Here is a 72,089-nt window from a genome sequence, read left to right as displayed (position 1 = left end):
CAGATTTGGTCACCTTCTTTTCAAAAGGAAGATATTGGAAAGGGTCCAGAGGCAATTGATTTAGGTAGTTTCTGGTCTTTAGATGTTGAGTATGAAGAAATGTAAGTGCTTTTTCACTCTGCTATAAAAGTCTAATGGAATGAAACTGTGCTAGGAAATGATTAAAAATAGTATTTAATACTTCCAGTATTTTATCTCAGTTATGAAAACATTGGCAGGAGGTACAAATTGAGGCTTGTAACACACACGTTGCGCGTGCATGAAGGCAACAGAAAACTAAAGTCCTAACTAGGTGGGGTTATGGACACCTTTATGGACACCTGTTAGCTGCCTAGGATGTTAACTGGGATCTTGAAGTGTTACTCATATTTTGGAAAGTTGTATGCAACCATATTTATTTAAATTAGGCTGATTTTTAAGAGAAGTAGCAGCATATTCTAAAAACAGTATTTCTCTTCCAAATTTACTGTGTTGTAGCCTGATCATCTTTTTCCAATTAATTTCTAGGTGTCTATAGAGGTCCTTGTTCCTGCAAGTTGGCCTGCTGTGGACAGACAGGAAGATCAGCTACCATCCGAATGGAAGAACATAAAATACATCCGTAGTCATGGCTATGTACAATTTGCCCTTGCTGGCTCACAGAGTCAATTGGAAAAAGACCATCATGCTCCATCAACAGTAAATTTAGAAGAGAAGACTATTTTTAGAATCTGCTGCTCTTAAAATCAGCCTAATTGAAATAAATATGGTTGCATAAAACTTCTCAAAATATGGGAAATAATACTAGAGGACACCCCTACATTCTTTCGTTCATGTGTTTCAATTAGTTTTATGCTGCCTTTGTGTGTGCATGTGCATGCATGCACACACACACACTACAAGCCTCAGTTTGTACTCCCTGATTATGTCTAACTGAAATGAAATGCTGGAAGCATTAAATGCTATTTTTTAATCACTTCCTAATGCCATTTCATTAGGATCACATGGTATGATGATCTTGATCATCATACCATGTCTTTGACTTTATGGGATCTTCTGATGATAATAATAATAATAATAATAGTTTGTCAGGCCACTCAAATTTACATAAATTTGCAGTTCATTTTCATTCAATTTCGACAGCGACATTTCGAGGATTGAGGGGTGTTTAAGGGTCAAAGCTGTATAACTGAGAGGAGACTTCCACATATTTAAAGGAATGCAGAGAACCAAACAGGGCTTCTGACCTAATGTCCAATCCTCACCTTCTCATGGTGCACCCTGTTAGGTATCTACCTCGATACTGAATCAATGAGGATGGGCTGGCAATTTGGGATTTAGCTGACCAAATTGTATTCTTATGCCTGAAACCAAAATTTCAAATGATGGTACAACATGACAGAATTTCATGCCGGCTGGGATGTTGCCAAGTTAAACAAGGCCCCTGTTGTTTTTGCCAGGAAACCAGGGAAAACAGTAAAAAGTCAGCTACTGGAACAAATCCTAAAACTCACCCCAACTCAACTTCATCAGAGTTCAAGATTGGTACTATCATCAGATGAAGCCTGAATGGCAAAGAAATGGAGCCAGCTGAGGAATTGAATAAGTACCAGCTCGACATAGTAGGGGTGACTGAAACACAAAAAGGTAAAAACTGGTGAGATCTTTCTGAGCAGTAAATACAAAATGTTATATTCAGGCAATGACAATCAAGTAAAAGGAGTAGCCATAGTATTCAACACTAAATACGAGGCTAATCTTCAATGGCAGCCAGTCTCAAGTAGAGTGATGTGGCGAAGTATGAGAATGGGAAACTGGACAATGAGATTTATTTGTGCCTATGGTCCTACTTTTGAGTGGGACCATAGGCACAAATATTTTTTGAGGGTTTAGAGAAAGCAACCGACACAATGAAAAAGGAAAAGCTGGTCCTTGTTGGGGATCTAAACAGCAGAGTAGGAAATCATTGTCAGACATAAAAATATTTTAGGAAAATTTGGAGAAAAGAGCAAAACTAATAATAATGGCAAATAACTGTTGGATTTCTGCTCAGGACATGGACTGGTTATTAGTATCACAGTGTTCCAACATAAAAATGTGCACAAATTCGCATGGTGAGAAGAGGCAGGGAATAAGAAAAGTCTCATTGTCTATGTTATTGTGGGTAGTAATGTTTTCTCTCTAGTGCAGGACACCAGAATGTACAGAGGATTTGAAATTGGAAGATCACCATTTGGTCTTGAGCAGGATAAATTTGAATTTCATATTGAAAAGAAGAGCATGTAAGAAAGTTTTAAAGTGAATAAAAGTTGAGCAGCTCTCAGATGTGAACTGTAGACAAAAATACACAAATATTATTCAAGAAAAAATGCAAGTTTGAAAACAGGAACCAAATCTTGGAGATTTAGTTGCAAGCCCTGAAGAAAACACTGATTGATTCATCCAGAGATGAATGTGGTGAGGTTGTCTGCAAGGATAGAAAAATCAGAACTTCATGGCGGAAACAGGAAGTTAAAGAAGCAGTGAAGTCAAAGAAGAAAGCATATAAAAAATTCCTGACAAATAAGTCAGCTTGTGCTTAGAGAATACAGAGATAAATGTAAGAAAGCTAAACAAACACTGTGTAAAACTGGCTAAACAAAAGTCATGGGAGGACTTTTGTAAGAACATAGAAAATAAATATCAAGAAGGTGGCATGATATTCAGGAGGTTGTTGAAGACGCTCAGAAATGGAGGAAAGAGTGCTGTAAAAGGAATTAGAGATGATAAAGGTGACATGATTAAGGTATGCAGTCAGGAATACATGTCCATACTTGTAGTAGAAAAAGCCATCAAAAATCTAAAATGTGGAAAGGCAGTAGGAGTAGATGACATTCGACCAGAAATGCATAAGTATGGAGGTATAAAAGTCTTGCAGTGGCCTCACTGCATAGTTCAGAAGGCGTGGACAGAGGGACGAATTCCAGATGATTGGAGTAGAGCTCTCATAGTACCCATATATAAAAAGGGAAATAAAACTGAATGTGAGAATTACAGAGGTCATTACTGAGTGTTCCTGGTAAGATTTATGCCAGTATACTTGAGAAATGGTTGAGAAGGATTGTGGAAGAGAAGCTTGGTGAAGAACAAGCTGTATTCCAAATAGATGCTGTCAGGATCAAATTTTCATTTTACGACAGATAGTTGAGAAATCATGGGAATGTAACAAAGATCTGTATTTAAGTTTTGTAGATCTGGAAAAGGCATATGACAAGGTGCCAAGAGAGAGAGAGAGAGAGAGAAGCTATTCAAATGGCTACAGTTATATAGCCTCCACCAAAATAGCAAGAATTATGAAGCCTTTTAACATCAGAGTTGTTTTTAAACCTACCATAACTACTCGACAGTTATTAAGATCCCCTAAGGATAGCATCGCTTTCTACAAATATACAGGTGCTTACAGCATACCGTGTACGTGTGGACTGACTTACATCGACCAAACTTCACGATGCCTAGAAATCTGAAAGAAGGAACATGTCGGAGATGTCAATAATAATAGAACAGACACCCCATGGTTAGCACATCATTTCTCAACTTCAAACCATTCAGTAGATTGGGACAACAGCTCCATGCCATATATCGAAGAGGATTACAGATATAGAACCTTGAAAGAAGCTGCAGTAGTCCTACGAACAGGAAATAACCTCATTAGAAATCAGGGAATAATTTTAAAAGGCATTTGGAAATACCTATTAAATTCGTTAAGTTTAGCAGAATTAAATTATGCAAAAAATTATAAAATGTGGCTTAATAAGAATGACTATGCCTTCACGTTTTATGCATTTGATGTCATGTGTGCTCTCCAATTTGTTTAACTGTCTATGAAAAATTTACAACATTACTAACTTCCTATTTACAATTTTCCTCCAAATCAGTCTGTTAACTGTCAAGACTTCAATATTATCAGGTCTTATATTTCTGTCTTCCAAGGCACTTTTTACTGTAGCAATCCATCTATATCTTGGTCTTTCTCTGGGTCTTTTTTTGCTGCCAACCTGGCAGAGAACACCTTTTTTTGCTAATCTTTCCTCTCCCATTCTAATTAAGTGACCATACCACCTGAGATTAGCTCTGCTAATGCATTCCTGGATACTGACAATGTCAAGTTCTTTCCTAATATTCTCGTTTTTAATATGATATTGCTATTGATGCCATCTGTTCATGCCCCTAATCTTTATCAGGACTCTCATATCTGTGGTCTCTAGTCTTTGGTCAAGCGTTTTACTTCTAATCCAGCTCTTAGATCCATAAGTTAAAATTGGTTTGAACACTGTCTTGTATACAGCTAAGTTAGTGTTTTGGCTAATTTCTCTCTTATTCCATATACATTTTTTCAGTTGACGCTACCATACCAGCTTTGATTCTGTTGTCAATTTCCATATTTAATTTACCATCTTCACTAAAAATTGTGCCTAAGTAGCTGAAATGTTTTACTTGTTCTGTAGGTTCTCCATTCACAATGCAGTTGATATTTTCATTGTCTTTGTCTTTTTAATGCTAACCTTCATACCATATCTATTACAACAGTTATTCAATTTAGACAGGGAATCTTGCAGACTTATTTAGAAAAATAACATCGTCTGCATAAAGCAAAGAGCTGACATTAACATCTCCAATTTTAATATCAGGTTTAATACCACTTTCCTTCATAATGTGATCAATATAGATAATGAATAACAGATGGGGATAATATACATCCTTGTCTGACATCAGATTTAACATTAAACTACTTTCCTGTATTTCCTTTAATTCTAACTGCTGACTTACAACTCAAATGAAGACCAAGTATTGCTTTATATAATGTCCCATTAACACTATATAACTGTTACATAATATTGGATTTATTGGACCATGGTTTTGATAAACATTTATGCATAATCGTCGACGAGAAAGGTTATACTAATATTAAATGCAAAAACAAAAGAATGCAGTAACGACTTCATATAATACTATCATATCCTGCACACCCTTTGAGGATATATATCAGGAATTTGAATGATGATGATGATGATGAAAGCACTTTTATTTATATTTTATTCATATGGGGTTCCCCTCGTTCCTCGACTGCCCCTAAGGACTGGTTGAGCCCTCTGAATGAGGGATTAAGTACTATATCCTATGTCTGTAATCTGTGTTCACTGGGCCTGTTTGCTGCTTGTGGGATGAAAAATTCCAGATAAATGGAGTGGGGAAAAACTCACTCTGCTGTCCACGCCCAAGAGCAGCTAACTTGGCAATGGCTGAGAAAGATCTTTAAGTGCCTTACGTCTTTGACGGGAATTGAACGTACGACACTCCTTCCCCAGGCATATCGTTGCGAAGCTCATATGCACTAGGCTAACTGCATGGACATTTAACACAATAAAAGCACTAATGTAATATTTTTTGTTGCCTTTTTTCTTATTTAGTTATAACCTGTTAAATTGTGAGCATTAAATTAATTCACTTAAATCTGCTTAGATACAAAAATTCATTGTTGTTTGCACCAGTTCAAGAGTCTGTACTGTTTAGGTAGTAGACACTAAAGAAACATGACTCTGCAACTTACTGATGTCAGTTCACCCACATGATGCATGCTAAAAGTAACTAAGTAGAATGTATTGAGTTGGAATGGGTTAGAGTAACATTAGAGTGGAGACATTGGAGAAGTTACTTAATGGAATAAGTGATAAGAATTTTTTATTGCATAATTAGTTTTTATGGTATGTTCAAAAATTATTCTGTAGATTAGAAATTCTGAAAGCAAAAAAGCGTGCTCTAGACATATGTGCTCCTTTTTGATCAGTGTGCACCCATGATAGCATGATAGAGAGAGCATCATTGTTGATAATTTTATAGTAATTGTTGAGCTAACCATTTAAAAAGGAATATTTGTGTGATTATTTCTTTTTTTATCTGACAGACCTTCTTCTAAACTAAAAAAAAAGCAAGTACTATTTGATTTTGAAATCAGAGATTTAATTATACCATATTCTGGCTCAGGTGTTGCAGAATATTGATGTATATACCTGGTTGCGAATGGTTTTTTTTTTTTGGTAGACTGATGTAGAAAGGAATCATATGGAAAAACATACATTGACGTTTGCATCCAAAAAATGATGTTGCACCTAATGATTCTTATTTTCAAACTAAATTTTATTCTGGGATATAATTGATGTAAGTAAAAATCATCATCATTTATTCATGTGTGAATAGGAAATTATATACAGAAATATTCATATAGAAAAAAACAAACAAAAAAACTCATGGACTTAGTCTATTAGATGAAAGTGAGCCAGTTTGCTCTGTTTTGTGCCAATCGGTAAATGTTAGATGGTTCGTGAGCCTCATCTTCAAAAAGAGGTTTTGCTTATATTGCCAAATTGTCTTCCTTTCCCTCTGTGTCCATTAGTTGGAGAGAGAGAGAGAGCACTCAATGTAGGTCAAGGTGGGTGTCTAGTTGGTGTCCCAACTATCTCAGTTGATTTTGTTTGAATTGTTCCTGTTCTTTGGGGGTCTTTGCTGGCTTTCTTCAATAATGACATTATTGGGAATGTGATCTTGCCATTTATATCCTAGTGATGTTTGAAGGCATGTTGTTTCAAATGGTATTAACTGCTTGTTGAGTAGTGAGGTTCAATGTCTGGGCACCATATGTAAATATGGCTTAACTTGTGGTTTTGTACAGACAAATTTTGGTATTTGTGGTGATGAGATTGGATTTCCAGATCTTAGTTAAGCTTTTATGGAACTGAAGAGCTTTATGTTTTCTTTTCACTATGTCAGTTAGAATATCGATGTAGGAACCAAGATACTGAAAAATCATATACTTCAAGAATGTGATAATTTAGCCATAATCTTTCTTTCTATTCTGTTCTTTAGGACTTTAGTTTTACTTCTAGTGACAGACAACCTGGTCATTGCTGCATTTTTATACAAATTATCTAAGTGGTTTTGGGCAGTCTGAATGTGAAGTCAATCAATACATCATATGCTTAACAGAGACTGCGTATGTGGGTTTGTCCTTGTGAGTCTGAATACATAATTAAGGGTAATAATGAAAATATATTATGGTAAAGAATTTTCTCTTTGTTTCTTTTATCTCTCGGCTTATCATCATTTAATCTGTTTAATCGTCATTTAAGTGTGTGTGTGTACTCCATAGTATATATCAGTGGTGTTCAACCTTTTTTATTACGTGAGCTACTTTTGTATAAAACATTATTCAGCGATCACTCTCTTATATATAAGTTATTCAGTGATCTACTCTCTTATATAGATCACATTCCCCCAACCTGATATCTGATTATGCACAAACAAACAACTAAAAAAAAATACACAACTAAAAACTTTGTGTATTTAAAAATTTATTTATCACTTTTAATTATTTTAATACAACAAAAAAATATATATATTTGAATAAAATATTTATTTCTCTATTTTGGAAAACCAAAGTTAGAAAAAACAACAGATTGATTACAAACTCACAAGTTACAGGAAATGCTGGTTGATTAAAAAAAAAAAAAAAAAAAACAGTTAATGTGATATTTGGCATTGTTTGGACCTCGCAATATTTTCAGTCAAGTTGATATAAAGAAGTGGCCAATCATAGACAATCATCCAAATGATCATTTGTAATTTGGTTTCTTAATTGATTTTTATGAGGGTCATATTTGTAAAAGCAGATTCTGACAAGTATGTCTATCCGAAACACGACAGAATTTTTCGTGCAATATCAATTAATATTGGGAATTTTTCATGTGCATACTCCCAAATGACTTCATTGTTTATTGATTTTAAATGTAAACTATTCTGAATGTTTATTATCTCAAGTTCTACTTCAGCTTGGTTTATATCAAACAGCCCACTAATTTTATTTGAAATTTCTGTGATGTTCAGGTTTTCTTGAAATGGATTATTGATAAAAGATACGATCATTTCAGTTTTATTAAAATCTTTAAATCTTGAATTTATTTCTTCCTCAACTAATTCTATTTCACGAATAAATTATTTTAAATCATAGCGAAGCATTTCTTGATTTTGTTCAAATTTTAATAAATATGGGAGATGTCTAAATTTGTGGTCATTTATATTTTTCTTTAATAAAAGTAAGTATTGTTGGAAAGTTTTCATTGAACTTAACATGTCAATTAAATTTTTATCTCTACCTTGTAACTATAAATTTAAATTGCTTAATTTCGTAAAGAAATCTACTAAAAATGATAAGTGTAACAACCATCTTTTATCACTCAACTGTGGATAAATATCTCCTTTTTCATCAAGAAAATTTTTTATATTGTTAATTAATACAAGAAATATTTCTAAAAATTGACTTCTGCTGAGCCAGTGAACATTATTGTACAACAGAAGTTCCATATCATCATCTGCCTGTAATTTAAATAACCACCGTTGCAGGGCTTTTCCTTGAACAGAATTTACAATTTTAAATGTAATATCCAAAACATCTTTTGTTTTTAATCTTTTACTACACATTTATTCACTTGTTGGTGAATAATACAGTGGTATGTTAAAAAAGTCTGGATATTTGTCATCATTTTTACATAATGAAATGAAGCCTGATTTATTACCTATCATTGCAGGCGCATCATCAGTAGTAATAGACACAAGTTTTAAAAGCGGAAGTTTGTGTTGTTTCACAAATTCATCAAATGCCGAAAAAATGTCTTCTCCCTTAGTCCTTCCCAATAATGGTATAATTTTCAAAAGTTCTTTACTTGAATAATCTTGAAATACCATGTGAATAAATATTATTAACTGAGCAATATCAGTGAAGTCGTTTGATTCATCAAATTGTAATGAAAATGCAACACACTGGTGAATGTCTGACATTAACCTGGCCTGGAAACTTTTCTCCGGCAATTAGAACGCTTCCTTTCGGCAATTTGAAACCTTGTCTGCAGCCTAGAAGTAGTCTCTCTCTCTCTCTCTCTAGCGACGTCTTGATCCGAGAAGCTCCTTTCTGGAAGCAGGAAACTCCTCTCACAAGCAACGTGGATCCGGGCAGTCTCTCTGACGGCGACTCTTGACTGGGTGGCCTCCTCTCTGACAGCAATTCTGGAGCTGGGACCCCTTCTGCTTGCTTCAGTCACTTTTTATTAGGCCTCCTCTGAAACCTTGCATGAAGTTTGGCAACCCCAAAGAATCAGTATGAGTCTTTCATCTTAAGTTTAAAGTTCGGTAGGCCTTTTGTTCTCCTCCACTTTCTTTTGATTGTAGGTTGCCGGCCATTGGAAAGTTGTTTGAACTCTTTCTTGACTGACTTTGGAGATGTTTACACTTAGAGCCTGCAAGCGTTTCTTATACATACAAGTTTCAGTAACGATCTTTCTAATACCGCCATGTACAGCTTCGGCGACAAAAACAATGCCTTTGTTTTTAACACTCTAACATATTCTTATTAAAGCAGTATATACAGTTAGCTTCAAAAGAGTTATTTACAAAAACATCTGTGACAAACAAAGTTTATTTTTTTTCAATATTCACATGGGAGTTAACCTAAGTAAAAAATCGATGTAATGTGCTTTGGAATATTTAATATTTAAGCTACAATCGAGTTTTTACACTTTGCTTATAATCGTATTTACTCGGCTCGCTGTTTGACTTCCACTGATCTGAATTAATTCGTTTACTCGGACTTATAAGAAAATTCCTGATTTGACAATTTTAACGAAAAATGAATAAACAATAGCAATACACTTAAAGCAAATTAAAAATAATACAAAATAATGATAAATAAAATATTATGTTTTCAGTTTTAATTAAATTTCTAAGGAGGAATAAACAAGAGATTGACCAAAAATTGCTCTGCGATCGACCGGTTGAACCCCCCGTGTATATATAATACTGTAAAAATGAACATAATAAGTAAAACGTTTGTGAGATTTCTAGAATATCTCCCACATTTATCTGATGTACTCTAACTTATGTACCAATCATATCACCTCTTAGTTGATAAAAGTTGGACATCATGACTCATTTGAAAGGACTTGGAATCACATCTTGAATATGAGGATCTTTGACTTTTCAAATGAAGGTTAGTTAGTTGGTCTCCTATTAAGTGATAGGATTTTTCCTCCCTGAAACTTAGTTTTTTCATTGTACAAACTGGAAAACAAATGCAACTAACAGACATAATATATACTGATCTCATAACTTTAATTGGCTTTGTCTTAATTCAGACCAGGCATCCTAATTGCTAAGCAATGCAAATTGCATACTTTCAATCTTTTTTTTTTCCATAGCTCGCAGACATTATCTCATGTCTGCAAGCTGTGTCTTTCTTCATAACTTGCAGACCTGAGATAATCTTAGTAACTCCTGGACTTTCTCAAGCATTTCCTTATCACTCAGATAACCTGATGACCACATGTACATGCTAATCGAGGCTGATGAAAATGATGGTAGTGTCATCTCCTTAATCATATTTTTTGAGATAATTAAGTGGTATCATTTTCTAGGTGACTTTTGCAAGTTTTACATATGTTCCTTGAACTTTGGCTTTCCATCTGCTGTTATCATTCCTGGATCTACTTCATGTAACATGGTTATACTAATCTCCTCTGACCATAGCACAGAATGTTAAATGCATTAGCATCAAACTAGTATTCTCACTAATTTCTGCAGCACTGGCTTGTTGAAATCCTCTAATAATATTAATATGCAATTACTTACTTATCTTTGTACCTCATGGCACATGAGACCGAGATTCATTTCTTCAAGATACCTCTGACTTTAGCAACCAGTTGGTTGCTAAAGTCAGAGGTATCTTGAAGAAAGTCAGTAGCCAAACTGGTTGGCTTCTCCCAGCACTTCACCAGCCATTCTTCTTTCCATTTCTGTCATACTCTGCCAAGTTAATTTAGTCATTTCCATTTTCCTTCTGGAATCCATGTCAAAACTACTCTAAATTTCTCTGATGCATATTTTCAGTGTGTCCAATCCATTTCCATCTGCATTTTTTATGATTAATATGTAATCTTTATTAATTGTTACAGCTGTTTTTATCAAAACAAAAATAAACAGAAGAATTAGTTCTCCTTAGAGGTGTCATATAATCCATCCATCTGTTCATTGGAGATCATCAGATGCCTTATGACCACTCCGTTCCTCACTGATGTGCCACACCAGGTGGTCCTGTTGTATGCTTTTCTGAAAGCTTCAACTCTTTGAAGATCAGTCACTTCTGACATACTATCCATTGAGAGTCTATCCCTTCCTCTTTTTTCCAGGAAGTTTATCTTCTGTTTTGATAAGTCCTCCATCCTTTTCATGTGTCCAAAGTATTTCAGCTTTCTTCTGTCAATATCTTTAAAAGGAGCCGCAAAGTTCTGCTGATCTTTTCTAGTAACGATCTATTTGACCACCTTTCAGTATATGATATCTTTGACAACCTTCTATAACACCACATCTCATAAGTGGCTATTCTTTTCATTTCAGACTTCTTTAGGTTCTGAGTCTTGCATCCATAAGTCGCAGTTGGAAAACAGCCACATCCATAATTCTCAACTTTCTTCTTGTGAAGATAGATCCATCCTTCCAGATTTTACAACTGGTCTCTGACTGTTGTTTTAGGCATCCCTAATCTTCTTCTGATGTCCTTTGAACAGCAATTCTTCATATCAGTAATGGATCTAGGTATTTGAACTTGTTGATTTCCTCAGTTCTTTCTCCATTAAGGAAGTTTCTCAGGAGCTCCCCTGTCTATATTTCCTTTGAGAACTATAATCTTTATCTTGCTAAGATTGAGTCGAAGTCCTCTGTTCTTAAAAAGAGTACTGTATCATCAGTGTACTACAGATTATTGATCAAACTACCACCATCCTAATTCTTGGGTTAAGCTTATCCATTGCTACATGAATGATGTCCTCAGCATAGATACTAAATAGGTGAGGAGAGAGAGAGTTAGGCAGCCTTGCCTAACTCTCTTGCTGACCTGAAGTCAATCAGTTAATCCAGCACCTGTTCTTATCATGGCTTCTTGCTCACTGTACAAGTTAGCTATTAAGTTTCCTCAACAAATAATGAGTTTCCTCAACATGTGTTGAGGAAACTCATTATTTTCATTATCTCCCACAATTTCATATACTGACCACAGTGAAAAGGTTTGGAATAATCTATGAAACATATTGCCACATGAGTCTTAATTCTTTATACTTTTCTATGAGCTATCATGTAATAATAATAGGAAACAAAATTTCTAAAGTAAATTTATACTGAATGATAAAATTTTTATTATGAACTTATCTAAACAAAAGATCTATGATAATTTTTTTTATATTGATAACATTTTACTGTTATTTTTCTAATTTGTAATAGGTTAAAAAGATGAGAGGTTGCAAATTATGGTGGTGTATACACCAGTCAAAATATTTTCCTGTAAGGGTGTTATTCCACAAATCACATCATCACTTTGCTTTCAGTAGGTATATATCGGGTTTCTGTAGGAGGGCTAAAGAACTCAGTTCCCAAAGTATATTGCATAGCAGTGATGGTAGTGTTCATGCTTTTTTCTATAATAGTTTGAACACTGTTTCTACACCAGAGAATCCTAAAGTCATTGATGAATATGATTTTCCTGAAATGCAAGTAGAAATTCATACTTGTAAAGAATTATATAGAAAATGGAAAAAAGAGAAAAGGTTTCCATACCTTCCAGAAGAAGGTTTGACATTTAATGTGAAATATGTGGACACTGGTGCTGTGTGCAGTGAAAAATTGAAGACTGAATCACCAGTTGTTGTTGCTCTTCATGGAGCACCAGGATCATATAGAGACTATGCAAATCTTATTCTTACACTTGGTCAAAGTGGATTAAGAGTAGTTGTACCAAACCTTCCAGGTATGATAATTTCATAATGCATTCTTTTGATCTGTTAAAACTGAGTAAATACCAACTGTGTAAAGTGGTTACATTTAATATAATTTGTAATATATTGTAAATACTCATTTTGAACTGTTATTGTTTGCTGTAAGCTTATTGTAAGCAATTGTTAATAACAACAAAAAAGTTAATCTGTAGATTTATGTTCCTAAGGATTGGTTTGTTACAATATTATAAATGGTATATTTCACATGAATTCATAGTATTTGAATATCAAATTATTTTCCTTTTCAAGTAAAATAGAAATTTCTTTCATTCAGTGTTTGAACGCTATCATGAAAATATCTTTAGATTTGTTCTTATTTCAGAAATAGCTAAGTTACTGAAAGTGATGTCAGACCTGGAAGATTGTCTCCCATGAGACATGGTGATCCTGAAACTGTTGGTCATTGAGTACTTGCACAAGAGGATTGATGAGGATCACCAACAGTGATGGAAACAGATTTGAGAAAACAGGAACTTTTTCACATTAGATTCGAAGGCATGTGCATCGCATTCTTTGGTAAGAATGAAAGTGGAAGAAGAGAAATTTGTTCTGTGAGTTTGGAGTTGAATTGTAAAGGGGAGTTGCATTTATTATAGAAAATGAATTCTCACATTCAGTTATTAATGTTAATAGAAAATCTTAAAGAATAATATCGATTTTAATAGGAACAAGATGAAAACCACTGATGATTGTACAGGTTTATGCACCAATCACACCTGAAGATGAAGAAACTGCAGAATTTTATGAGAAAATAGAAGAAGCTGGTCAAGATATTGGATGAGTGAAAGAAAGTGTGTTAATGCTTATGGGTGACTGGAAAGCCAAAATAGAAAAGGAAAGAATAAGTTCTGTTGTAGGCACATATAGATATGGCATAAGAAATAAAAGAAATGATAGATGTATTGAATTTTGTTTAAAACATAAATTGATTATTGCAAACACTTCTTTTTGAGCAAAACTAAAAAAGGTATACATGAAGATCTCTTGGTGGCACACATACTAATCAAATATATTTTATTATGATCAATCAGAGATATAGAAACAGAATAGCAAATGAACAAGTTATTCCAAGTGCTGCCTGTGGATCAGACCACAGACTTGTGAGAATCACACTAAATATAAAGTTAAAGATAAGTAACAGATTTAGATCATTCAAGTGGGATATAGCTAAATTAAATAACAGTAACACCAAGACTTTATTTCAGAATAATAGTACAATATTTACTAAAATAAAGAGCCAAAAGGCTTCAATTTGGCAATGGAAATTTATATAAATCAAGTGGATATTAAATCCAGCATTATTTCAAAGCCTAATGTAGAAACTATGAAAATGTCATAAAAAAGTTGACCAGAAAGCTTATGGGAATACACTCGCCGGCATTCACAATTTGCCCTAATGTGGACCATTTAGAAGATATGAGTGCTTGCTCAAGCGTCCATATATTCTCCTTCTATTGGCCCATTTTGATGAAGTTTCACTGGCCTGACAGCTGTTTTGAACTGGTTAGTTCTCCTCAGAGACAAGGCAGAAACCTTAATAGAGCAAAAACTCTCGTTCAATACTAAAGAACTTGAAATGTTGGAGAGGTGTATTTTTTTTGTAAGCGAATTCATGTGTTGAGGTTTAAGTGCTGTGAAGAATTCATGTTGGAGGTTTAATGGAATATTAACAGCACTGAGAAAAGATTAAAACTAATTTTAACCTTTTCTCAGGGATTACAAAAAACTTTTTTGTAATCCCTGAAGTGAAACTAAAGTCCTACTAGGTGATGTGCCCTCTGTGGGCATTTGCAGGTGGCCTAGAATGTAAGGAGGGATCTATGATAATTAATGTTTCCCAAATCTAGATGGTGCACCCTCTATTGGCATTTGCAGGTGGCCTAGGATGTAAAGAAGGATCTATGATAATTAATGTTTCCCAAATTTTGAGAAACATTAATTATCAGAGATCCCTCTTTAGATCCTAGGCCACCTGCAAATGCCCATAGAGGGCGCACCACCCCTAGATAGGACTTTAGTTTCACTCAACTAGTGTATTGTATTTGTGGTGTGTTGTTACAAAAAGTTTTTTGTAATCCCTGAAGATGTCTCTGTGACAGAGACGAAATATCGGATGTATTAAAATTAGTTTTAATCCTTTCTCAGTGCTGTTAATATTCCATTAAACCTCCAACATGAATTGTAAGTGAACTCTTGGTTGGTACATAATGTATTTACTAAAATAAAGAGCCAAAAGGCTTCAGTTCGGTGATGCAAACTTATATAAATCAAGTGGATATTAAATCTAGTGTTATTTCAAATCTGAACGTAGAAAAAGTTTCATAAAAAAAGTTGACCAGAGAGCTTACACATACACTTAAAGTGGTCCATGCTAGGACAACTTGTGAAATGCCATTGAGTGTATTCCAGTAACCTCTCTTTCATAGTTTCTACATTTGGCTTTGAAAGCTGGATTTAATATCCACTTGATTTATATAAAATATAGCACAATATATTGAAAAGAGAGAGAAAAGACCCCAACAAATGGATCAAGATAAAAGAAGCAATATTGACTGCAGCAGCAAATTGTATCAGAAAAACAAAGAGCAAATTTTAAAAACAAAAAACATAGATGACAGAAAAGATACTAGAACTAATGTATCAAAGAAGAACCTGGAAAACTAATCCTGATGGAAATGAATATAAAAGGATTAGATATGCAAATAAAAAAAAGTGTAGAGAAGAAAAACATAGATGGATCAATAATAATTGCTTAGAAGTAGAAAAATTAGATAAAGAAAATAGCATTCTACAGTTACACTCAAAAATAAAATTTCTTGATAGCCAAAAGAAAATAACAAGGCAGTGGTTAAAAGATAAGAATGTTAATATAAACATTCTTGAGAATACACATAATTTACAGACAAAATACTAGTGGTGGAGGACAGTAGTAGATGAGGTGTAGATGAGGATGGTAGTGGTGGTTTGGTATAGTTGGTGGATTAAGTGGCGGATATGGAGAGTTGTAGAGTAAGTGCCCTCCCTCAATTAGTATCATATCCTATGTTTCAAAAATCCTATTGAAAAAAAAAAATATATATATATATATATATATATATATATATATATACACACACCTAAACCTCTTTTTACGCGATAGATACGTTCCTAAAAATTACACATAAATAGAATTCGTGTAAAAAGAACTACTGACTCCATAGAAAAAGTGAATATTGGTTCCAAACCTGAAATATAAGCAAAATAATGAAAAAAACAAAGCATTAAATTCGTTAGGATCATAAGATTTTTATTTACATTTCATGGAGAACACACATACATACATATAATGAATTTTAATAACTTTAAAAAAACATATTCATTTCAGTTGTTTGCTAAGGATTCTATAAAAAAATTATGTTATTTGATATCAGTTTCTGACAATAAACGCGAACGCTTTCATTTTCATGAGACTGTAATAGTAATGGTATTATCGTCATCGACTTCTACCTCAACTTGTGGAATTATTCTTGTCATGTCTTGAACAAAAGTACCACTGGTTGTTTCAGTAGTTTTAGGCATGAACTCAGTTATTAATCGCTGTGTTGATGCTTTATATAAGTCGCGATATAATTCTCTCTATGAAGACATTAACAACTTAAGCTCACATGAAAACTTCCCAGCATGTTCTTCATTTGAATCATGTCGGGCAAAATAATTGCCTAAATTACTGGCCAATTTAAGACCTTTTTTAATTATATCAGCAGTAAAAGTAGGATTATCTTGATCATTATTATTAACTTCTTCTCTTTCAGGAGTCTTAGAAACAATCTTCACTATTTTGTCTTCGCTAAGAGGTTTATCAATTAACAATTCTTCGATATCTGCCGACAAAAGATCATCGAATCCTTCTCTGCCAATTTCTCATGCCAAACTTATTATATTGAGGAATTCTGCAGTATGATTGAGGGGAACAGGAGCATTCTCTTTACACATGTGGGCCAAATAGCTTTCCAGCATGCATTCATAGTTTCTGGTCTCAATTCAGATAACGATAATCGAACCTGATCAATACAATCCATAATTGAAAATTTTTTCCACACATCCATAACTGACAGTGTTTCATCATCATTTAGCTTGTTCAAAACGTACTGAAATGTTCGTCTGACATAATGTTTTAAAAGTTGCAATTATACCCTGATCTGGAGGTTGTAGTAATGATGTGGTATTGAGCGGTAGAAAAAAAAATTACACATTTAGGTGTTCTATGGCAGGAAGACAGGGTGCATTATCAAGAATCAAAAGCGATTTAAATTCGAGACCCTTGTCATTCAAATAGCGTCTAACTTCTGACACAAAATGTTTGTGGAACCATTTAGTGAAATCAATGGTCACCCAAGCTTTTTTGTTGGCCATCCAATGAACTGGCAATTTTTGAAAATCTACGCCTTTCATTGGCCGTGGTCTTAATGATCAATTTATGAGCAGTGGTTTTAACATCCGATCTCCTAAAGCGTTTGAACAAAATAGGAGTGTTATGCAATCCTTTGCTGCTTTGAACCCACCAACCGTTTTTCACATCACTAAAGCTTTTTCGGCCCTTTTCTAGAACAACATTTCTTGTGTATGATGATAATTTCGCACTCGATTTTGTACCAGAACATACTGCTTTTCTAATAGCCTCTTCATTTTTCTTTATAGATCTGACAGTTGATTCACGGATTCCAAAATGCTTACCCACAGCCGTTCCACCTTCCCCAGTTTGAAGACAATCTAAAATTTGAATTTTTATATCCAAAGAAACGGCTTTCCTTTTTTTTTGGTTATCGGCAACATCTTGTGAGGGCTGGATTAAAATCTTCGGTTAATGAAAAAAGTTTGAAAATTACATATAGCTTATCATTCATTATTTCTTGGCAAAATTATTAATTTTATAATGCAATTTTTATTTTGATTTCACATAAAAAATGCAAATGCAAAAAATGCAGTAACTGTGTTGTCTACTCAAACACCAAATTCAAACTGCTAAGAACTGCTTTTTTATGCGCAGTCAGTTATGTAATTCGGGGAATTCCCAATAAATGAAATTCGTAAGAATTTAGAATTTTCTTAATTGAAATGAGAATGCAATTCTACAAAATTCTCAGAATTTTCTCGAATTACGGATTTTTTCCTAACTTAGACTTTAGGTTGGGCGCATAACAGTGAATAAAAATTGCATAAAAAAATATTTTTGATATCCCAATTCGTGTAACTCCAATATCAGATAAAAAAAATTCGCATAAAAAGAGGTTTAGGTGTGTGTGTATATATATATATATATATTTTTTTTTTTTTTTTGAAAAACTGTTATTGAAAGATTAATAGAAATAAATAATAACATATCTATGCTTTATATATATATATATATATATATATATATATATATATATATATATATATATATATATATATATATATATATATATATATAAAGCATAGATATATATATATATCTATATATATATATATATATATCTATATATATATATATATATATCTATATATATCTATCTATCTATCTATATATATATATATATATACACTTTAAAAAAGCATTTGCCACAGTAAGCCATGAAAAGTTAATAGAAATATTAAGACATTGAAATTGATACAAAAGACCTCAGAATAATAATAATAATAATAATAGAATTATATTGGAATCAGAAGACACAAATTAAAAATGAAATTAATGATGAAACAATATCAAAAGAAGAATGAGACAAGGGTATATAATATCCCCTATACTTTTCGATATATGTACAGTGAAATGATAATGAAAAAATACAGAGAAATTTGAATAAAAATTAAATGGCAGTAGAATTAACAATATTAGCTTTGCTGATCATAGCAAAATTAAAAACAGAGCTAAGAAATATGGTTGAAATACTAATCAAAAAGAGTCAGAATTATGGCTTAATATTAAATACAGCTAAAACCAAGTATATAGTAATGAGCAAAAAACAGCATTAAAACACAAACTTAAGAGTATCATTCAAAACGTGTCTTGTAATTACTCTGGAGTAATAATTAGAGAAGATGGAATAAAAGTTATGGCAATACAGTCAAGAATAGCTAAGGCAAAAGAAGCATTTGGAATAATTGGTGATGATGAAGAAGAGGTGGAGAGGATTCAGAGGCGAGTGACCAAGATGGTTTCAAGTCTATGGAATGAATCTTATGAGAACATTTGAAGATTTGTGGGTTACAGCAATTGGTTGACAGGCAGAAAAGGGGTGATATGATTGAGACATAAATTACTGAACGATTTTTACAAGATTAATACAGAGGAAATTTTTCAGAACAGGTTTGGTGGTGGGAGAACTAGGAGCCATCCTTGGAAGCTGAGCAAGATTGCAGTTAGCAAGGGGTTTAGAACTAGATTTTTTGCTTGGAGAGTGGTGGGTGTGTGGAACAGGTTGCAAGTCTGTTTTGGAAGCCATGACTGTGAATGAGTTCAAAGCAAATTATGATTGATACTGTGCAAATATATTATAAAATATATTTGCACAAATATTACAAATATATATAGTGCATGGCATGATGTTTAGGGTCTCTCTCCATGAGTCCATGGACTCCATGGAGTGGCCTGTAATAATAATAAATTACTAATGACCTCTGGAATAAATGGAGAGATTAAAATAAGAATAATAAAATCCTATGTATGGTCCACAATGTCCATGTCTCACATCCATAATTCATATACAAAATCCATGATTAGGAAAGTGCAAACCTTTGAGATGTGGTACTATAGGAGAGCACCAAAGATTTCTTGGAAGTAGAAAAAAGCTATTGAATTTAATAGAAACCAAAAGAGGACCCGTGAAAGACATTATAAAGAGAAAATGCTGGAGAGGGAAATTAGAGGGAAGATCTCCTGATAGACCAAGGACTTCTTGGGTTGATGATGTAAAGAAATGGATGGGTAACAAGAGCTTATTATGAGATCAAAAGAATGGCAATGTAAAATCCTAGTACACCAGACACTCTGGTGTACTAGGATTGCTAACCTCCAAATTGGAGTAGCTACTTAAGAAGAAATGGATAAAGCATATTACACGGTTTGGAGATTTAGAATATTGAAAGAAGGGAATCTCCCTTTTTTATGTGGAATTTTTATCCAACTGATAAAGTTGTAATAAGATCTAATCTAGTCTTCTTCCTTGTGCAATTTTGTAATAATTGTTTCTTCATGCTGCTTGTTTTATATGAGCATAGCATTTTTTGTCCTTATGCTCTTTCATTCAGTCTTATTTTTTATATGTCAGTTAACTTATTTCACTAATGAATTGATTTTTGCATTGCTAGTAATATTCTACTATAATAGTATTCTATTCATCTGCAGTCTCATTCCAACAGTCTTGTGGTGATCTGGTTTCTGTGCCCTTCTTCATTGTCTGTAAGAGATTAATTTCTAATCTTCCTTTCAAAATTACAATTTTAATATTTCTAAAGCTAATTTTTGTGTATTGTATCACACCCTCACCTTGTCTGATTTTCTCTTATTCCATTCATGTCATCAATGAAGAAGAGATCTCCTTTTGTTGACAAGTGGCAGTAGCTAAAAATGACTTAGCATATCAATATGCATGCAGCATTCATGGTTGAATCATTATTGTGATTACCTTGATGGACCTGTTGTTTCATTATGGGTGTCTCCATGAATGCAGATCACAAAGTTTCCAGCAAAGTTAGTCTTGGGCCATTCTTCTCCATTTGTTTCTTATTACTCCATATAGTTGAAGGTCTACCAGGTTTTCTCTTGGTTGATCTTGGATACCAGTTTGTGACACGTAGGTCCACCTGCCATTGTTGAGCCTTTCAATATGACCTGCCTATTGTGCCTTGTTGTCATATATAGTTTTCAGTTAATTTTCTGATAGTTAAAATTGTGATGTGGCCTTTTTTTCACTTATCCTTAAGATTCTTCTTTCCATGGCACTAAGTTCTTCGTTTTGTGTGGTGCTCCAAGTTTTAGAGGTGTAGATTAAAGATGGGAGGACACAGCTGTTGAACAGGCTAGTTCTTATTTTGATATATAATTTAGAATCTGTGATTATGGATTTAATATGGTTAAAGGAGGGCCATGTAGCTCTTTATATATATATATATTTCTTCAGAAATATTGTTTGATCAAGGCATGTGTAGGATTCTACACTTTCTATGGTGAAATTATTTAGTTGGATGATGTGTTTGTGTTTGTTATTACTTGTTTTTCATCCATTTGGTTTTGTCAGGGTGAATTTTTAGTCCTATTTTATTTTAGGTATAATGCAGTTGATTGCAGAGGATCTTCAAAAATATAAGTATTATATCATCTGCAAACATTAATATTTGGATTAACTCTTCATCAACATTTATGTCTCCTTTTAAGTCAATTTTCTTAAACTGCTTTCTAGAGTACACATAAATAGGTTTGGAGATATGACATCTCCTTGTTGTACACCTTAGTTTATGGTGATAGTTATAGGGTTGTCGAATAAGGTTATTTGTGTAGAAGGTGGTTTTGATTTTGTTTGATATAATATTTGTCATTAACTTATATGTGATAGCAGACATATAGGATGGTAATTTTTGATGTCTTCAATGTTGATTTTTTTTGAAGAGAAGAATTGTTTCTGATGTCTTCCATTTTGATGGTATTTTTTTCTACTTTTAGGTATCAAGTAAATCTTTCGGCCAGAGTATTGAAGTTGTGGCCCTCCTTGTTGAATAGCCTCAGGTTTCATCGGACTGATGCCCAGAGCTGTATTTGGTTTCATGTTTTTGAGTGCATATTCTATTTCATCTGGGAGCACTTCTAGTATCATCATCATCATCATCAAATCCTGATTATACCCTCAAGGGGTGTACAGGATATGATAGTACTACATGAAATATTTACATCATTACTAACTTCCTATCTACAATTTCCTCCAAATCAATCTGTTACCTGTCAAGACTTCAATATTATTATATCTTATATTTCTGTCTTCTAAGGCACTTTTAATTGTATCAATCCATCTATATTTTAGGCAAGGTATGATAGATATTGTGATATTGTGTTGTTTAGGGCCTCCCTCGATGAGTCTAAGGAATCCCTGGAGTCGCCTGTAATAATAATAATAATTTTTGTCTTCCTCTGGGTCTTTTTCCTGCCAACCTGACAGGGAACACTTGTTTTGCTAATGTTTCCTCTCCCATTCTGTTTAAGTTACCATACCACCTGAGATTAGCTCTGCTATTGCATTCCTGGATGCTGACAATGTCAAGTTCTTTCCTAATATCCTCATTTTTAATATGATATTGCCATTGATGCCATTGGTTCATGCCCTAATCTTTCTCAAATTGGTTTAAACACTGTCTTGTATACAGCTAATTTAGTGTTTTAGCTAATTTCTCTCTTATTCCATATAAATTATTCAGTTGACTTCCTACCATACCAGCTTTGTTGATTCTGTTGTCTATTTAATTTAATATTTTCACTAAAATTTGTGCCTAAGTAGCTAAAATGTTTTATTTGTTCTGTAGGTTCTCCATTCACAATGCAGTTGATATTTTCAATGTTTCTGCCTAATTTAATTGTCTTTGTCTTTTTATTGCTGACCTTCATACCATATCTATTACAACAGTTATTCAATTTAGTCAGGGAATCTTGCAGACATGTAGTGGATTTATTTAGAAGTATAACATCATCCAAATAAAGCAAAGAGCTGACATTAACATCTCCAATTTTGATATCATGTTTAATACCACTTTCCTTCATAATGTGATCCATATAGATAATGAATAACTGAGGGGATAATGTACATCCTTGTCTGACACCAAATTTAACATTAAGCCACCTTCCTGTATTTCCTTCAATTCTAATTGCTGACTTACAACTTGAATAAAGTCTAAGTATTGCTTTATATAATGTCCTATTATTCTCTCTTGGCACTTGTCATATGCCTTTTCCAAATCTACAAAACTAAAATACAGATCTTTGTTATATTGCCATGATTTCTCAACTATCTATCGTAAAGTAAAAATCTGATCCTGACAGCCTCTATTTGGCCTGAATCCAACTTGTTCTTTACCAAGCTTCTCTTCCACAATTCTTCTCAGCCGTCTCTCAAGTATACTTGCATATATCTTACCAAGAACACTCAGTAATGAAATACCTTTGTAATTCTCACATTCAGTTTTATTTCCCTTTTATTATATGGGTACTATGAGAGCTCTACTCCAAACATCTGGAATTCATCCCTCTGTCCATGCCTTCTGAACTGTAAGACTTTTATACTTCCATACTTGAACATTTCTAGTCGAATATCATCTATTCCTGACTGCATGCCTGGTCAGTGTTTTTAATGCTGTGCTGTTATCCTTGCTTGTTTCATTTAGCAATTTTTCGAAGTAATTACTCCATACTTTAAGGATATCTTTTTCTCCTGTTTTCATGTCACCTTTATCATCTCTAATTACGGCACTCTTTCCCCCATTTCTGAGCTTCAACAACCTTCAGAATATCTTGCCACCTTCTTGATATTTATTTTCTATGTTCTTACTAAAGTCTTCTCATGATTTTTGTTTAGCCAGTTTTACACAATGTTTAGCTTTCTTAGAATCCATTTGTCTCTGTATTCTCTAAGAATACAAGCTGACTTATTTGCCAGGAACTTTTGATATGCTTTCTTCTTTTCCTTCATTGCCTCTTTAACTTCCTGTGTCCACCATGGAGTTCTGATTTTTCTATCCTTGCAGACAATCTCACCACATTCCTCTCTGGCTAAATCAATCAGTGTTTTCTTCAGTGCTTGCCACCGAATCTCCAAGATTTGGTTCCTGTTTTCAAACTTGCATTTTTTCTTGAATAATATTTGTATATTTAATCTACAGTTCGCCACTGAGAGCTGCTCAACTTTTTTTCGCTTTAAAACTTTCTTACATGTTCTTGTTTTCAGTATGAAATTCAATTTTATCCTGCTCGAGACTAAATGATGATCACTTCCAATTGCAAATCCTCTGTATACTCTAGTGTCCTGCACCAGTGGGAAAACATCACTATCAACAATAACATAGTCAATGAGATTTTTCTTATTCCTTGCCTCTTCTCTCCATGTGAATTTGTGCACATTTTATGTTGGAACATTGTGTTAGTAATAACCAGTCCATGTCCTGAGTAGAAATCCAACAGGTATTTGCCATTATTATTAGCTTTGCTCTTTTCTCCAAGTTTCCCCAAAATATTTTTATATGTGTGATAATCATTTCCTGCTCTACTATTTAGATCCCTAACAAGGACCAACTTTTCCCTTTTCATTGTGTCAGTTGCTTTCTCTAAAGCCTCAAAAAATTCTTCCACTTCTACCTTATGGAACCTTCTGTGAGACCATAGGCTCAAATGAGTCTCATTGTCCATTTTCCCATTCTGATATTTGGCCACATCACTTTACTTGAGACTGCCTGCCATTCAAGAAGATTAGCCTCGTATTTAGCATTTCTAGTATCTCGTATACATTATCAAGTTTTGGTTCAGGTGAAGGATATTTTGTTGGAAAAAGATCATTGTAGAAGTCTTGTACTATTTTTTTCTATTTTTGTTCTTTTGTGTGTCTTCTTCCATCTTGATCTAGTAGTACTGCTGGGATTGGCCTTTTCATAGTTAATTCTCTTTCAATTCTTTGAAAACTTCAAAGAGGACTTCAAACCTACAGGGGTAAAAAAAGACTGAGAAATGCTGCTAAATCTAAAACTCTTTTTATACTCTTAGATTCAGCATTTCTCAGTCTTTTTTCCCTGTAGGTTTGAAGTCCTCTGAGATCTTCTTTCTTGATTCTTTGAAAATAATTTTATATTCAAGCCGTGAGTTTGGTTTATCTTTCAGTTGTCTTCTCTCTCTCTCTCTTAGTAAATTCAAGGTTTGGAGAGAATTTCTTTCTCTTTTGGGGTTCTTGATTAACTTTAGAATTTTCCATGCACTTGAATAGATTTTCCATGCACTTGAATAGATTTTCCATTAGTGTGTCATAATCCTTGTCAATGTCATATTTGGTAATATTTCATTTTATTTGATCAACAGATTGCTTAATCAAATCAGGATCTAAATGTTTGGGCCAGGTTGTATGCTTTGAGATTACACATCTTTTCTTCCTTCTTTTGTTCAATTTGTAGGGTGCCTCATAGTGGTTGGGGGTTTGAATGGATGTCAGAATACTTTCTGGCAATTGTTCCTACAACTTGAACTATTCTTTCGCAGTCTGTCAGAATGTGGTCTATTCCATTTCTTATATCAGAATTTGGGGATTTCCAAGTCCACCTAACCTGCTCTTTGTTGAAAGAAGGTATTCATCATGAAAAGTTTTTCTGCTTCTGCAAATTCTAGAAGTTTCTCTCATCTATCATTTCTGTTACCTAGTGCAAAGAGACTGATGAAGGTTTCTTGAATCATGTCCTTCCCAATTTTAACATTAGTCATCGCATACAAAAGTGTATATGGACTTTTGTTGTAATTCTTATAGATAAACTTATATGTTGGTTATACATAGCTTTTAATTTTTTCAGGAAATGACAACGTATACTAGAATATTAATTAAAAACTTTAATCCATACTTTCCTATATTTTGGCAATGTCACATTGCCATCTGGCACTAACACTAAGCAAATGAGGCTGAAGAAAGGCAACTGAAGTCTGTCCTAAAGGTGTCCCTTAGTGAACTAAATTGGGTTGTGTTGGTCGTTGGCTGATATTCTTAGAATGTAAGCTTCCCAAATTTGGGATAGTCTCATGCACCCAAATTTATTGAGGTTTGGGAAGTTTTTCAGAGCTGAGGCTTATTCAAGGAATAATCTTTCATATTTGTACTTGCTGCAGTGTAATAAAGTGGTCTTCTTCTTGTGTATTTTGTGGTGGGTGTCCAGTGCACAGTCAGCAAATCCTGAGTGGCTGTAGTGGTGAAACCAGATGTAGTTGTGTTCGGATATCCTGATATTGGCCATCCTGCCTGTTTGGCCGTAGCAGGACAGTTTGCAACTGCAAGGGACCTGGTAGGTCTAGGGGAAGTGGCTGATCTTTGGTGGAGCAGATAAGAGATGCCAATTTCTTATGTGGTTTGTAACTAGTTGTGAGGTCATATTTTCTTAGGATTTTTGTTATTTTTTCAGATGTACTCCGGATATAATGTGATATAAATTAAGGGATATTACATCCCATATTGTTTCATAGCGGAATAAGAAACTCAAAGAGTTTCATGCCGAAATAGAAACTATATAAAGGTGAGTCCAAGTCTGGAGCTTGCTCCACCTTTGCTATAAGTTGCCTCAGTGTTGCACTACCAGATGGACTATGTGTTACACTATCCAGGTATTTGCTTGCACTTGGACTTTCCGAACTTTATATAGTTTCTATATTCGGCATGAAACTCTTTGAGTTTCTTATTCGGCTATGAAACAATATGGGATGTAATATCCCTTAACTTAATTAATTTCACGTTGCCGAATTGAAGCCTTTGCCGTTTCATATAATTAATAATGTGATATAATTTATTATTGCAACAGTTATGTTGTAGACATAATTTTATTTTATCTTATTTTGCCAATGAAAATGACATATATTGAAACCAAAATTCAAATGATCAATAACTTTTAATAATAAAAGTTATTGATCATTTTATATTATAGATTTTATTTTATAAATTCTATTTTATTTTGTAGATTTAGAGGAAGCTCTGTTACAAAGGGGGAGGGATTTGTGACTAACTTTTTTTTGGTTTTTTTGGGGGTTGTAGCCATTGGCTGAGAAGGTGTTAAGAATATGATTAAGTTCAGTGGTTAGGACATTGTTATCGGAACTGATTAATTTGCCCTGTTATATAGGGTTTTTACAATCCCATATTGTTGGGAGGGTGATGGTGTGACTGCTGGTGAATGTATCTACTTGTGTGTGTGTGTGTGTGTGTGTGTGTGTGTAGGTTTTCTGTAAACAGAGAAAGCCAAGGATCCATCAGGCTGGCATGTAATCAGAGTGTCTGGGAAAGGGAGACCGATGTTGTTATCCTTTTCCAAGGTAAATTGGATCCTGGGGTGTTGATTGTTTAAGTGTGTTAAGAGACTGTATTTAGTGTATCCAGGCCATGTGGCCAAATAGCAAATACATCATTCGCTATTCATGCAGTAGAGGAAGAGTTTGCCACTATGCTGAACATCGACCTTTGGACAATCCTTTCTGATGTCTCAGACGCTTCAGCAAAAAAAGAATTTAAAAGAATACGATGTTAGCACATTGAAAAATTCGATAGTTTAAAAAAGAACTCGGCTTCCAAATTTCAACTACCTCTCATCACTGTAATAAGCCAGTCATCCTTTACTCTTAAGCCTGAACCAATCAGCACATTAGCATGTGGCCACAACTTCACCATAGCACCAAAAAAAGATCTCCGCAGAAGAAATTATGATACAGGTAAAATGAGGTATCTGCAACATACCCAACCATATTGCCAACAATATCAGACTGGATGTAGCCAGTGTTCTTACACAAGCCAACCCATCAAAAACCAAGAGAAGAATTCAAAGCTTTGCAAGAAATGAAAAATATGGTGAAGTTGTGGCCAGTAAAATAATAATTACGAAAGCAGATAAGGGAAATGCCACCGTGGTTCTAAACCAAACAGGCTACACAGGTAAGCTTGCCTCTTTACTTTTAGATTGGTCTACCTACCTACCTACCTCTCTCCCTATAGAATATGATCCCACCAGCTCCCCAATCGGAACACTCCATAGGCTTCTTAAGAAGGTTACCTCTGGTCCTGTGGAAGTGACTAACAGACCAAAACCTTTTAACTCTAGACTCTCCCTCCCAAATATATTACTACCAAAAATCCATAAGCAGAATGTACCATTTCCCATTGTGGATGGTATTGATTCCCCCACATACAAATTAGCCAAACATTTAGCCAAAGTGCTCACACAATATACTGGCAACACACCTTCACATATAAAAAAAACTCAACCCACTTTAAAGCCGGTATAGAAAACCTCGGTCTCTCTCTCTCTCTCTCAACAGTCTCTCTTTCCTAGACACTCTGATTACATGCTAGCCTGATGGATCCCTGGCTTTTTCTTTACAGAAAACCCACATATACAGGTAGATACATTCACCAGCAGTCACCCCCCCTCCCATTACAACAATATGGAATCATAAAAATCCTATATAACAGATCAAAATTAATCAGTTCAAATAACAATGCCCTAACCACTGAACTTAACCATATCCTTAACACCTTCTCAGCCAATGGCTACAACTCCCAAAAATCCAAAAAATATTAAAACCAGTTAACCACAACCCTTTGTAACAGAGATTACTCTAAATCTATCACCATTCCTTATATATGGGGTACATCCAAAAAAATAACAAAAATCCTAAGAAAATATGACCTCACAATTAGTTACAAACCACATAAGAAATTGGCATCTCTTATCATCACCAAAGATCAGCCACTTCCCCTAGACCTACCTGGAGTATACCAGGTCCTTTGCAGTTGCAAACTGTTCAACTATGGCCAAACGGGCAGGACAGCAAATATCAGAATATCTGAACACAAGGACTACATCCGGTTTCACCAGTACAGCTACTCGGGACTTGCTGACTATACATTGGACACCCACCACAAAATACACTAGAAGGCCCCTTTATTACACTGCAGCGAGTACAAATACAGTAAACCCTTGCTGAGCGCATATTTACAGAATGCGATTTTGCGCATACACGTTATCTTAATTGTTTCCATTTAATTTGTCCAGTGCTAGAATTTCATTCATATGCAATATGCTGCAGAGTATCGGCCGGCAACCCTGCTTGGCGCTGCCCACTAGCTGAGTGACCCAGGCCGAATTGCGATCATTTCACTCACGTTAGCAGAGCTGTAATCACTTATTTATCAGTGTTTATCCTCTTCTCCTTTTGCATTTGTATTTCTTTTAATTTCAAAAATTCAATGTGACATCTAAGAGGAAGAATGAAGATGATAAAGCAGCAAAAAGATGCAAAGTTTTGACATTATCTCAGAAAATTGAAATTTTAGGTAGGTTGAAAAATGGTACACGTGTTTCATCGCTTACAAGAGAACTAGCTATAAACGAATCAAGCATAAGAACAATATGGGAGAATGAAGAAAAGATTCGGTCTAGTGTCAAAGCTTGAGGCGATACTTCGGCAAAGGTTGCTCAAGTTTCAAGAAGAATTCCGCAATTGGAAAAGATGGAAAAAATATTAATAGCTTGGATTGATAATCAAGTAAACGAAAAAGCTCAGTTGTGGATTGTGTTGCTATTCGAAACAAAGCTTAAATTTGTTTTCTTTCGTTTTGAATAAAGATGGCCAATCGTCAGAGAAAATTGACTTTCAAGCAAGCAAGGGTTGGCTTGAAAACTTTTAGCGTCATTTTAATTTGCACAATGTAAAGCATCAGGGAGAAGCTGGCTCTGCAGATAAAGAAGCAGCAGAGAAATTCAAACCCCAATTTTTGAAATTCATTGAAGAGAGGGAGTTATGTTCCACAACAAGTTTTCAATGCAGATGAGACGGGCCTATTTTATAAATGAATGGGACAATGAACCTACATCACAAAGACACAAAAGGTTGTCCCATGTTTTAAAGCTTTTAACGATAGACTCACTTTGCTTTTTTGTGGAAATGCATCAGGTGACTTCAAATGCAAGCCTCTGCTCATTTATCGATCTAAAACGCCTTGTGCATTGCAGGGAAAAAATTTTGAGCAATTGCCTGTTGTGTGGAAATGGAATAGAAAAGCTTGGGTAACAAAAGCCCTCTTTTATAACTGGTTAGAAAATTCATTTGTTAAAGAAGTCAAACATTACTTAGAACAACAAAACCTGTGCTTTAAAGTTCTCCTAATTCTCGATAATGCTCCAGGACACGATGCTGAAGCCCTCATAACATTGCATCCAAATGTAGAGGTTTTATTCCTCCCACCTAACACCACTTCCTTAATCCAACCAATAGATCAAGGAATCATAAAAACATTCAAAGCCTATTATGTCAGGCATGCTTACACCTCTGCAAATAAAGCATGAGACGAAGGAAAGCACGGCACGCTAATGGCATTTTGGAAGCGATTCAACATAAGCCACTGCATAGAAATTATTAAACTCACATGGTAACAAATGAATTCATCAATATTGAATGCTTGCTGGCATCAACTCTGGCCAGAAGTTGTCAACAATTTTAAAGGATTTCCATCGATTGAAAATGAAGCCAAAGAATCGTACAAATTGCAAAAGCAATTGGAGGCGAAGGATTTTCAGATATGGAAGAAGGAGAAGTCAAAGAATTAATCGAGAATGATGATCAAGAAATGACGAATGAAGAATTGGATGATCTTGTAACACCAGCCGACAGTGAAAGCAGCGATAGTGAAGAAGAAGATAAAAGCGCCTTTAACTTACAAGAAGTTAAACGAATTGTTAAAAAAGGCACAGGAACTGTCTGAATTTGCAATGGAGATTGACCAAAATGAAGAAAGAAGAGGACATTTTATGAAAGGCATTGAAAAACTCTGTGCTCCTTGCCGTAAAACTTTTAAAGAGTTGCGTCAGTCATTGTCCCAAGCAAAAATCACTAGCTTTTTAAAAAAATAATTGTATCACGTACCTACGTTTTCAGAACTCGGCTCTGAAAAACTTCCCAAACCTCGATAAATTTGGGTGCATGAGATTGCCCCAAATTTGGGAAGCTTGCATCCTAATATAACTCAATTTAGGCAGCTGGGGGGGCCTTTAGAACTCTAGGACAGACTTAAGTTGCCTTTCTTCAGCCTCATTTACTTAGTGTTAGTGCCAGCATGCACATATCATTGTTTTGTGATCCCTGAAGAATGGCAGTGTAACATTGCCGAAATATAGGAAGGTATTGATTAAAGTTTTTAATTAAAATTCTAGTATACATTGTCAAAGACTTGCCGTAGTGGCTCCTCACAGTTCTTGTAGAATTAATTTATCTCGTTATCACTTGAGGCCAATGTAGGATCATAATGCAATAATTTTAAGGGTGGCCTTTCTTCCAGATCTACCATCAGAGTGCCAACTCTTTTGGAGAGAATGTTACACAAAATGATTTTCTTTGTTAGTCTTTTTTTATAAGGAATCCAACTCTACCTTGTTTTGCATTGTTGGCTGCTGGGCCAAGGAAAATTTGTGAGCTGTCATTCCTTCGTGCTGTTAGTTTTTTTTATTCTTTTCATTTTGTTTATGGCCGGAATGTCCATTTTTGTGTTGCCTAATTCTTTAACTAGGAAGTCAATTTGGGAATTCTTTGCAAGAGTGCAGGTATTCAGGGTAGTTTGCATTCATCAAAAAAGATTACCCTGGCTATAGTATCTATAGCCAGGGTAATCTTTCCAAAAAGATGACCTGCCTTTATCTGCTGGATTGGTAGCATCCCCTGACCCTTTCTTTTTCTTTGAAAGTTGCACATGACTCTGGGCCTATTCTTTTGTTTCACTGTCATTTGCCATGTTATTGCTGTTGACTTTGCTTTAGTCTTTTTTGTACTTTACCAACCAGGACTCTGAAATACACCACTTTATTCATTTGCAGTCTGTCTGAAGTACTGAGAGGATGACTGCAGACACTACGTGAAGGCTGCTTCACTATATAAATATCAAATCTCAGGAATGAAGCATTGCTTGTTTGAGGAAGGTGCCTCTAAAAGTTTCTTTAAAAATCCAAAAAAAAAAAAAAAAACGAGCATGCAGGATAACTCCCCTCCTTATTGATTTGTTTTATTCTCTAGCTGACAGATGGTCAGTCAGCCTTATGCTTTTATTTTTATTTCATCCAAGCTTTTATTTGTAGTTTCAGCTCAGAAGTCATGAATATGCATGTTGCAGTCTAGCATAGAATAGACTACCAGCATCAGTGTTTCCCACCAACTAAAAACATTTTTTTAAAAAATTATCCAGACTTTTGAGTCTACTCATAGTAAAAATAGGTCTTTAACTCTTTAATTTGATCATTACCACCTTTTTTGGTAAAGGGTTTACCAGTTATGACTGCATAGCTCAATGGATATTTCATTATTAATTTTATATCAACAGATTTTCTTTCAAATTGGTCAATTATTTGTTAGTATATGGTCTCTGATATGATCAAATCTTATTATTCTGTTTTCTAATGCTCCACATTCGTAACACTACACATTACGAATCCCTCTAGCAGCGACTTCCCACATAGATTATGTTATAAAACACTTTAGTACACTAACTACACTAATAAAACTTCAATAATATACTAAAATTACACAATTAAATCTAACAAAATATTAATAAATCAACAAAAATCACAAAACTTTCAGGAGTTCTCCGACAGTACGTCCTTTCACCAGCTAGCCTCGACACCCCTAGTTCTTAGGTTTCTCTAAGACCTAGTCAAGGACTTAGAGAAATTAGTGAAGAAAAGAATACAGGATTGGATAGATAAAAATGGGATATTGTATGGGAGACAACATGGTTTTGTGAAGGGTAGATCATGCCTCAGTAACTTGCTCACATTTTATAACACAGTGATGGCTGAACTGGATAGGGGTAATGGGTTTACAGCGATACTACTGGACCTTGCCAAGGCCTTTGACAGGTTACCACATGGAACCCTAATCAGTAAACTGGAGCAGATGGGGATAGATAGGTTGGTGAGATGGATAGGAGGGTGGTTGAAGGAGAGATACCAGAGAGTGGTTTATGCAGGAGTGGAGTCTAAAAGACGGCTTGTGACTAGTGGTGTGCCACAGGGCTCTGTTCTTGGACCACTGCTTTTCAATTTGTTCATCAATGATATAGGAAAGGATTTGAGAGGAAGTGTTCACTTGTTTGCTGATGATGCAAACAAGTGAACGTAGACGAGTGACCATACTCCAGGAGATTGATGAGGCCAGGGATTTGGGAGTGTTGGTGGATAGGGAATTGAAATTTAGGGGCACATTGCAAAAGTGACTAAATCAGCTCATCAAATCACTTGGCTTCTGAAAAATACTTTAACATGCAGAGACAAACAAGTTGTTGTTCCTCTCTATCGAGCCTTGATAAGACCCCATCTGGACTACTGTGCCCAGTTATGGGCACCAGGGTTTCTTCATGATGGGGAAGAAGTGGAGAGGATCCAGAGACGAGTGACCAAGATGATAGAAGGTCTGTGGAATGAACCTTATGAGAATAGGTTGAAGATTTGTGGGTTGCAGAGATTGGACAATAGGCGAAGGAGGGGTGATATGATTGAGGCATTCAAATTACTGAAGGGTTTCTATAAGATTGATCCAGAAGATATTTTTGAAAATATGACTGGTTGTGGGAGGACTAGGGGCCATGCATGGAAGCTGGGCAAGATCGTGGTTGACAAGGGAGTTAGAGCTAGGATTTTTACTTGGAGAGTGGTGAATGAGTGGAATAAGCTTCCAGAATCTGTTGTGGGTGCTACAACCGTGAATGAGTTCAAGGCAAAGTATGATAAATACTGTGTCATTGTTGAATAGTTGTTCTTGACATGATGTTAGGGCCTCCCTCGATGAGTCTGTCGACTTCTTGGAGTTTCCCGGAACAACAATAACAATAATTTATATATTGGTCTTTCTCTGGATATTCTTTATGCCATTTTTGCTTTGTACTCCTGTTTTACTCATCTTTCTTCTCCCTATTTGTTTGCATGACCAAACCAATTAGGTAAGCTCGGTTTACATATCTGCGAATATTAGCTTATTTTCTAATATCTTTATTTTTGATATGATTCTGCCTTCTGTTCTCACTCCTGGCTTTTCTCGGGACTTGTATTTCTGTTTCTAGTCTTTGATTAACTTTTTGATTTCTAACCAACTCAGATTCAAAAATTAAAATTGTTTAAACACCATGTTATACACTGCTCATGTAGTGTTTTTATTATTATTGTTATTATTATTATTATACGGGCACCTCCATGGAGTTCAAAGATTCATCATGGGAGACCCAATCTATCCTCACAATCTATCATACCTCTCTTTGAACCCATTAACAGACACACCACTCACAACTGACTCTGGCAACACATTCCATTCATCCAAACAAAAAATTTAGTTGTCATGCCCCTACTAACCACACCTTTTTTCAATTTCCAGGGATGACCCCCCTTGTTCTGGTCCCTCTAGCCAAGTGCTGAAACATATCTCCTGCATCAATCCTATAAAACCATTTAAGCAGCTTAAATGCCTCCGTTATATCTAATCTTTTTCTCCTATCAACCAACTTCTGCAATCCACACATCCCCAATCTATCCTCATGGGGAACATTCCACAGGCCACTCACCATCTTGGTCACTTGCCTCTGAAACCTCTCCACTTCTTCCCTAAAAAATCAAGGGCACCATACTTGAGCACAGTAATCCAGATGTGGACATATCAAGACCTTATAAGGCGAAATAACTTCCTTATCTCTACATGTTAATGTGTTCTTCAATAGCCAAGTAATCTTATGAGCTACCTTAGTAATATGTCCTCTAAACTTTAACTCTCTTTCTGCCACCACTCCCAAATCTGTAGCTTCATCTATTTCCTGGAGCACAGTGCCATCAATATGATACATAGCTTGAAATCTATTTTTCTCCAAATGCATAGCTTTACATTTTCTGACATTAAACTGACATCCATTAACTTTTGCCCATACTGACAGCCTATTTAAATCATCCTGCAATCTCTACACATTGCCTTCACTACTGCTCTACCTAATTTACATAATCAGCAAACAAGTGAATATTTCATTTCAGATTATTTCCTATATCATTTATGTGCAAATTAAATGGCAATGGTCCCAGCACTGAACCTTCTGGCACACCAGTAGTCACTTGTTTTTTGCCTTGAATATTTGATATCTGTCCAGCAGCCACCTTCATATCCACTTCACCAGTGTCATGTCCATCTCCATTTGTTCTATGACGGAAGTTTTTTCACTTGGCTATGCTACCATTATATATTTGGTTTAATCCTTTATCCAAGTGTAAGCAAACAAAGTGCACCTGAAGTATTTTCAGGACTGGGCCAACTCACAGTAAAGGTGGAATAAGTTCTGATCACCTGCCTCAGTATCTCCCATAATGCAAAGCACATCTCCTTGCAGACATGTAATAATGCTATGCATTAAGGGAAGGGCCACTACCCAGACCGGTTTCGACCTTTATTGAGGTCTTATCAGTGGGAGTCAGACCCAGAGGTGGTGATACTAATGTGGAAGTAATGCAAAAGTCATATTACCATATACCAGTTACCAAACGGTGTCAACACCTTATTATTAAAATTCTCTGGATTAGAGATAGTTAGTTGATGGAAGTTTTTTTTACTTGGCTGTGCTATCAATTATATATTTGGTTTAATCCTTTATCCAAGTGTAAGCAAACAAAGCTTGCACCTAAAGTATTTTCAGGACTGGGGCAACTCTTGTTGCCCCAGTCCTGAAATTAAAGGTGGAATAATTTCTGATCACCTGCCTCAGCATCTCCCATAATGCACAGCACATCTCCTTGCAAACATGTATAATGCAATGCATTAAGGGAAGGGCTACTACCCAGACCGGTTTCAACCTTCCACCTCTGGGTCTGGCTGTCACTGATGAGACCTCAATAAAGGTCGAAACCGGTCTCTGTTAGTGATCTTTCCCTTAATGCATAGCATTATACATTCCCGCAAGGAAATGTGCTTTGCATTATGGGAGATACTGAGGCAGGTGATCAGAACTTATTCTGCCTTTACCACAAGTTGCCCCAGTCCTGAAAATATTTCAGGCATAAACTTTGTTTGCTTACACTTGGATAAAGGATTAAACTAAATATTAAACCAGTTGGTCAAAGTGATCATGAAGTAATCACCTGTTGTGGCTAGTCATATGCTTTGCTAGCTTTTGCGAGGAAAGGATATATGTGGAATTATAAAGCTGATGATTATGACAAGCTTAGGAGACAACTTCGAGCTATAACATGGAATGAGGAGTTTGAGCAGTAAGGAAATAAATGATGCATGGGAACTTAAAAAAAATACATAATAGCATCAATCTACAAATGTATCCCAAAGGCCAAAAGGCTGAATAAGGTTGGTGTAAAATGGATGAATGTGGAGCTTAAGCATGAAATCTGGAAAAAGAAAGTCCTTTGTAGGAAGTACACAATGAATAATGGTAATCACTCAATGAAGAATATAAAGAACAAGCCAGGAGAGTGACTCAGTTAGTAAGGAAAACAAAAGTAGAGTATGAGCAGAAATTGGCAAATCAGGCTAAGAAAAACCCTAGAGTTTTTTAGATATGTGCAAGTAGAAGGAAGAATGATCATGGAAAGATGAAGTTAAGGAATGAAAGTGGTAGAATGGTAATTGCTGCAGAAGACATTGTTGAGGTATTCAGTGATCAATTTATAAATGTGTTTCATCCTGATCAGGGTGGAATCATGAGCAACTTAAGTTTAAAGGACATAGGAGAGGATAACTTAATTGTGAGTGAGAAGGAGGTATTTGAGGAAATAAATAACCTTGATGTTAATAAGGCTATGATTTGATGAAATATCATCACGCATCTTAAGAGAATGTTCCAAGGAACTGGCAGTAGCATTGGCATGCCTGTTTAACAAGAATTTTGCAACAGCACAGGTTCCAAGGGAGTGAAGGAGGGTAAAATTGTTCCACTGCATAAAGGTGGTGATAAGGCTGTAGCTTCAAACTATTGATGGTCTGTATATCTGGAGTTGTGCTGAAGGTCCTGGAGAGATTGGTGAGAAGTAGGATATAGAAATGGGCTGATAACAGCAGTATTTTCTGTGGTTATCAGCATGGGTTTGTTATGGGGAAATCATGTTTCACTAACTTACTTATGTACTATAATAAGGTGACAAATACCTTGGACAAAGAAGATGCATATACAGTGGTGTACTTGGATTTTGCAAAGGCTTTTGATAGACTGCCACATGACAAGCTCTTAAATAAATTGAAACAGATGGGATTGGATAACAGACTTCTGTGTTGGATCAGTGACTGGCTGTCAGATAGGTAGCAGAAAGTTGTATATGGGGGGTGCAGTATCTCAAAAGAGAAAGGTCACCAGTGGTGTGCCACAGGAGTCAGTTTTGGGGCCATTGTTGTTCAGTTTGCATGTTAATGATATTGAGTTGGGTTTAACTAGTGATATCCAGCTGTTTGCAGATGATGCAAAACTGGGGAGAGCAATGCACAATCAGACTGATTATTAATGCCTTTCAAGAGGACTTGAATAGATTGCATGAATTGGCAGGTAAGTGAAACTGTCAGTTCAATGTTGCCAAGTGTAAGGTTTGAGATTTGGTAAGCAACGATGGGATGCAAATTATACACTTGGTGGGGAAATTTTAACGGAAGTAGAGGAGATGAGAGATCTAGGAGTGATGGCGGACAAGTTGTGAAGACATCACATCGAATAATGGCAGTGATGCAGAGAACCCTGATATGAGGGGGGGGCGATATGATTGAGACATATAAGCTGGTCAGGGGTTGTTATCAGGTAGAAATTGAAGAGATTTTTCATAGAATGAGAGGGAGTAGAACAAGAGGCCATTGCTGGAAACTGTATAAGGAGGGTGTGAACAAAGGAGTGAGAAGCAGGTTCTTTGCATGGAGGGTGGTTGGTGAGTGGAATGCATTGCCTGAGTGTATTGTGGATGTGGACACATTGTGAATCAGTTTAAGATGCAGTTGGATGAGCATTGTATGAAATAGTGAGTATCTCCCACGACGAGTCTCGTACTACATGGAGGTCAAGTGTTGATAATAATAATAATTGGTAGCATAGCCAAGAGAGAAATTTCCATCAACTATCTCTAATCCAGAGAATTTTAATAATAAAGTGTTGACACCTTTTGGTAACTGGTATATGGTGATATGACTTCTGCATTACTTCCACCTTAATATCACCACCTCTGGGTCTGGCTCCCACTGATGAGACCTCAATAAAGCTCAATGCTTATTGCATAGCATTGAGGGCCTTCCCTCAATGCTATGCAATAAGGGAAGGGCCACCACGGTCTGGGCGGTGGCCCTTCCCTTAATGCATATTATTACATGTCTGCAAGGAGATGTGCTTTGCATTATGGAAGATACTGAGGCAGGTGATCAGAATTTATTCCGCCTTTTCCATGAGTTGCCCCAATCCTGAAAATACTTCAGATGCAAACTTTGTTTGCTTATACTTGGATAAAGGTTTAAACCAAATATATAATTGATCCATTTGTTCTAATTTGCGTAACAGTGTTTCATGTGATATTCTGTCAAATGCCTTTGCAAAATCATCATGTAGTCATTTCCTTTATCTGACTCAGCTGTTACTCCATTATAAAAAGTTAATAAATTATTAAGGCATGATCAATCCTTCACAAAGCTATTGACCCTCATACAGTATCATATTTTTCTCTACCCATTCTTAAATTCCCTTTTTGATCAATTTTTCTAGTACTTGTACCACCATGCTTGAAATATTGATTGGTCTCTAATTTGCTACTGCAGATTTGGAGCCTCCCCTTATTCAAGGGAATTATTTGTCTTTTTTTTTCTTTTTTTTTTTCAGTCCCATGGAACTCTACCAGAGCTAAATCTTAAAGAGCCTGGTCGGAGGCATTGCCAGTTCACGAGAATTTTTGAGAGAATGTGCAAATTACCTTGCACATTCTCACAAAACCCTAGCTGATATCCCATCTAATTCCACAGCAGTATTTACATTGAAATTCTGCAATATCCTGAGAACTTCCAATCCATCCACCTCTGTTTCCACATCAGTGTCTGTCACACATGTTAAAGCAATAACTTCACTAGAATGATATACTTTTACAAAAATAGTCACTCATGAATTCAACTATTTTTTTCTGTTTCTGTGTCCTCTGACTATCATCACTCATTAAGGTTAATCTTCCATAGTCATTCTTACTCTTTCTTTCCACATAACAAAAGAAACTCTTTGGGATTTCCTTTTTGCCTGCTTGGCTAGATTCTTCTCATAATCTGATTTTGCTGTCTTTGCCATGCTGGTCACCTTTTTTTGCTGTGCCTTGTACTGTTCATGAGTTTGCTAGTCACCTTTCTCTTTTATATACCTTCCACAGCATTTTAATTAATATTTAATTTATAAAATAACCTCCTTTGCTTAAGTATCAAAATCCAAGAATAATCCATTATTTGGGCAAGGATAAATTAGTTTTAAAAAGTGAAAGACAGAATTGTAAATAATCATAAAAATGATTAATTGCAAAACAGGGTTTAGGCCTCACTTAGAAAGCTGTGTTAAGTGTGAAATTCCTATCTTAGAAAAGTTAGATTATGGACAAGTGAATGAATATCTAGAATTAAGGGCTTATCTTAAAAAGAATGAGTTTGATTTTGTAATTTACAACTGTAGAGATAAGGGCAAATAATGGTGGGGAACATGAGGAATGAGAGAATATGGGGATATTTTTACATTTTCAGAGGAAGTGCAAACTAGGAGATATAATTTTAAACTAATCAAGGATTGCTCAAGGTTAGGTAAACATTTTAGTGAAAACAAAGCAACTATTGAAATTAATTTCTAGAAAGTACTGTAGTAGCAAGTATTTTAGATAAATTTAAAAAGCCATAAAAAAGTATTTGAAAGGAACTGATTCAGTATAACTGGCATTTCTTTTACTTTTTTTTTTAATATATTAATTCATATACACAAGGTTGCAAAACCTATTACATGTCAGTGTCATCGGAAAATAACAAGAAGAAAATAGGAATCTGCAGTAATCGTATGACGTGTGACCTACCCCTTAGTATCAAGTATTACTTGTGACATACTGTATGTCATGTGATCTACCAATGCACATTACGCATGAAGTATGACCTACCATAGGAGGGGACACATCATGAGAAGGGATAGATTTGGCTGTGTGTGTGTGAGAGAGTATATGTATATATATATAAAGGCGAGCTACTCTAGGGATAGTAAATGTCAGGATGCGAAGTTGAGTATTTTACTCAGTCATCAACAGTGAGGAATGCGCAGTAATCTGGCTTCAAGAACAGGGCATTTTTCAAGATGAAGCTACTATGCCTTGGTGTACAAGATTGGGATGTGGAGGAGAGACAAGGATGGTCATTCAAAAGAAGAGAAAGCAAGATGGGACCGTCGCCAGCTATCCTGGGTTTAAGTGCAAGAGGAAAGGGTGCCAATTAACACAATCAGTTTGTCGTTTCAACAACTTCTTCACTTACTTCGATAGCCATGGCCGAGCTCACAGCAACTTCTCTGTACGGAGTATTTTGGAGGTTGCGTTTCTCTGGTGTAGCGACCTGTCTGTTGCACAAGTGGAAGAACTTACTGGTCACTGCCACCAAGTGGTAGTAGACTGGTTTAACCTCTGTCATGATGTCCCCCTTTCGACTTTGGGAGAAGAGAGACAAAATGGGAGGACCTGGCATGATTATTCAGATGGATGAAACTCTACTGCGGGGAGAGTAAAAAGGCAATCGAGGGAGATTGCTTCTCGGGGACCATGAAACTGCGCATGTGGAAGATATTGGCATTTACAAGAAAGCTCTCCTTCAGGAGGTGCCTCCTGGATGGAGAAAACTCGGCAGAAGGATGGAATGGCCATTGGTTTTTGGACTGGTCCAGAAACATTCTGATCGGATTGTCGGGCGTCAATTCTTTGTGGTAGAGCATCGAGATAGACAGACTCTTCACCCCATTATCACGGTGGAGGTTGCACTTGGAACCAAGTGCAACCTCTGCTGTGATAATGGAGAAGGTTGCACTTGGAACTACCCTCCATTCTGATGAATGGTTGGCTTACGGAGGCTTAGAAAATCATGGCTATGTACACCAAACTGTAAACCACAGTGAGAACTTCATTGACCCAATAACTAGAGCACAGAGATCTGAAACTGAAGATGTTGAAAAAAATGCATAGGACAACCCCGACCTTCTGCCAAGGCACCTCGTTGATACTTGGTGGTGAGGATTAACCCAACAAACAGATTTGAAGCAATTAATATATGCAAATCCTGCCAATAGTCTAATGTAAATGACCTAGGACAATAAAATGTTTTATTATTCTTAATTAGTATATTCGTTGATATATAAATTGTACATACTTGATACTAAGCAGTAGGTCACACCTCATACGATTACCGAATCTGTTAATGTTTTTGAACAAAAAGAGGAGTCTTTAAAAGAAAACTGTCTGGAAAGATGGTTCCAAAGTACCTAGGTAGAAGGAATGAAAGAGGAGGATGAGAAGTTGGTTTTGGTATGTTTGAAGCTAGATAGCAAATGGATGTTGATCAGCAGTTTATCATGTATTTACAGGCTTGAAAGCAGATGAACATTAACCAGATTGCTCTCTTCTGGAGAGCAATGAGTATTTTTAAGAGGTGTCTGGTGCACAATCCCATGTGTAGGAGCAATATTATCTAAGGTGGTGAAGATTTGGGATTTACGCAGTGTTAAGAGTTGTACAGGTGAGTGAAGAAAAATATTTATTTTTATGCAGAGGAGGCTGTGAATATGATGTGCTTATGTCAGGAGAAGCTAGAGGTACAGAATTTTCTTGTGCAAAACTAAAAATAAGGCCGGGAGTACTTAGGTATTGTTTGTGGAAGATCTTGTGTTCCTTGGATATCATATGAGCACTGCAAGGTATGTCAAATGAATATGAGGAATGGAGTGTACTATCATAGAAAAAACTATGGATAGGATTTGAGATTAGTGATAGGTCACTTATGAACAGGAGAAAGCATGTGCAAAAGTACAGAGCCCTGGGATGCTAACGCTGTGGAGAAATCAGAAGTAAGGAAGACATTTAACATAAGTAGTGGGCTAAAAAAGGAAATTAGAATCCAGTTGCAAAGGGTGGATAGTAGACCATACATTGGTGAGTTGGTAAGTAAACCTTTGCGTCAAATATTAAATACTTTGTGCTTAGGTACATTAGCTTTTCATTTCTGTGAAAAGTTATTGTTACAGTATTCCTTTATTATATACAATTACTATTAATTGTATGAGACTATCAGCATTTTGCTTTAGGATAATGTCAACTAACAGAAATGTAAGTGGACATTTAACTCTTTAAAAATTAATACAATAGAAGATGCATAAGAATTTTAATTGCATAAAAATTCCCCCTCCTATTTTAGTATGTATTCCTTGCAGTTTAGATCAAGCTAATCTACCTTATTTCATGTTGCTGAAGTATTCTCATTGTCGAGTCTTCATTTTGTTACTAATACCAATGGTGATGGAGACTATCTTAAATTCTATCAAATTTGAAATTGTTCATTTTCATCATTCACCCTTTCACAGATAAAACAAACAAAAAAAAAAACTAGTTTTGTTTAACTGATTAATGCTCTAGTCTTATATCAAATTTTATCTACTTCAAAATTTTAATCCAAAAGTTAGTTTTGAACAGTACTGACATTCATGGTTAGTTTGACATCATTTCCTTTTAGTGATCTTTTTCAATTATTACCATCCATACTGGTTACTTCACTTGGAAATGAAGACAAATGGAGATAGGGTAGAACAATGGACTCTCTCCCACTCCTAGCCAATTTTTATATGAAATGTTGCAACCCCCCCCCCGCAAAAAAAACAATGTTCTTGACATCATTCTTATACCTTCTCTCTTGCCAAGATATATTCATGATGTGTACTCCATCTAATGTATTTGAACCAATTGTCATAATAACTAGACATATTAAACTTATTCTTTAACAGAAGAACACTCCAGAATTCAGTTCACTATATAAAAAGAAAATAATACAAAGGTCTTTTATAGGATACTTTAATTACACATAATCCTAATGTTACACTTTCTTTCTTAGCAGAAAAACTACCCACAGAGAGTAGTACACGTAACTATGTTTCTCAATGCTCCCAACCTTCCTGTGCCACAAACAAAACAGTAGTATAAAAAACTTATGTTCTAGAAAGGCTTCCCTCATTGCTGAAATTACCTTTATTCATTACACCTCCTAATCTAATGGCTACAATGCAAAAAAAAAATATTGTTTTCTCTCCTTTCCACAACCTTTTCATCATACACATTACTGTAATGCTGTTACTATTCCCTGTATCTGGGAAACCTCAGAAAGAACAACTATAATCTCTGTATGACTCAAACCTCATATGAAGCTTGCTGCCCTTGTTTACTCTCCTAAAGATCAACTCCTTTCCTTCACAGTTCCAGGTTTGTATAAAGTTCACTGTTCTTGCAATTTGTAATTATTGACAAACCAGATCTGTCAACATCGATTTTGAAAAACACAAATATATCTCCTGTTGCAATTATGATTAGTCAGGTCAAACAGATCACATCTTGGTAACCCTGCAAGAATCAAATGGGAAAAAAAAAAAAAAAAAAAAACTGCTATGCTTCATTGCAGTAAATACAAACATAAAAGTTATTATTGTTATTTTGTAATTAGCAAATAAAAAAACCCCTTAAAATATGGTTATGTGAAATTTTCTAAGACAGGAAATAATTCTTATACCTCCTACCCAACTGCCAGGGTGGTGTTGACATCCATAAAAGGTGTTGTCGTACAATTTTAGGTGCTTTTGGTATAATTTCTTACTTATTCTTTGTGTGTTATTATATTTTTATGTTGTATTCCTCATAACATCTCTGTGACAGATGAAATATGGGAATCATTAAGCCTCTGTTTATTTCATTCCACTAATCCATAGTACTGAATTATGCCATCATATCCAATAAACAGAGCACAGCTGGAACTGATGCAACAAATTTCAGATGAATCACTATTGGAGAGTGATTAGAAATTACATCTGGGGGTGGATAGACAACACTGGGATCTACTAGAGGATAACAGTTAGATAAGGGAAATGGATACATATAAAATACCAGTACTTCTGGATCTTCTCAAGGGGCTACTCAAAGGGATAGGTATACAAAATACACTTTTGACACTGATATGCAAGTGGTTGACTGATAGTTAATCAGAAAATCATGTATGAAGGGGTCTAGTAGTGGTGTACCTCAGAGTTCTGTACTAGTGTCATTATTATTTAACTTATTAATCAATATTTGGGATGGACTAGAGGGATATATCCAGTTGTTTGATGATGATGAGGGACACATCTGTTCATCACAGTGCTGCCCTTTAGTGTTCCTAAATGTAAGGTTATGCATCATGGAGGAAGTCATAATGCATAATCATACATTTAGAGAAATAGGAATTAAACTTTGGGAATTAAGTGACCAATGAATCTAGAAGCTTGGATGTCATAGCGTGGACAGAGAGTTGAAGTTTAGGCACCACATTCCTATGATGGTATCAGATAGTGCACTATTAAAGAGAATACTAATTTATAAGAAAAAGGAAGTTATTCTACCATTTTACAAGGATTTGATATGGACTATTGTGTGGATCTAATCATCTGATTCAGGAAGGAGATGGAGAAGATACAACCATCTTCTCCATCTCCAAATAGAAGTGTAGGTTTCTATCATATCTCCTCTTATCATATGCGTAGTTCACAGGCAAGTTATCATCTTGCCTTGCCATACAAGTTAGTAATGGATGTTTATGGTATGCTGAATGGCACAAGCTTGATTGCCACATGATTATTCAGCATGTGGGTCATGCAGGAAGAACCTGTGGTCATCCCTGGAAACTGGCTGAGGGTACTAGGAAGCATGCAAGATCTAGATTTTCATAGTGAGTGAGTGAGTGGGGAGTATGTTGAAAGAGCGCCTGTTACAAGTGTTCAAGGAGAGAGGTACGATGGGTATTTTAGTATAAGTGAATAAAATGGCCCTCTTAGATTAGTCCTTGAACTTCCTGGAGATGTATAATTAATAATAACACAAGCTTCAACCAGTATCTACAATTAATTCTCATCATATTATAGTCTAACCAAGTGAAAAATAAACTCTCAACATCTTTCTCTGAATCCGGAGTAATTTAATAATAAGGTTGCACACCCTTTAGCAACTCCTATAGGTTAGGATGACCTCTCATTGCTTCTGCCTTTGTATCTCCACTACTGGGCCTGGCTCCCACTGACGAGACCTCAATAAAGGTCGAAACCGGTATGGGTAGTGGCCCCTGCCTTAATGCATAGCATTACACATATCCGCAAGGAGATGTGCTTTGCATTATGGGAGATACTGAGATAGGAGTGATGAGAGCTTTCTCCACCTTTGCAACGAGTTGCCTGGTGTTGCACTACCTAACCCCAGTCCTGAAGATACTTTCAGGTGCAAACTTTGTTTGCTCACACTTGGATAAAGGATTAAACTCAACTTATTATTTTTTATGTTTTTGTTGAAATGAAATACATCTATTTTTTTGAGCAGTGGGGGAGGAAGTCTATATTTTGGGGAATTTTTTAAATGGCGATGATAATATTTTGGGGTAAAAAATATATATATATACTCGCACATAATATAATTATAGTAATTTTAAGTAATTGTAGTACAGTCATACCCCGACTTATGTGAATCCGGAGTTATGCGGTTTCTTATATGTACGTATTCACTTCACGCCTCACCACTAGTCGTATCTTTCAGGTGCTGGCTGCATTTGCCAGTGTCGCACATGCGCTGAACAAGCACTGATGTGTTTCGTGCGGTCTCCATTCATACACGATTTTTATAGTCTACAAACCTTGTGATTGTTTAATGTTATGTTCTTGATAAAAATTTTATCACATAAAAAATAATAATGTCATCCAAAAGAAGCAAGTCCGATTCTTCTACTGCTAGCAAGAAAAGAAAAACATTGACTTTGGAAACAAAACTCAACATTATTAAGGATTTTGAAGGCAGAATGAAAATTTGTGAGCTAACAAAGAAGTTCGATCTACAGGAATCCACAGTTAGAACAATCATAAAAGAAAGGTTTACAGATTTTAGAGGACATTGATTCTAACGAGGAATGAATTGTAGCCACAAGGCAAGGAATAAAAAAATCATTAGCTTGCTATGAAGAAATTTTGTGTGACAAGAAAAAGACATTATGCCGTCAGACGAATCTATTAGATTTTATGAAACCATCGACATCGAAATAACTTTCTTTTTTTATGTACGATAAACTACAATTATGATTATGTTTCTTAAAAAATATAGGTGTTTTTGTAAACCTTTGGTCCAAATTGTATGTTTGTATATATAAATTACATGCAAAATTATTCCCCGATTACGCGAATTTGACTTATGCGCTTTTTTGTTGTCCCACCTACTGTGTAATAACTTCGGGGTTTTACTGTATTTTATTTTATTGTTAATCAGCTTGTCAAAATTTGGACTCAAAGATTGAGAGCATACAACCTTCATTATGGAAGAAAGATTGACGTCAGTTAGTCTTGATCTGTGGGCTGTTTTGTTACCTTTCATACATGAGAATAATTGTTCACATAAATAAGTGCTTCCAAAATGACATAGAATATTTGCTGCAAACTTTTTTTATTTCCGGATATTTTTGACCTAAATAAGTGTATACTTTTGGAACACCGACTTCTTGGTATTTCTCTTTTAGAATGGAATCATTTTGGAAATCAATAAATTACATTTGAATAGAAACAGGAGTTTTTTCCAAAATTAAAGGAAAAAGAACCTGTAAAAAGCGAAAAAAACTTCTTGCTCCTTAAAATCTTTAAATTGCCTATCAAATTCTTCTTTAATATTTTCTAGTTTGGGACAGTTGAACAATAAGTTTGATTCTTATTGTTCAACTGTTCACACATAGAAAAATAATTTAAAATATTCTCTTTTAAATGATTTTGAGACAACTAATTTACATCTAAAACTTGCCAGTGCACATCATACATGTGTTATTAACTGATCTTTCCCTTGAAGTTTGATATTTAAATCATTCAAATGTCAAATATCAACTAAGAATGCTAGATCTTGTACCCATGTCTGATCGTTGAGAAATGCAACGTCATGATTTTTCATCTCTAGGAACAGTTCTCTAAAAATAAAAAAAAAAGAAAAAAAAAAAAGAAGAAGCTTTTTAGAATTTTATGACAAGATAACCAACGAATCTCTGTATAATAAGGTAATCCTTCAAATTCACTCCCCAATTCTTTAAGAAATTGTGCAATCTGGTGGTGATTGAGGCCTCTGGATCGGATGAAGGTCAGTATTTTTGCAGGCTTGAGTATGCCGCTCATTTCCAATTCTTTAGCACAGGACTGTTGATGAATAATACAGTGGAAAGATTGCAGTTTTGGAATGTCTGGATACATTTTTGAAATTGCGATATAAATTTTTAGTATTGCAATTATATTATAGCAGGTTGTTACATCCATATTGTAACTATAAATGTCACATGAAAATGAATAAATTGAATGTTTAAATCGGTATTTCTGTTTTTTTTTTTTATAAAAAAGCAACCATCTTTTTTTTTTTTTTTGTATCTTTTTTTGAGGTGTCATGGACTGCAAGAAATTGGCTTGGGGCTGCCAGTTTGACATCCACCCTTTGCCTTAGAGAATACAAGTGAAAAAAAATGTAGGTTGTAAGAGCTAAAACCAGAGGAATGGGAAAATTTTCAGAAGCATACAGAAAGTGAATATCATGAAGGTGGCAAAATATTTTTAAGACTTCCTGAGTGTATGGAGCAATTACTTTGAAACATATTAATGAAGCAGGCAGCATTGTGATAGCAAATACCAAGGGAGAATCCAATGAGTATATTTTCATTATTAGAGATAAAAAATAAAAGCCAGCAGAAACTTGAAATTTGGAAAAGCAACTGGAGCATATCATATTTGACCTGAAAATGTTGGTAGCATAAGTTTTACAGTATCTGTAATGCATAATTCAAAAGGCTTAGTCAAAATCCTAGATGAGTGGAGTAAGCTCTTATTGTACCAATTCACAAAATGAGAAATAAAACTGGATGTGTGAATTACAAAAGAATTTCACTGATTTGTGTTCCAGAAAAGAATTATGAAAGTATACATGAGACAAGGATAAGAAAAAATCAAAGAAGTTAAAATGAATAACAAGCTGAGGATTTTAAGCTTTTTTTATTTTTATATCCTATGATTTTTATATCCATCATCATCAAATTGCTGATATGTACAGGCTTCTGACCAGAACTTCGAACCTAACATCCCATCCTTACCTTCACATGGCACACTCTGGATTATGAACAAAAAAGGTTGGGATGGCAATTTGTGATTTAGCTGACCAAATTCTATTCTTATTGACTTAAACCAAAAGAACATCATGGTACAACATGATAGGGTAAAAAAAAAAAAAATTCATATATTGTTATCCTTTGGATAAACCTACTATGTCAACATTCCTTAAACGAAATTCGATATTTGCTCTCACAGATCTGGTTATCAACCATAAAGACAATAACTATGAAAACAGGCAACAACACAGAAAAACAACTGTTTTCAACAATGAAAACCTACCAAATAAATACATATTGAAAGCTTAGCTCTCCAGAAGTGTGCCAAGACTATTCAAGAGAAGAATCATCATGTGTGTTACAGATGGCTTTCATCAAAGTCTGATACTCCTGTTATGCCTGCACTAATTATACTTGCAAACAAAATTATCTAACGCATACAGAAACAACTCTGCTTCTACCACCCCACCCCATCTCCTTTTCCTATGGTTCTACTGCACTGCTACCTGAAGAAGTAGTAGTTGTTTCAGTTTCTTCAAAGGGCATCTCCTTGTTTATTTATTTTACCTTAGGATGTGTGCATCATGAAAAGATGAGAAATTAAAACAGCCCAATGGCCAGATGAATGAGCTTCTATCTTATGATCTCTTTTGTAACTGCATTGATAGCTTTCTCTGCCTAACTTTGAATGAATCTTTATCCTTAAACTTTGCACTTAATGTGAGCATACCACAAGCCTCTGCTCTTTTATCTACTTTTTCTTATACACCCAACTGCACTGTGAATGGAGAACCTGTAGAACAAGTAAAACTTTAAGCTATTTAAGTACAATTTTTAATGAAGATGGCACATTAAACATAGAAACAGACAACTGAATAATCAAAGCCAGTATGATGGGGAGCCAGTTCGAAAAATGTGTATGGAATAAGAGAGAAGTTATCAAAACACTAAACTAGCTATATACAAAACAGTATTCAAACCAATTTTAATTTATGGATCTGGGAGTTGGGTCATTAATAAAACACATGATCAGAACTTTGAGTGGCCCCAGATATGAAAGTTCTTATAAAGCTTGGTAAGTGCAAAGTGATCATTATAGGGGACAACTTTAGCGATATAAGCTGGCCAGAGAAAACACGAGGATCAAGAGTTTTGGATATAGTATCAGAGGATCTGACTGTGAATGAGATGCCATATAGTCTTCTCCCACACCCCGAATGGTGCAAGGGACCATGCTCTCCTGACTAGAAGGATTAATAGGCATGTTGTAGTATCCAGGCAAAAAATTATGTGGAATTATAAAGCAATGGATGAAAGAGTGAAGGAAGAAGAGGTCAGTAGTGCATAGGGGATACTCGAGAAAAAATTGTCAGCAATGGCAGATTGTACTCAAGGTGTGAATGGTGGAGATATTTGTTTCATTTAGACACTGCTGCCTGATTTTTTAAAAAATTTTTAAGTTAAATTTTTTATATCTCAAATGCTGGTATTCCTTGAGAAGCTTGACATGGTAAAATTGGTATAAACCTCTGAGCAAATGGGCCATTAAAAACACACTGGTTCAGAATGATAGTATCACCAGTTTCCTTTAAATCTGATCATGCCATTAACCTGACTTTTTAATGGAAGTCTTACAATGGGGTAGGTTCCTGGAGAGTGGAAGGAAAGTAACATAATACCATTGCATAAGGATTGCGGAATGGAAGTGGCTAACTACAGGCTTGTTTACATTTTTTGTGTAGTTAAGATTTTGGAAAAATTGATAAGAACTTACAGAATTGTGCAGTATACAGAATTGAGCAGATGATGGCAATATTATTTATGCAGCAATAATATTTGTGCAGGCTAGCATGGATTTGTTAAGGGATGCTCTTTTTTATTAATCTGATTGCCTTTTACAACAAATGATGGATGAAGGTAAGGCATGCAGTCTTTTTTTTTTTTATTTTTATTTTGAAAGTTGGTTTTTAAGTTGCAACATATGAGTTCCAATATCAGGTTAGTGAATTTGACTGATACCCACTTTCTGATCATAGAGCTGTATATAGGGTGCAAGAGTAGTATCACAGATTCGGAGGGTTACAAGTGGAGTTCCACAGAGTTCAATACTAAGACTATCACTGATATTATCAGTGACATAAAGATAGTGTTACTGGACTACAGGAAGATATTCAGTTGTTTGCATATGATAAAGCTTGGGAGGGTTATTAGTAATAGTGCTGATGTTGTGGCTCTTCAAGGGGATTTGAATAAACTCAAAAGATGGACAAATGAATGACGGTATCAGTTTAATGCAACTAAATGTAAGTTTTGAAATTTCAGATCCACAGATGACATGCTTCATACTCACTTGGTGGAGGAAGCAAGGGATCCTGGAGTGATTGTAAATGGAAATTAGAAGTTCAGAGGATGTAAATAGAAATTAGAAGTTCAGAGGATATATTGCAAAGGCTAGGAAGACAATTCAGAAAACTACTGCAATATGAGAAAAGTACTGACCACAGAAATAAAAAGGGCAGTGGTACCATCATATAAAGCAGTGTTTCTCAAAGTGTGGTATGCGTATCCCCCGGGGGTACATGAAAGGTCTTCAGGGGGTATGTGGCAATTTTTGGCTAAGCATCATTAACACATTGAATCATTATATTTCTCAATAAATAGTGCAATTAGAGACAACTGGGATAAAACGGCACTAACTAATGAATCATATCTCCCCTCCAATAGAAACTGCTGTTTAAACTCGAGCAAAACCATATGTTGCAACACATGGTTTTGATTGACAACCGCCCCGTCGTGAACGTGTTAAAACTAAGAAATATGTAGTGAATGTGTTTCAGATATGGAATTCGGTTGAAGAGAATTAACATTTCAACTCAACTGTTGAAATGCTAATTTGTTTTTGGTTCGCGCAATCTTTTGTTAATACCACACCAATCATATGCACTTCTTCATACATGTGCTATCTATCTCAAGTCTGGTAAATTACTGGTAATTTTTGCTTGAAATAATGGAAAAGAAGATGAAGCTATTTGAGTAGATGACTTTGACAATATACACAAGGTAACTGTTCTCCATGCCAAAAGTAACGATAGCGAGTAGGAGCTCCTTTGTAAATCACACCATTTTCAGTTTTTTTCTGAAAACTTTAGTTTCCGAAAATCCCCACATATATCTTGCACCACGATTTTTTAGCTTTAATTTTGGGAAAAAAGTGTTAGTTATATTCGAGTAAATACATTAATTTTTTTAGTTTTCAATTTCTTAAGTATGGATCATTAGTTAAAGATTGGATTTATAAAACCCACAAAAGAAAGCAATATAGCAAATACAAGCAGCTGTAAGCAATAAGAAAACGTTAATATTGCATCTGGATCAAATGAAATTGATAAGGGTGTGTCGTCTGACATCTCTAGAGAACCAACTAGGTGAAGATGAAAAATCTTCATAAGTATGATATGAATTACTTGAAATGTGGATTTTCATGGATGGGATATGAAGAGGAACCTATTCCAAATTTTGTTCTGTTAAAAATAAATCATATTTTTTGTTTACATGAACATATAAATTCAAATAAAATAGACATTTACAATGAAATATACTTTATTTATTTATTTATTATTTGATAAGGGGGTGCTGTAATAATGAAAATTTAAGAAGGGGTACGGAGATATATGAAGTTTGAGAAACACTGGTATAAAGCATCGATCAGACTCCATCTGGATTTCTGTTCTCAGATCTGTCCACCAGATTTTGAACGGGATGAAATAACTCAGAGACAGATAATGAAAATGCTATCAGGACTAATACAATGTTGCTTATGAGGATAGACTGAAGGCATGCAAACTATTTTTTTTTCTTTTTTCTAACTCACAGAAGGCTGTAAGCCTATAGTATATTAGTACTGTGAGTAAGGTAAAGATTTCTTTGTTCTATTTTTTTATTAATTTTTATAATTTGTTTATATTTTTTATTTATTTTTTACAAATTTCAGAAACCTTTCTCTAGAGATGAAACATGGAACTTTTTCAAGTCACAAATATGCAGGATGGTGGTCTCACACAAGGCAAGGAATTCATCTCCTATCTATTACAAACATCCATACCCATGACAGGATTTGAACCACGATCTATTGGTATATTCTGGATTGACACTGAGGAGTAGTTGCAAAAGAAAGCAGTCATTAAGAGGATAAGAAGTAAGTTTTTTGCATGGAGGATGGTAAAAGTGTGAATATTGGATGAGTCTAAGAAGTGGTACAACAAACTTAGAGTTGTTTAGCATTTATCTCTCATGATGAGTCTTATGATTCCAAGAAGGTCAGGAAAATAATAATAAAACTTAAAAATTAAACTGACTAAAATTAAAAACGATCTGATGTAATTTGCTGTAATAGATAAAACAAACCTACCATTCAAAAAATTATTGATAATTATCATTCCTCTACCAGACTACAATCCAATGTGAAAAGAATTTCAATTCCCTACATTAAAGGAATCTTGAAACAAATAGCACAGATTCTTAGTAAATTCAATCTAGCTTGGAAGATGTCTTCCTTCCTACCATCTACAAAGGATACATTACCACCTCTTTCCTTTCAAGGCATCTATCAAGTACCCTGCTCATGCCATCTTTGCCATTTTGGACAGACTGGCCATTCCTATGATTAGAATTGAAGAACATCGACTATATTACATTTTTAGAATCTGACGAGTCTGGCCCTGCCATACTATTGTCACTAGAAATTTGATAGGTACAAATTTCTTTGGAACCAGACAAAACTTCATTCAAACAAGTTCAAATTTGATAGTCTTTTCCTTGAACATGTGAAATGCTACAAAGTCATCCAAACCTCAGCTGATCAGACTGCATGCCAGTGAGTCTAAGTTCTGCAAGAGATGACTATGAATTGTTCATAATTTTTTTTAATTAATAATTTTAAATGATTATTTTTATCTATACAACTTTTTACAATTGTTCCTTTAAACTCTAATAGTGTAATCATATACTTCAGCTGTAACCAAGACATGAGCTAGCATATGCATGATTTATTATGCATTATTGCGATTCATGTTTCGAATGTAGTTATCAGTCTGTCATCACTCTGATGGTGTCCATATAAAATTGGATGAACTATATCGGAGTTTTTGAATAAAATTACATATATATATAATTTTTTTTTTTTTTCCATGTGTAAACTGAAAGTATTTTAAATAGTAATAATAACAAAGATTAGGGGAGTGAACAGATGGCATCAGTGGTACTATTACATTAAAACTGGAGCTATTAAGAAAGATAGGCAGAGTGGATGTTAAATCCAACATAATTTCAAAGCCAAATGTTTGTGGAAACTATGAAAGTTTCATAAGTTGATCTTGAGAGAGCTTACAAGAATACAATCCTCAGAATCCCTGAGTTGCCATAGTTTGGACTACTTAAAAGACATAGGTGCTGCTGAAACATCTATAAAGTTGCCTTTTATTGGTCCATTTGATAAAGGTTTCACTGTCCCGACAGCTTTTTCAAACTGGTTGGTTCTCTTCTGAGATCAGGCAGAAACCCTAAGAGAGCAAGAACTCTTGTTCAGTACTGGACTGCATCTAAATGGTTTTGGTGTTAGGTGTCTAGAGAGTTTTGTTCACCAAGCACTTAAGTATAAATTCAGAGAAACTTAAGCAATTATGGTGGAAGCAAGTGAGTTTGTGCAAAGGCACCCACGAAGCAGGTGAGTGTGAGAATGACAGGAATCTAGCCTCTCAAGCAAAAATATTGAACAGGGTAGTCGATTCAGAAAGTAAAGGTGGGTGGGGCCTAAAGGGATGCTGTAATTTTATCATACTAATGCCAGAAGTATCAGGAACAAGAGGGAGGTGTTTTTTGGCATTGATTAGTGCAACCTTACCAAAAGTTATAGGCATTAGTGAGACTTGGCTAACAGCAGATGATGTAGTTACAGGGATAGAATGTGAAGAGTTGAGTATTTTCAGGGAAGATAAAGAAGATAGGATGGTGGGGAGGGGTATTGCTAATGATAGCAGATGAATTGCAGCCAAAAAGAATAGGAGATAGGCAGGATGGTGGCTGTTCATTTAAAGCAGTGTGGTGTGAGATTAAGTCCAGTAAGACAAAATATACAGTTAACTGTTGCTATAGGCCAGGGAGGTCCACGGATGATCTGGAAGACATGCATAGCCAAATTAGTACAATGAGTACAGGTCGAGTGATTATTATGGGGGACTTCAACTATGGAGCTACAAACTGGAAGGAAGAAAGTTTACGTGGCAGGAAGGAAATAGAATTTATACGCTTACTAAGAGATAATTACTTAAGGCAGCATGTGATGGAGGGGATTAGGGGCAGGAGAATATTAGACCTGATCATAGGATTAAAAGAGTTATCCAAAATCAAGATGACAACATTGCATCCAATTGGAAAATGACATACAGGTCCTTGGGAGATTGTAAAACATGAGGAATATTCTATCAAGAAATGGTATTTGAAACTAGAAGGCAGGAGATTATGACATGCTTAGAAAGAAGCTTAAATTGGTACCATGGCATAAAACACTGCATGATAAGGATGTTAGTAGTGCATGGGATATAGTTACTGGTCATCTAGAGGAAACAGTATTAAATTGTATAGGAGTTAGTTTGATGAGTAATATCATTAAGCACGAGCTGCAGAAGAAGAAAATGCTGTGGAGGGTATATAAAGAGAAAGGTGACCAGCAAAACTCATGAACAGTACAAGGCTCAGGCAAAAATAGTGACTGGCAAGGCAAAGAAGGAAAAATCGGATTATGAGAAGAATCTAGCCAAGCAGGACAAAGGAAATTCCAAAGAATTCTTCTGTTATGTGGCAAGGGGAGAATGACTAGGGAAGATTAACCTTAATGAGTGATGATGATGGTCACAAGGAGACAGAAGCAGATAAAATAGTTGAGTTACTGAGTGACACTTTGCAAGGATATATCATCCTAGTGAGGTTACTGCTTTAACATATGTGACAGACACTGATGTGGAAACAGAGGTGGATGAATTGGAGATTCTTAGGATATTGTGGAATCTCAATGTAAATACAACTGTGGGGTTGGATGGGATATCAGCTCGGGTTTAGTGAGAAGGTGCAAGGGAACTGGCAATGCCTTTGACTAGGCTGTTTAAGTCTCAGCTCTGGAAGAGTTCCAAGGGAGTGGAAAGAGGACAAAATAATTTCTTTGTTTATAAGAGGTTCTAAGACTAACAATAGCAAATTACAGACCGATCAGTATCTCAGGTGTGCTGGTAAAAGTACTAGAAAAATTCGTGAAAAAAGAGAATTCAAGAATGGGTAGATAAAAAAATGTGATCCTGTATAAGGGTCAACACGTGGCTTTGTGAACGGTCAGTCATGCCTTATTAATTTACTAACATTTTATAATAGAGTAACAGCTGAGTTGGATGGCTACACAATGATTTTGCAAAGGCATTTGACAATACCAAGGCTATAAAAACTGTGGCCCTGAGGAAAAATAACATCAGCAGGATGGAAGTAGCAGAGATGAGAATGCTTAGGTGGATGTGCGGTGTGACCAGAAAGGATCGTCTGAGAAATGACTATGTAAGGGGAACAGTGAAGGTTACGAACTTAGGAGCAAAGATATAGGAGGCAGGGTTGAAATGGTTTGGTCATGTGATGAGGTGGGAGGACGAATATGTGGGAAGAAGGGTCATGCAGATGGATTTGCAAGGAAGGAGGAAGTGTGGGCAGCCAAAGAAGAGATGGAGGGAGCTGGTAGAAGAGGACTTCAGGATGAAAACCTGGATGTGGTGACAGCCCAAGACAGGAGGATGTGGAGGAGACTCATCATCAACAGTGACTCCACTTAAGTGGGAGAAACTGCCGAAGAAGAAGAAGAAGATTTGACAGAATACCACATGGAACTCTGTTACGCAAATTAGAAGAAATGGGGATGGATATGACACTGGTTAAGTGGATAAGAGGGTGGCTGCTGGAGAAATATTGAAATGTTTTATGTGGAGAGGGAGAATCGAGGTGAAAACAGGTGACTAGTGGTGTGCCACAAGGTTCAGTGCTGGGTCCCACCATTGCTGTTTAATTTGTACATAAATGACATAGAAAACCTGAAATGAAATATTCAGTTGTTTGCTGATGATACAAAATTAGGTAGCGTAATAGTTAATCAAGGCAATGTGGAGAGCTTGCAGGATGATTTAAATAGGCTGCCCAGTATTGGCAAAAGTTAATGTGTGTCAGTGTAATGTCGAGAAATGTAAAGTTATGGATTTTGGGATAAATAGATTACAAGTCATGTACATTGATGATACTGTACTCCAGGAAATAGATGAGGCTAGAGATTTAGGGATGTGATAGACATTGCATTAAAGTTCAGAAGACGTGTTGCTAAGGTTACTAAGGTGGCCCATAAGATTACTTGGGTATTGACGAACATGTTAACAAGTATAGATAGGGAGTTGTTATTCTTCTTATATATCCAGATGTGGACATATAAGGCCTTGATATGTCCACATATGGATTACTGTTTGGTCAACAAGTCTGGTACCCTGGATTTCTTAGTGATTTGGATGTAGTGGAGAGGATCCAGAGGCAAGTGACCAAGATGGTGAGTGGCCTGTGGAATGTTTCCAATGAGAATAGATTGAAGGTGTGTGGATTGCAGAAGTTGATTGATAGGAGAAAAAGAGGGGATATGATAGAAACATTTAAGTTGCTTTGTAAAATTTCTCATGATATGTAACTATGTAAAGTTTGCTTTTACATGTTTTTCTAAGGAGATTGCACTAAAGAAATGTCAAATTTTGTCTGTAATAATCTTGTATTTGCAATAACTTAACCATGCGCATTTGTTAAAATAATGTGGTGCATGATGTCATTATGTAACGTTAACTCATGTCAATGTATGGCAATTTCAAAAGATGCGTGAAGTATGGTGTCATGTTCGGATGTTTATATATGGAAGTTTTGAGAGACGTGTGCATGCATATAATGGAAGTCTGGGCCTTTATAAGGTGAAATGTCAAGAAGGACTTTGTCTTAGGGTTTCATCTTCTCTTACCTGGGTCCTTTGCCATGTGATGTCATCGGGACGTTTCGCTGGGAAAGCGCTGCACATTGCCGTCATGTTAAGGGTCCTAAATGGCATGAAATAATTGACGATTCGACAAAGAAGAAATTTGGTGGTAAATAAGAATGAGCCGAAAGAGGAACAAAAAGGAGCACTTTTGTATGAACAAAAGATTCATGTAAAAGACAGTGCTGAACGAGAATTGTAAGTACTTATGTATGTGATAATTCCAAACAAGAATGTGCATCAAGTGTCTGTTTATGGGTACAGTAAAATAATGTAAATTGATATTGAATTAAGCTTACTCAAGGTATACTTTATTCTCAGTTTGTGTATATATGACTGGCAGAATATTCTAGATTGTGAATTAGCTTTAAAGGAAGAAAATTAGAACTAAGTTTGAATTAGGAACAATTGAAAATAACAAAGAATTGTAATGCAATTGTGTGTGTATATATATATATATATGGTAATATGAATCCCACTGTCTAAATATTCCTTTTTGATTTAATTAAATGGTTTGTGAACAACACATTGGACTGATTCTGTCAATGCACCATCCTGAAAATTTTGAACCTGCATAAGATAAAGTTTAAGTGATCAATAATTAAACCATGATTAACATAAGTGAGGAATGCTAACATATCTGCTTTTTCTTTAGTTTAAAATCTTATAATCTCACACTCAATACATAGTCTAACTGGTACAGTCGTAAAACAAATTTGTTAGACTATAGAGCATGAGAACATAAGATCCAGTAGAAATAAATAAATGGCGGCATTCAATAGTTAAGGTAGTCGACTATTCATGACAATTCGTAAAATTTTAAGTAAAGAATAGCAAAGACAAGGCAGGGTTGAGAAATATGTAATAGAAATACAGAACGTTATAACAGATTAAAGAGTTTTATGGGATAGAAGATGCAAGGGAAATGTTTCAGGACTTGACTAGAGGGACCAAAAAAGGTCATCCTTGGAAGTTGAATAAAGGTGTGGTTAGTAGGGGTGTGAGGATTAGATTTTTTTTTTCTTGGAGAGTTGTGAATAAGTGGAATGGGTTGCCAGAATCAGTTGTGCTTTCTGTTAATGAGTTCAAGGAGAGTTATGTGTGGATAGATTGGGTCTCCCGCGATGAGTCATCGCAGTAGATCCAATGGACTCCATGGAGGTGCCCATATAATAACAAATTAGGATAATAGGTGTTCTTAATTATCAATTAATTATAAATATATATATATATTTGTAATATTATATCAATTATATAATCTAATTATATACTGTATATATTATAATAAAATATCTTAATCAGATTTTTTTTGTAGTCTTACAGATATGATTAATATTTATCATTGTTTTATATTATCATTGTTTTTATTGAAATAATGTATTGTAATAATACATTTTTTACTCTTAATGTTTATCATTCCATTCTGCACAACAGCATGTTCACATACATTACCACTATAATCTTATTGATTTGTAAATCTGTTAATATAAATTTTATTAGATGGTTATATTTTGTGATTTAAAGTTCTGGAAGATATGAAAATAACAGATGTCATGCACATGTTGAAATGTGAAATGATATTACTTAGTTTCGTTATTTTCCTAAATGTCTTTAATGTGTCCTTTCAAAGAGTATGGCAATGAATTTGGGTACTGCTAAAATGTTTGTGTGTGTGTTAATGTTGTCATAATTTCAGTGTCACATCATTCTACTACTGCAACTGCTAAATCTTTTTTTTTTTTTTAAATGAATGTTTTTCAGACTTCACAATCTACAAACCAGGCATATTTCATCACTCTCCTGTGGAAAAAGCAGAATTCATAAAAGAATTTCTAAAAAAAATAAATATTCCAAAGTAGGTATAGCATTTTATTATAATCTTCACATTTTTGTATTTTTAACCCTCGAATAAATTTCTGAATATTTTTTTTAATTGATAAAAATGTTAAATATTAAATATTTAAGACTAACATTACTATTGCAGTATGCCTTCCTGACTGTGAAATCACTAATCCCTATAAAATTCAGTCCTTATTACTAAAGAAGAGCATCCATCTTCCTTTCTGATTTACACTTATGCATAGACCCACACTTTACCGTGCAGGAGTTTGAAACCAAAACCAACATAATAGGGTTGTTCATTCTTATTCCCATAGTGTCTTATTCCTTGCTGACCTTGCTTGGATGCCCATCACAGGATACACTGGAAGATAGCAACTCTATTACATCACATCAAATACAAATATGAAAGGTTATTCCTCAAATCTGCCTCAGCCCTTTAAAACTTTCCAAACCTCAATAGATTTAGGTGCATGAGACTCCCCCATATTTGGGAAGCATGCATTCTAAGATCTTCAGCCCAGCAGCCAAGATTACCCCATCTAGTCCACTAGAGGTCACCATGTAGGATTGTTGACATTCTTCAGTTCTTATTTGCCCAGCATTAGTGCCTACATGCAAATATCGTTGTTTTTTGTGATCCCTAATGATGGCAGTGTAATGTTACCAAATAAAAAAGTCTTCTATAATTAATATTTTAGTATATGCTGTTATTTCCTTAAAAAAATTAAATTTAAGGAATGAAATAATTAAGAGTTCATAGTCTTATGTCTGTATATTGTGTGTGTTCTGGCCAGATTGCTTATTTTGAGGGATGAAAAAAAGTTCTCCACTTTCATATGAGAATGGCAACTTTTTATTTGATTGAAAAAACCAGATAAAGGTTCCTCACATCATAGACAGGATTTGTATCTGGGTCTATCCAACAGGACAACATTTTTTACCTTCTTAAAAAAAAATTGAATGAGGAATTATATCTAATACATGATTGAATTACTAACCTTGCTTGGCCAAGAAAAGTGCCTGGTTTTTTGAAAGAAACATGAGTTATATTGTTCTGAATTAATCTTGGCATGATTTAACATAAATTAACATGTTATTAACATAAAAAACCAGTGAGGGGGGGGAGGTTGATAGGATGAGATATTTAGTTGAGTGTTGTTGTAAGCCAGTAAGGCAGAGACAATGAAATGTATAGGCAAATGGGCTAAGTCAGTAAGAGGAGGTTAACTATTTCCAGTAATTTTAATTATGATGATATTGACTGGAATGAAGAGATGGCATCAGGAAATAAGGAGAATGAATTCCTTGAGTTCTTAAGGATAAACTACCTTATGCAGTATGTAATGGGAGGCACACAAGAGTTGAGAAGAATTTATCATATTATTAGAGGATGTCTAATCTGCCAGTTTGCAAGAATGATCATGAAGTGATCACCTGAGTTGTAGCCAGTCATATGAGAACTTCTGTGAAAGGGACAGGGGCTAATATTCCGGGTGTGCTAGGTGTGCGGTGCTCATCCACAAAATTTCCGTTAAAGACTCCCCCAATTGTTTGCAAACTTCGCTCAATTCCTAAAATTGAACACAATATACTAATGCTTCATGTCCACTTCACGAGGGTAATAAATTTATCATGAAGAGGGCACTTTTCGACGCGTATACATTGCGTCACATTTACGTTAATAGCCGAGGTGTGCTTTCAAAATGCTTACACTAGCTCTTCGAAAAGATGTAAAGGGGGCGCAGTGGGTCAAATTCTTAGCTTTCTAGTATTTTTACTGCTGAGAAGGTGAGGCTGGTTGAGCTAACATTTTGAGCTCACCTAGCAGCTGTGATTGGTTATTGTGTCAACCAATTCAATTGAACGTTGTCACTTGTCATGAGTTGAGCGCTTTCAGTATCCGATGGCTGTATTACAAACAGCTGTTACACATTTTCTGGAACTGAAAATTTGAAAGTGGATGTTAGGAGAAAAAAGAAAGTTGTTTTTTCTTTTGCTTGTGCAGTATAGCATCTGTTGAGGTTGGAAAGTTTTTTAACAGTATAGAGACATTTTTATTCTAGTCTTCAGAAACAACAGACAGTAAAAATATCTATTCCTGAATAAATATGAATATGCTGTGTATTATAAGACGTTGTTGATCTACAACAAAATACTAACATATGTGAGATTGATAAGATAGATCCACTGATACTAAAAAAAAAAAAAAGACTAATGAATGTAGGATTCCCGAAAGTGTGGATAATTTCGATAATGATTGGATGTTATGTATACTGAATCTCAGTAAACACAATAAAATTCTTGGAAAACAGAGCGAAATATACACAAAGTTTTTTGGAAAGTTTTTTAACAGTATAGAGACATTTTTATTCTAGTCTTCAGAAACAACAGACAGTAAAAATATCTATTCCTGAATAAATATGAATATGCTGTGTATTATAAGACGTTGATCTACAACAAAATACTAACATATGTGAGATTGATAAGATAGATCCACTGATACTAAAAAAAAAAAAAAGACTAATGAATGTAGGATTCCCGAAAGTGTGGATAATTTCGATAATGATTGGATGTTATGTATACTGAATCTCAGTAAACACAATAAAATTCTTGGAAAACAGAGCGAAATATACACAAACCAGAGAAATACACATAACATATGCAACAAATTTTACGAGATGATTTGTCAAACCATATTTATTCCTACAATACTCTCTCTCTCTCTTCATAAGTTTTTTTTTTTTTAATTATGCCATCATAAATTCACTTATTCATGTTTAGACTTTATAGGATCAGGCTATTAGCTCTACCCAGCAACTTATAGGACACACATATCACAAATGATAATTATTAATAATTCGTTTACCATTAATGAAAGTGTTTCTACTCACACTTTACTATTCTTACATGTCTTATAAATGATGGTTCACATATTTTCATCTTTGAGTATTTCAGATATACCAAACAATAGCATTCTCCTTCATTGTTGTTTTCTAATAAATCCTAAAGTCAATAGATTGTTCCCCCCTCTATGCAGAAGTATTCAAAGTTATCTGCAAATAATTGCATTAGACCAATTAAGATGAGCGCTGATGCACTATGCACTCTAAAAACTTTCATACATTGATAAAAATGCAATCACACGTTTATGGGTGTCCGCAGGGGTTGGACAAATGGGGCACTTCCTCCCGGGATCGAATAAAAAAATTCCATAAATTATAATTGTAAAAGTGATTGAGATATGTAATCACCCTTGATCTTAACCTAATCTTAACCCTCGACCCAGTGACGCTTTGTCTGTGTTTTATTGCAGCAATAAAACGTGTGCCTGCTTTTGATTCATCTTTTTCTGATTTGTGAAAAAAATGTTCATTACTATTGTGAACAGTGACCAGTTCGTTTGCCCTTTGTGTCTAGTGAGTCACTTAGTGAAGTGTGAATTGCAAATTTATAATGAAACAAATTTAAACAGAAAAATACATTTTTAAAAGGTAAGTATATGTAATTTAATATTATTTTACTTGTTAGTTTTATGATTTTTTTGCTTTTAAATTTAAATAATTTAATTTAGGATTTCAGGATTAATTAATTTGTTGATTTTTAAGAAAATATGCCGGTCAATTTTTTTATATATGAAATTGTACTAAATGTATTAATTCTGACCACTTTTTTCCCCAAGAATCAAAGATCATTAAAATCGATGTAAAATGAAAATAATGTATTTATAGTTTACATCGACCAATAATTACATCAAAAATGCTAAAAGATGTTTATTCATGTAATTATATAATTACATCAATAATTATAAAAATTTATTGATGTAATTATTTGTCTCCAAGCTTTGCCCTCCCCCCCCCCCCCCCAAACTTTGTTTGCATACACTTGAATAAAGGATTAAACCAAGTATATAATTTCTTGGTTTATAGTATAACCAAGTGGAAAAACGTTCAACTAACTATCCCTGATCCAGAGTATTATAATAATATGGTATGACACCTTTTGGCAACTTGTATATATGAAAGTATGACTTCTGCATTACTTCAACTTTGTATCACCAGTGGTTTTTGGCTAACACTGATGAGATCTCAATAAAGGTCGAAACCAGTCTGGGTAGTGACCCTTCCCATAATGCATAGCATTATAAATGTCCACAAGAAGTGCTTTGCATTATGGGATACCAAGGCAAGTGATGTGAAGTCATACTACCTTTACCATGAGTTGGCCCAGTACTGAAAATACTTCATTATAATTATCATTATAATTATAATGAAGTATTTTCAGGTAATACTTCATTATACGTATATAATTTCTTGGTATCTTTAATTTATAGTATAATCAAATGGAAAAACTTTCAACAACTTCATCACAACAGTTGCTTTAGTATTGAACAACTATAACAAATTATTTCTAATTGGTACCAGCATGTTGTCTCCTATTATTTTCACTACCCAGATAGCCATTTCAGATATACACATTAATCTAAAGCATATTATAATAAGAGACAAAATGCATGACCAATGGCTGATTTTTTTCCTAATTGGAAAAAATCAGTAGGGAGAAAGAATACCTTGAGCCAGAGGATGCCAAAGCAGGGAATTTTAAATTAGGTACTCTCTGACAGGCAATGCTGAATGATTTCACAAAGGCTCAGGTTGTGCTGGCTTTGTGATGAAATAAGTTATAAAGTGTATAATTTAGACACTGTAGGTAGAGTATGGTAGCTGTGGCTGCAATTTGAGTTTTTGCCGAGAGTAAGAGGTCATGTCTGGTTGTGTACCACTTGAATATAAAAGAGAGTTTTTTTTTGTGAGGATTATGACATGTGTGGCATATTGTATTTTATTTGGAATTTTTGTTGAAATGGTTTTCAGGGAGATTTATATCAGTTGCAGTGTCACTGTCATTTGTTGTATGTCAATGTTTCATTTGTCATAAAGCATGTGGCAAAAGAATTATATGCCAGCAGACCGAGAACTCTCTCCTGACATGATGCAGACAGGTTTGAGCCTATATATTATAAGCAAACTTCATTGCTTACACTTGGATAAAGAATTAAACCATGTATCTTCTTGGTATCTTTCAATTTATTTGTTGTGATGAAGGTTCACTTTGCTCCTAAGCAGTTGGCGATACATAGCTATCCTACTCACTGGTAACTTTCATTTTGATCAATGTTTTGATTGGTATAGTTTGCTAAAAGGGTTTCTAATGATTGATTAAATAATAATGATTGACATGTTTACTTGATGCACACCACACAAGCAAGAAACCTTTATATTGCTGTATATTGATTCTGTAGTGCAGCTGGTAGTGATGTTGTCCTTTCAATTGTGAAAGACATAGGTTAAAATCCAGTCTAGAATATGCATTTATGCCCTTTCAGCAGAAGGTGAGTTAACAACTCTTATGCAGAGATGATTGAATTTCATCTTCTAAACTTAGAGGTTTTTCTCTCCTGTAAAACAAGCTGGCTAAACGAATACATGCATTGACTGGCATAGCAGACTGTAGGGATATGATTAATTACTCTATCATTAACAGAAATTTGGTTTATAAGAAGCAGAGTTACATGGCTGTTGAACTGTCATTAAGTAGTGTGTAATTGTGTGTATGTGTACGATTTTTAATTTTATTTCTTAATTTTGTTTTTCTTTTTAAAGAATAGACTCTCTAATTGTCCATAGCAGTGCATTATTTCCTGGATTACTGTTATGTCTAGAAGATGGTCTTCCTGAAATAAGATCATTATTGATGTTAAATCCAGCCTATTTTCAACTGAAGTAAGTCTGATTATTATAATTCCTGAGTTATCCATCCATTGTAACAGATAAGAGGGTCATGAATAATTCTAAACAATTGATTATATAAAATTAGATTTTTGTTTACCTCCTTAATGGTATTTCCACCTTGATGTAGTAAGGAGGCTTGCATACACCATTGACCTCAAGAGCTATGCCACAGTAACTAAACTACTGGTAGGGTTTCCCTAGCTGGATAAGTCGAGAAGTAGGGGCCAGACTAAGAGGGATACTCTGGTCCTCCAGGTTGTGGGTTTTGCATAAGGCTGGTTACCTTAACAAGTAAAAAAATTTCTATAACCCAGACGCTGGAACAAAAAAATTCATTGGACTGAAACAACAGAAAACAACAAGAAAGAACAAAGGTAAACAATTAGGAATCTCAGACATTTAAAAGTAGCCACATGCAATATGCAAAGCATAACAACAAAGGGATTAGAATTGGTAAAACAACTAAAAACTACAAAAAATATTAATATAGCCTTGATAACAGAAACAAAAAAGAAATTAAAGGGAACAAAAGATATAGATGGTTTTTGCTATGCTATATAGTGGACAAAAATATCAGAGCTTCTAGTGGTGTGGCCATTTTAATTGATAATAAATGGAAAAATAGAATACGAAACTACAATTTTGTAAATGACCGAATTATAACAGTTAAACTAAAAACAAATAGACGCTACTTAAATATCATAGGAGATATGCTCCTGAAGAAGGTAGGAAAGAAGATTCTAAACAATATTATGAAGAACTACAAAAACAGTTAAATAAATGTAATAAAAATGACTACAGGTAACTCTTGTATAACATGGGTGTTAGGTTCCATAGAAATGCCGCATTATATAAATTGCGTTATGCGAGACTCAGATCGCATACAAAAAGTAGGGTTATGTTCTGATATTGTTTTTTTTTTTTTTAATTATATAAACAACGACATATCCAACAAAAAAATATTTTTATTTAATTCATGTAAGTTAAGAAAACATAAACTATGAAACCAATACATGGTATAAAAATTACAAATTGTACGTAAACTTCATTGCACATAATGCATAAATTTTTTAGGCAAAATAAAATAAAGTGCATATTTTAATCGTCATCACTGTCTTCAAAAATAACATTTCGTAGATGTTCTTTATTTACAAGTGTCCAGGCGATGTCATCACATGAAATCTCTTGGACATGATTTGTATAATTCTCATTGCATACTTCGGCTAGTTTAGTTGTCAAGAAGTTTGTACCCGATGTTACTTTCTACATCGGTACAAAGCACTTGAAAAACCAATTTTTAAACCAATAAACAGGTAGGATGAACTTGTCGAGCCCTTTCATGGCACGAGGATTCGAGAATCGGTTAATAAACATTAGTTCTGTCATGTAATCGCCTGCATTACTTACAAAACAGTAAAGTAATTCTATCTTTGGAAACTTTGTGAATCCAGGAGCTGATCTTTCATTTTCAGAAATATAGGTGCGTTTTGGCTTCTTTTTTTTTTTCAATATAACCTGGAATCATCTGCATTGAACACTTGGTCTACACTATAACCACTCTGATGCTCCCTGGATTTTAAGATTATGCAAAGAAAACTGCTTTTTAAAGTTTTTGAACCAACCCTTACTTGCACAAAATCCATGCTGAGAGCTTTCTTCTGAAGAATCTTCAAGTTCTTTTAAGTATTTATAAAGTTAGAGAGCTTTTTGTTTAATAAGATTTCCCTCCAAAGGAATTTTCTTTTGAGTGCAATCTTCTATCCAAATCATTAGCGATTTCTTCATTTTTTCCATTAGAATATTGCATACACGAGCAACTTTGCACTTACCGTTGACTCAGCAACTTTCTCGGATTTTTTGTTCAATTTGTTTGATTGTTCGAATTGTTGATTCTCCATTTGTCAACCAATCCAAGATTTTAATTTTTTCTTCGAGAGAAATAAATTTTCTTTTCAATGTTGGTTTTTCCTTTCGTTGCAGTTTTATGGCCATTACTATAAAAATAAATTTTTACATAAAAAAAAAGAATTACGTATTAATTATGTATGTAACTTACCAGAAAATAAAGGTCTTAGCCTGAGATTAACACGCTTATGAATTTTAATGCGCTTTTCTGGCAGAAAACGTAGACAATTTTCAACAATAAACACTTTGTACGGTAAACAATTGACATACATGTGTGCGAGAGGGTATTTCCCCTAATTTAAATTCGCTACTTATAACTACATGCATGATATGGGTAGACACAAATTTAACGAAGATACAATTTGATTTTTAAGTCGTGGTGAAAAATATGTGAAAAGATAAAGGGTTACTACAATTTGTAGACTGCGTAACTGTGTTATGCGACGGTTACCTGTATATATATTAATAGCAGGAGATCTTAATGATAGAGTTTAAAATCATCTAATTCCAAATGTCTTAGGAAAATATGGAGAAATTTGCATGAATAACAGTGGTGAACTACAGTAAAACCCTGTTTTTACATTCCTGCAATGTACGTTTTCCTGTCATTTTTCGTTGGTCCTGTCTTAAGGCCTATTTTTACAATATATTGTTTTCCGGCCATTAACAACTTGATGTGGACGTCATTTTCTCGGGTGGCAATACTGATTTTTGAATCAATTTCCTCTCATTCAAATCAATTTCTGCGGAAATCTGTGCATTTCTGTTTCCAGATGGCATTGCTTTCGGCTGTAGTTTCGTTTCTGCCATCATGGTTACTTGCAGCAGTGATGTAGTGAAGAGCGATACCATGATTGCTCAATCACAGTATGAACTGATATTGTAGAATTTCTGCTACGTAATTTAGCATGTGAAAGTTGCTTTCAAGTTGCAGGTAGATGGAGAAAAAAGACAGAAAATGTATTTCGGTAGAAGAAAAGATGGCAATTCTGCGACGTGCAGATTGGCATGCCGGAACACTTGTGCATTTAGCAAAAGATCTTGGACTCTCCTTGTCCACTTTGAACACAATTATAAAAAACAGGTCAAGCATTGAACTCAATGCAAAGCAATCTGGCACTATGTCAAAAAAAACGAAAATACAGTATATCCAGACATCGACATACGGTGAATTGGATAAACGTGTGGCGAGTGATTTGTTTCTACGAATGCGTCGGATATTCCGGTCGATGGTACTATACTCCGAGCGAAAGCCCTTGAATTTGCTACAAGATTAGGGATTAATGGTTTTACTGCGTCAAATGGATGGATGGATCGTTTCAAGACTCGTCACAATATTTTGTATATTCAAGTGTGAGAAGATATTAATAGTGTTGCAGGGGAAACTGTAAACCAGTGGAAACATGAACTAAAGACTATTTATTATTCAGGACTACGAACTGAAAAATATTTTCAATGTTGAATGAAACTTGGCTCTTTTATAACATTCAGCCAAGTAAAACATTGTGTTTTAAAGGAGAGAAGTGTTACAGTGAAAAACTCAGCAAGCAGAGGGTAACTGCTTTGCTCATGGTCAATGCTGATGGATCAAAAAAATTACCTCCACTGGTAACTGGTAAATTTAAAAAGCCAAGGTGTTTTAAGATCATGAAAAATCTGCCTACTAAGTATGATGCCAGCATCACAGCATGGATGACCACCAGCATCTCCACATCCACCATGCATACTCTGGATGCTAAAATGGGGACAAATCACTGCAAAATACTACTACTGCTAGACAAATGTCCTGCACACCCTAAAGATCTGTAGCTCAGAAATATTAGATTAGTGTTCTTCGCCCTAATTGTACAAGTGAGCTTGAGCTATTAGATCTGGGCATCATCCATGCATTTAAATGGAAATATAGAAAAATGCTTGTTGAAAAAGCTGTATTTAGGCATGATAATGGTAAGGACCCAAAAGAAATCACCATATCAATCCTTGATGCCATGCATTATGTGGCCAAAGCATAATTGCATGTTACTACTGAAACCATATCCAGCTGTTTCCAGAAGGCAGGAGTTACGTTTGTGGAAGTGGAGGAACAACTACAAGAGGAAAAAGAAGATATATTAGAGCCCAACAACTGGTATATGATGGAGACTTCCTTATTTCAAGACTATGTTGATGTTGGTGTGATCAGATTAATGGTACCAAGTGTAGAAGACATCCTTTCCAACCACCTTGATGAAGAAGAAGAGGAAGAAGTGGTTGAAGAAGACTATGATCAAGAACCTACCGTCCCTACTAGTAAAGAAGCAATGGAAGCTATCTCTGTTTTGCGGTGATATATTGCAAGTGCATCGGGAGACGGGCATTTAATGCCTTATACACTGTGGAGAGGCAGGTGGAACTTATGAGAGTGCAGAAAAAGCAAAAACAATCAACAATTAAAGATATTTTTAAATAGATCAATGTATGCAATTGTAAATGCATTTATTTTCAGTTATTAAATTTTGTAATCTAGTTTGTAGACTCACATACTAGCAATAAGTCATCTTTTAGCCTTTTTTTAATGTTTTTTTACATTTCCTGCTATTTACACTTTTTTCCATTAGGCTTCTGTATTTTGAGTAATTTTAAAATTACCAATACTTTTTTCAAAAAAAGAATATAAATAAATATACTTGGAATGGCAAAATAACAAGATTTATAATTGATTATATCATTACTAATCAGAAACTAGCCCCACGTGTCAGAGATATATGTTTACAGAGGAAGTGAAATTTTTTCAGATCATTAGTTTTGAAGTACTTGGAAAGAAAAATAAAATATTAAAAAGAAAAACATTAAAAATCTGGAACACAGATATAGAAAATGCAATTAAAGAAAAAGAAATACCATACAAATCACTCCTTCAAAAACATACAAGAAAACAAAAGAAATATAGCTAAAACTATAGTACAGAAAGCTCACCTTACAGACAGATTTATTAATAAAATAGAAAAAGACACATGGAAGACAAGACATAGCCTACAAATATTAAAGAAATTAAACAACGAAGAAAGAGATACAGCACAAATCAAAATAATACAAGAGAAAAATGGATAGAACATTATAAGAATTTATGGTATGACTCAAATTTAATAACAGAAAATAATAATGAAGAAATGAGTGAAAGAAGCAATAAAGGTATCAGAAAAATAGAAAATTAACTGGATTAGGTGGTATAAATTCATAGCTTTGGAAATATGGTGGAGAATATTTATATCACAGATTCTTAAAATTAATAACTGTTTGAGGAAATGTGAGGTTCCATCAAATTGGTTAAAAGCTAAGGTTATATCTACCAATTATATATTTGGTTTAATCCTTTATCCAAGTGTAAGCAAACTAAGTTTGCACCTGAAGTATTTTCAGGACTGGGGCAACTCGTGGTAAAGGTGGATTAAGTTCTCATCACTTGCCTTAGTATCTCCCATAATGCAAAGCACATCTCCTTGTGGACATGTATAATGCTATGCATTAAGGGAAGAGCCACTACCCAGATCAGTTTCGACCTTTATTGAGGTCTCATCAGTGGGAGCCTGACCCAGAGGTGGTGATACTAAGGCGGAAGTAATGGAGAAATCATATTTACCTATACCAGTTGCTAAAAGGTGTTACACCATATATTATTAAAATTCTCTGGATTAGAGATAAGTTGATGGCAGTTTTTTCACTTGCCTCTTCCCTTAATGCATAGCATTATGCATATCCACAAGGAGATGTGCTTTGCATTATGGGAGGCAAGTGATAAGAACTTATACCACCTTTACCACAAGTTTCCCCAGTCCTGAAAATACTTCAGGTGCAAACTTTGTTTGCTTACACTTGGATAAAGGATTAAACCAAATACACTGAGGTCTCTTTTTATGCTTTTTTGAAGTTACATATTTCATGCAAATTCGGGGTTTCCCCTTGTACATAATGAACAATGTGTTGCAGCCATTCAGGAGTAACGTGTAAGCAGTGAGTGTCCGTGAAGTTTAATTTTGTATGTGAGTAAGTGTTTATCTTTTCATTATCATAAGTCTAAATTGTTTCATTTAAAATAAAAATGAGCAATTTTTATTTAAAAAAATTTTTTTTTAAAGATTTAATTTAAAATAAAAGCAAAATAAAAATTGCTAATTTTTATTTTAAAGATTTAATTTGGCCCAATGGAGAAAAAAATAACAAATAAAAGTAATTTCTTTGGAAAAAAATTGCAATTTTAGATCACTTAGCAAAAGGAGAGGAATCTATGGCAGTTGGTAAACATTTTAATCTACTATAAGAGCAATAAAAAAGAATGAAGACGCAATAAGAAAATCTGTCATTTCTGGCACAAAACAAAGCGGCATCGTACTCAAGAGATGTTTTATTAGAAAATACGGAACTACCGCTCGTAATTTGGATTGAAGAGTTAACTCAAAGGAGAATTCCTATAAGTGGTTATTTAATTAAACAAAAAGCTCTTTGGTTTTATGAACAGATGAAGCAATTGGAGCCATCCACTTCCGCTTCCCAGGCTGATAAAAGAATTTTCGGCTAAAAGGAATGCACTTCATAACGTCAAGATTACAGGCGAAGTTGCAGCAGCAGCAGATGAAGAAGCAGCCAAAAACTGGAGCCATCTACTTCCGCTTCCCAGGCTGATAAAGAATTTTTGGCTAGCAAAGGATGGCTAACCGGGTTTTTAAAAAGGAATGTACTTCATAACGTGAAGATTACAGGCAAAGTTGCAGCATCAGATGACGAAGCAGCCAAAAATTTTCAAGAGAAGTTAGCCAAAATTATTGAAGATGATGGATATTGTCCTGATCGAGTGTTTCACGCTGACGAAACAGGATTGTTTTGGAGGAAAATGCCTAGTCGAACTTACATTGCTAAGTCTGAGAAAAAAGGTGGGTTTAAAACAAGCAAAGATCGAGTAACGTTGTTACTTTGTAGCAATGCATCAGGAGATCGAATGTTGAACCCTCCCCCCTTCCTAATAAATCGATCTCTAAGACCACGTGCTCGGAAAGGCAAAGATCTAAAACAGCTGTGATACATTGGATGACTAATATACAAAGGCCTGGGTAGTAACTGCTGTATTTAATGAATGGTTCAATAATTGCTTTGTACTAAAAGTGGAAACATATATGAAGCAAAGAGCCTCTCGATTTTAAAGTTTTATTAATTGTTGACAATGCACCAAGTCATCCGCATTTAGAACATCCAAACATGTAGGTAGTGTTTTTTCCACCCAATACAACAAGCATTATTCAGCCATTCGATCAAGGCATAATTGCTACTTTTAAACGTTAAGCACACTTTAAGTTTATATTGGATAAACTAGAAAATGAATCATTAACAGTAACTGATGTTTGGAAAAAAAAATTCTATTTTGGACTGTTTAAATCATGTTGCATCTGCTATCGCTGAAATAT

The 72,089-nt window shown here is 34.9% G+C and overlaps 1 protein-coding gene across 1 annotated transcript; it reads left to right on the top strand.

Moving 5' to 3' along the window:
- Positions 1–12,333: 12,333 nt before the first annotated feature.
- On the top strand, positions 12,334–64,740 carry LOC150092077 (uncharacterized; the record flags this gene model as incomplete). Its single annotated transcript, XM_090415329.1, has 3 exons — positions 12,334–12,856; positions 58,880–58,973; positions 64,621–64,740. Coding segments are annotated over 3 exons (737 nt in total), but the record flags the coding sequence as incomplete, so codon positions are not given.
- Between the last annotated feature and the right edge of the window lie 7,349 nt (positions 64,741–72,089).

The sequence above is a fragment of the Typopeltis vanoorti genome, unplaced genomic scaffold, assembly GCF_054136105.1.
Source record: "Typopeltis vanoorti isolate ZY-2024b unplaced genomic scaffold, IOZ_Tvanoo_1.0 HiC_scaffold_801, whole genome shotgun sequence".
NCBI classification, from domain to species: Eukaryota; Metazoa; Arthropoda; class Arachnida; order Uropygi; family Thelyphonidae; genus Typopeltis; species Typopeltis vanoorti.
Note: the sequence above shows the minus strand (reverse complement) of the source record. Positions and strands in the feature narration are given on the sequence as shown.